The following is a 72,089-nucleotide window of genomic DNA, read 5'->3' on the forward strand; positions in this document are numbered from 1 at the left end:
TCCGACCAATTGCCTACGACCTTGTGTGCGATCATGTGTAACAGGCAATTCCCGATAATAATAGAGGTTCCCTGATTGATATCAGCAAATCTAAGAAGAGGGCGCGATTTTTGTTTATTTTTTCCCAGGCGGGGACTGGCATGGTTTGTTTGACAAAGTTAGTTCACCACGTAAACTTGTATGGCTCAAAGTTTGTGAATGAGGACATCGTATAAGTTCCTTGTAGTAGTGGATTTTGGTGCAAGTTTCCCTGACAGATGACTGTACTGCTCGACGTCGCCTTAAAAATTAGCCCACTCTCACCACACCTCCAGTTTAAACTCCGCAGGAGTATTTAGGAGGTTATATCATCCAAGATCCAAGATCCAAGTATGAAGTTCAGAGCACGATATCTAATACCCGGGGGGCACTTCAATATGAAATGGATATACTGAGGTGTAGGGCTGGCACTTTCGCACTATGGGGCATGCGGTGAGAGCAAAATGTAAAAAATATGGGGTCATTGGGTGAGAGCATGATTTTTAGCATTCGGTGAGAGCACAAAATGTAGAAAATACCGTATAGGGTCATTGGGTGGGAACATGACCTTTTTTTTTAATGGTATCTTTGGGTGACAGACGAAAAAGCGCCACAAAAACCTCGAAAATCGAATTTCTAGTTCAAAATGGCTTCAAATTTCAAAATAAGTAACAAAATCAGTGATAAATGAAAGTTGCTGTTCAAATTGAACTTGTAAGGGTCTTTGGGTGACAGATCAAATGGAAAAATAGGGGTCTTCGGGTGACAGAGCATGTGTTAAGTAAAAAAATATGTGGTCTTTGGGTGACAGCGATGCTGAAAAGGGGGTCTTAACAGCCCTACATACGTGTCACCTCCAAAGTTGGAGTGCCCCGGATCTAATAGGCCTACACTCGTTAGATCCCGAGGGGTCACTCCCATTGTGGCCTGTACACCATCCGCGTTAATAAAAACGCGTAAAAAGGGTAGTTTTTCGCATAGACATACCACCTAGACCCGACTGCCCATCCCTTAATTACCACAGCGGGAGGTGAAGCCCGTATCCAAAGTGATATTGACGGGGTTACCGTAGCTGGCGTGGTTACTGCGCCGTTATCGCCATGCGGCAAATGCAACATGTTCCGTGAACACGAACATATCTGCTTGCTTGCGCCCGGGTATGCGTCCTTGTCAAAGTCGTTGCTAAGCAGTGTCGGCTTCACTACGCGAGTCAAAGTCACTGGTCTAGGTTCTCGTTTGTCTGGGTTTTTTTGTGGGTAGGCACGATACGCGCGTAACGCGTCAAACATGAGTGAAATATCGGAAGGGTAGTAAACTTAAAACTAGTAAAATTGCAATTGCTAATGGGCTATTCCAGAAAATAAATGCACACCCCCATAGAGGAGTTTGGATTTCCGGACTTTTTGTCCTGTCGTGACTGTTGGAAATCCAGAATTTTAAAGTGTTCAAAAGGCAAACAATCCAGCAGAATAGTTCGAGATCAGAAATCCTCAATTTGAGACTTCATTTTGAACATTTCCGTGATTTAATTGGATTTCCAAGCCTTTTCAAGTGACATTGGCAACTGGAATTCCAGTAGTTTTAAGAGAGTAGACTTGGAAATCCAGACATTTCTTTGATTGAAAAGTTACTCCTCTATAAGGGGTGTTTAAGTTTAAGAAAAATCGTTCGGCGGAATCTTGTATGGACTATACCCCTTAAGAAGGAATGCAGAAACGCAATTGCAAAAATCAAAGAAGTGGAGAAGAATCTGTCGTTTGCTTCAAAACAACTCAAAACTGATCTTCTGAAGTTAAAGAAGGAATACTACAAACAAGTTGATGCTATCTTTCAAAAACACGAGGCTGACGGGCACTCACTAAAAGTCAGAAGAGCACAGCTCAGCCATATCAAAGAAGATCTCCATACAACTTTGGATAGAGTTGAGAATGCCAGTGACCTTGCCACAAAGATCATTCAGATGGGTTCAGACTATGATATCACTTCAATCTACTCTACTTTATCAGCAAGTCTTGAGGAGCTACGAAAGATGCCCAAGTGTAAGGCAGCTGTTGAATCCTTAGGGGCTGTGCAATAATTATGAGCCCCCCCCCCCCTTCACTCAAGGAAATGTAGGCGTTATCTAGGGGCCCCCGGGGGGGGTAAAATTTCCAAACGGCTCGCCAAAAATTGCTTGCCCCCCCTCTCGGCCTGCCAAAAATCGCTTGCCCCCCCTCTCGGCCCGCCATAAAAATTCTTTGCCCCCCCTTGCGCATGCCAAATTTTTGGGATCCCAATTTACAAACCTTAGATGGTCTATATACCTGTTGCGAGCAGGAAAATGTGCATATTTAAGCGTTTCCGTACTGTTTTCCTAAGCCTTTTAGAGCGTTTTATTAAAAAGGCGCCCCATGAATGTGTGCCAAAAATCGCTTGCCCCCCCCAATTTTACCCTCCCCAGGGCTCATAATTATTGCACAGCCCCTTAGGATATGTAGCAGTAGTACAAGTTATTAGGAAGGTTGAGGTTCCAGATGTACTCTGGTGCTGAAGTCTGAGCACTGGAAACAAATTGGACAGTTTAGTACCAAACCTGAGTTAGAAGGCCCTTGGGGAATTGCTGTCCATCCAGATGGTGATGTTGTCATAACTGGAGAAAACAATAGTGAATGTACCAACGTATTCTCACAAACTGGAGATGTCAAGTACACCTTCCAAGGCCCATTTGATGTATCCCTGTCTGATACTGCCATCACTCCAGACAATAGATTCATCCTCCCTGGTAAGGCTGAGATTATGTTCTACAACAGCCAAGGCAACAGGTTGAAGTATCCAGCATCTACATGTGATATGCACAACAGACCATCCAATCCTATGGCATTAGCTGTAGACTCAAGAGGCAGGGTTATAGCTGGGTTAGAAGGCAACACAATCTCCATCCATCAAGCAGATGGCCAACTCATATCCAAGTTCGCTACATCTGATACACCATGGTGGCTTGCTGTCACCTCCAAGGGAGATATTGCTGCTCAGATTGGTCCATTCCCTTGTATCCTACAACTGATGGACTACTCTGGTAACAATGTCAGAAAGGTACAACGTCCCCAAGGAGTGACTGATTGGTCACCTTATTCTGTCTGCTGTAGTAAGCAAGGCGAGCTATTTGTTGTGAACCGCGGTATCCCTAAAGCTGTATATCGTTACACATCAGATGGTGATCAGTGTCTGGGATGTGTCATCTCAGGACTTTATTTCCCACAAGGTATAGCTATCTCAGAGGATGGACACCAACTATTTGTAGCAGACTGTGACCAAGATGTAGTGAAGATATTCCAAAGACAATAACCTATTGCTTTGATAACACCGCATGAAGCAGATTGGACTTTACTTATTTCTGACAGAACATCATCAACATTTATCGTAATATAATATTTGATAAACACTGCACACGGATCAATTAACCCTAACAGGGCCCATGGTTTTTTGTTATAGGAAGAGAAAGAAGGAACAAAAAAGGAGAGAAAATGATTTTAATTTTTCAAAAACATTTTATTACACTGGCTATTTGTTCTATTAGTTTTGTGCATATTAATGTCCATCATTTTCAGTTTATGGCAACCTTTTAACCAGTACATATAATGTTATGATTATTCTTGTGTTTTATACAGTTTTTACTGTATAACATGACCAAATGGAATAATTATGGGATCTTTGTAAATATTGTACATATTTTGACCGTTTCCGGTGAACCATATCTTACTGTGGACTCCGGGGTGATATGTAAATTTGGCCTCCTCTGTCCCGGTATGTCCCTGAATTTGATTCAAATCCCAGGGCCAATACCATAGAATTTTGTCTACAGCTAAGGGTTTTTTTGACGTTGTTCAAACTCCAAATAATGTTTTTATGGAGAGTGTCTGCCTCTTGTCTCTTTAATTCAAAAAAATCGTTTAGAGGCATATATATGCTTGTAGACGGAATTTTACGGTATGTTATATCCTTGGGCAAGACATTCGTCTCCCTTGTCCTTCTCCACCCAGGTGTAAACTGTTATGGGGAGCTGTTATGGGGTAGTCATACTGGTACCATTCATATTGGCTGCCAACAGGTGAGATATATTCTAGTGACAGCATATTAAATCTAATGTACTTTGATATACATTTAATTACAGGCAATATATTATTGCCTCCATATTTTATTTATTTATTTAGAAATCCTCATTTACAAAGCTTACTATATATAATAAATGGTCGCACTATGGTCCTACCTGTCAGTTTTCGTATTGAAAACCAACACTTACTTTGAAATTTCCTCAGATCGGAAAAGCTAGGGGTCAAATAGTACCCAAACTGGTGGACAAGATATGTCATGAATTATGGTACTCGTTTGCACGAAAATACAGCTTATTAAGCTGATGTGAACATGGAGTCATTGGTTTAAATATTTTCCTAGCATATTGAGCTAACACCTCAGCTACTTGGTTTTTCACAATAAGATACCAATAGAAAGAAATTATCAAAAGTTCGTCATTTTTCGTCAGTTAAATTTTTTTTACAGAACATTTTTGTTTATGCATCACCTCTCCCACAAGTCAGTCTCTTACACAAGACATACCACCACACATTTGATTGCACATTGAGTATCCTTGGCAAAAGTACCTCTCTCATCCATAATTGACCGTCGAAAGTTCATCGTAGTTTATGATGCCTGCTACATGTACACATCAGAACTTCACATTCTACATGATGCTGAAGAGGGACTTTTATGCGCACACGATAGTTGAAATTATTTCACGCTTCAGGTTTTATCGGAAAAGGTGCGAGCAATATCTTGCCCATGTCAAATTGTAGCCTAATGCTCTCCAGTTTGTGCCATTTGTTTGACAGTTTGAGAAGCATTATAGCAAACACTATAATAATAGAAATGAAAGTTGGAGGACCACAGATAACACCTTGTGGGACAACAGTCAATCATTAAGTTCAGTTGAAATTGTGGCATGTTATATTAACAATTTGCCGCTTACTTTTTGGTATATTTGTCACAAAATATAAACACCATAATTCTTGTGGCAGATAGATATAAAAGCTTGTGGAACACAGAGTACCTCCCAAACACCAGTTTCAGTTGTAAGTGTAGCATATGTTTTCCACATCTTGTCACTATTTGCCACTCATTATCCCATAATTCTTCTGGCATATAGAAATAAAAGCTAGATGACCAAAGGCTACACCCTGTGGAACTCCCAATCATCAAGTTCAGTTAAAACTGGGTGCATATATCAAGCCAGCTACAAAGGGCACGATGTAAGCAGTCTTTTCCCTGCAGTTCTTGATTTCATTGGATACTTTCACACAATAAATGCCATAATTCTTCTGGCAGATAGAAATGAAAGCAAAGGACAAAGGATGAAACCCTGTGGAACTCCAAAATCATCAAGTTCAGTTAAAACTGGTTGCTCATCATACCAGCTACAATAGGTATGATGTCAGCTGTCTTTTTTCTCCAGTTCTTAATATCTTTGGATACCGTGCACCATTTTTCTCCATGTCTTGGTTCCGCTTCTATGCAACGTTTCCGCACAGACTCCTGATGCTCCTGTAAGAAACGAAAATCAAATACAGGTCAAAACTTTCAGGCTTTAATAATGTGTCCTCGGCAGTAAAAATGTAAATAATGGGTGAGGCGCAGCCGAACCCATAAGTTAAACGCTTTTACTGCCGAGGACACATTATTTGATGTAAAGGATAATGCTGCACCCTTTATTTCTATTCTATTACCAGAAAATAGTGCGATTTAAAGAGAATTTAAAGAGAAAATATCATTTTTTGGCACAAATATTTTAAGTTGTTTACTTCAAGGTGGAGCGAGTACGCGTAAGTGACAGCGCGTATCGCGGAAATATTGCACACGTAACCAAGCGTAATGCTGTGTTTAGAATGTGTTACGGCGCTTGACCCATTATTGCAGAATAATGGGCTCTCACGTGACATGTTTCAACAAATCACAGTGCACGATTTTGAATAATGGGTCGTGGGGGTAATAGAATAAGAAGTAGATGTATCAGAATGCTCGATACCAATAAATGGTAGAGCTATTTTACAAGATCGCCTTTGCGGGAAACACTGTGTAGTGAAATGTTATAAAATCTTGTGTTTATATTATATGATACATGTATATATATATCATTAACTTACAATTGGTGCTGACAGCAAAATGTTACATTAAGTAGAATATAGGACTACAGGAGACATATAGATCTGAGAGGTATTTTAGGTCAATTTGAGGGTTGCTGATGTAAAATTTTCAAACTACAATCAAACAATGAATTATAAGGTCGTTTCAGATCAGTCTGTGTGCAAACTGTTGAATCGTTACACTGGAACTCTTGTTTTTGATGATTTCAAAAACTCAAGCCCAATTATACACTTTCAAAATCAATATAAAAAGCATTTAATATCATATTGTAAATAGATTACATATGAACACTGTTCTTGCTTCTTGTGTGATGGTGAAGTTGTAGAATAATATTATAATATCTTGTAAGAGGAGGCTTTTGGCTATCGTTCATTAGTCCTGTCATGATGACGCATGCATGTATTATTCTGCGCTGATTGACAAGATTTATTGACCGGGGCTTGAGGCTCCCAAGTTTCCAAAGTAATTTTCATGTATGTTTTTTCTAGGGGCCTTTTGACTGCTCCATAATCATAATTGTTTTGTATGAATTTGTTATGTGATGATGGATATAGAGTTAAATGTTAGTAAAAACCAGCCTAGTTCAGAGCACAAATAACATACTTTGTCATCCAGTGTTTTATTCTGTTGTTTCTTAATAAATCTATATACATGGGGTTTTTCACTTTCATCTGGTTGTTTTTAAAACACAGGCACTGTGCATATTTGCCATTAGATCTCAAGATATAATATGATGTGTATTTACTTACATTTGATCAAAATATAATTTGCCAAGCTGCAGTCCTTTTGCTTGTGTTTCAGAGTACTATTTCAACAAAAAAAGTGAGCCAACTAAAGCACAGACCCCCTAATCTTTTGACTCCATACCAAAGATTCGATATTCTTACCTCTGTTCCATGTTGTATCTCAAATCTATAGAAGTATGCCCAAGCATCCCCTAGGTCAGGCTCAATCTTCACTGTACGGTTGAACCATTCTCTTGTTTTATTAATCTTACGCTCACTCCAAAATAACCTGTTACAAATATAAAATATGTGAAAAAAAAGCCTAGTTTGCAGACAAAAATCTGATTTGGACAAAAGAGTATCGACTTCAACAGGTGTATTTGTCACCCATGGAGTACAAAATAGTGCACCTCTGGATAATTTGCATTGCGCATAACAAAAACACAATTTTGCTTCCCATAGGTGACAAGCAAGCATGATGAAGTTGGTACTCTTTGATTCTTTGTTGTACCTCATTGATTAGAGCAGATTTGAAGTTAGACATGCCTAGATTTTTTGTGCAAACAGGCCTTTTTAGTCTAATTAATATGTCTTTGGTTTTATGAAGTTGTAGATGCAAACACACTAATACCAGTACCAGATCAGTCCAAGAGAGCGCCAAATATGGATCAGGAGTATTACATAATAATACCCTGCTATGACAATAGCTGCACTAGGTTAATCGTATAATCTCCTTATGTGGTTAGCATGGCTGGGCCAGGAAATCCACAAGGTCAATAATGTATGTACATGTATTCGGTACATGTGCCATATCTTTTACAATGGGTGATAAATTTCTGGTTTGTTTTATTTCAAAACGCAACAGTCGATATTCTAAAGCTTGGTCCAAATCCAAGAGAAGAACCAACTCTAGTAATTTATGTGGTTTCAAATTATATCGGCCGTTGCCTTTTTGATAGAAATGGTGTTTGTTGATGTGCACTGTTTCCCATTAGATCATAACATGCTGTTGTACATCCAAGGTCAAAGGTCTTTTAATCCATATTTGGCATTGTTCTGGGACTGCAGATACTGAAGGGGCTACCCTGGTTAAAGAAAAATTAGTATAAATATAAATTTAAAAAAAATTAAATCAATAAAGGAGTTAATTAATTATACAAGCAATTTAGTGAACCAGATTATCAGTCCATATTCATGCAAGAAGGTTGCATTTACCTTGACACAGCCAGCAATACGTGTGGGTCATGTTCACACCTCTTGAGGGCATCTACACTCTTGGTTTTACGTTGCGGTCTTGCTTCCATGAAGATAGCTTCTGCCCATAGTAAGCCTGAATCTGGACAATCTTGGATTGCTATACAGATAACAGCAACAAATATACACATATTAATTTGTTTTTACTTATTATAACCAAAAATAATTCTTGTACATAGACCACCTTTTATAGATGGGTCAGTTGGTTGGTCATTCGGTAAAAAGGTTTTTTTTTTTTTGGGGGTGGGTCCGAAAGTAACCAGCATGCCAACATTCATGCTTTTTTCACTCTACTCAGGTCTACAACTTCCTACAGACTGGAGGCATGATCTGCAGTGGCGGCGCTATGGGGGGAGGTCAAGGGGGGCATTCCAAATATTTTTCTTTCACCCCGCCAGTTTTGCCCCACTTTTGAGCCAAAACCCCCAAAATTACGTTTAATTTCCACTTTGTGTGGCATTTTTGTGCAAAATGTATCGATTTTGCCCCTCCCCTGAAATTCACTTTACCCCCCCATGCCCCCCCAAATGATGATCTGATGCTCCAATTCTTATCAATTTTTGTACACACTTCTTGAATTTATCATACCACTAAGTCAATCTAAATATTGAAATAATTATTTTTTTAAACATTCTAATCCTGTTGCAAGGTATATATATATCCGACGGTGGCAAATATGAACTTCGTGATTTGAGACACAGAAAAGAACACTTTTTTGAGCTTCTTTGTGTCGGACAACTTTTTCGACAGACTAATTCGACATGGGATAATTGTTGAAAATATTAAAAGAATTAAAAATAACATTTCCAAGAAAAAGAAGGTTTTTCAGTCGCAATGTTTGGGATGATCGGTCGGACATGGACAAGCAAAACAATCTTTTTTTGGCCTAAGCACAAATTATTTGGTGTTCTTTACTGTGCATGTGCATTAATATAGTCTTTGCGTAGGTGCTGCGCACATGTCACTCAATATAAATCCACAAGGTCACAAGTCTCCCATTTACGAACTGGACAAATTATACCAAGATTTGCTTCAATTATATTGCTTTTATTTGGGCTTTTAGTTATACAAAAACATGCTGAACTACTCACCTCTAGCCATGGTTGCTAATGCTATATTCTTGTTACCGGCTCTGGCTTCAACTCTCACTGCTTCCAACCTATTAATAATTTATATGAAATAAACATTTTAAAACTACTTTCTATTTCTAGCTGAAGGTTCCTGCTTTCTATTTCTAGCCGAAGGTTACTGCTTTCACTTCAAAATACCATACCACACGTAACTGTTAGAATATACCTGCCACACTACAGGATCTATTAAAATGATTGATATACCCATCAATTCTGATGTTTAGTAAAAGCCTGCCTCTGACCAATGCAAATTTGGATTCTCAGAAATGTCCACAATAAATGTATAGTTTATGGCAATAAATCTATAAATTATTTGGATCTGAATTTTGACATGTCAGACTCGGCCATTATCTATGAAAACTGCATGGGTACCAATCATTTTGATATAGCTTGTATTACAGGGTTAGGGGTTAGGGTTCAGAGTTAGGGTTACAGTTTGGGGTTGTAAAATATACCAGACACCTGTACATTGGGCTATTCCATTTAAAATCCACATTACCCCGTGGAAGATTTTGGAAGTATCTTTCACAGGGGGAGTATGAATTTCAAATGGAATGAACACATTAGGCAGCTCCATTTGAAACTCACCCTATTCAGGTTGAATCTTTATCAGAAGGTGTATGAAATTCTAATTCAGCTTGTAAGTTACCGAGTTTTTCTTCTAGCTTTTCTTCCAGTCTTCATAACAGTCTAACCAATTTACCCAATGTAACCTATATTAGACTTACCAAAGATCTGCACATTAAAGAGTATGGCTTATTCAATGATAGCACTTGCTTTGGTTAAGTTACCTAGCTTTTCTTTCAGTTAACCAATTTACCCCCATGTAACCTAGCTACATTAGACTTACCAAAGATCTGCACATTGTAAGTTACTGAGTCTAGCTTTTTCAAGGATAGCCCTGGCTTTGGTAAGGTTGCCTAGTCTTTCTTCCAGTCTTGATGAAGATAACCAGAGAGGAACAGACCGAGAGCACTTCTTCAACTGTACAAAGAAACGATGAGACAAAGAAAAATGTTTCAATTTTAACTTTTTTTCCTCTTCAGGAGATGCATATTTATTTGATCTCAAGACACTATCAGTGAGCCATTTTCTATGACCTATTTGTGTAGATCCATATCAAAACGATGTCGAAAGAGGTAGTTGCCGACGAGTGCATCACTTTGATATGGATGTACACATTTAAGAAACAAACAAATAAAAAAGAAAAACCATTCAACATGACTAAATAGGAGGACTCATCTTGTTTATTCAATTCAAGTGAGAGAATAACCTACCAAATGCAATATTTCAAAAATTTTAAATTTTGAATTCCCAAATAATTGTAATAAGGCTCCCCAAAGTAACTAACTTACCCCTTGTTGATATGCTTTCCTGGCCCCTTCTTTGTCTCCAAGTTGTTCTTCTATCTGACCTTTCATCATCCATAACTACAAGGAAGCAAGAAATAAACAACATTGTACTCACATGATTAACATGGTATTTTATACCATTTCAAACCAATAATATCGAGGGTTGAGAGCCAGAAAGCCTCAACTCACAATCACCTGCTCCCACAACATGAGAATAAAGTCACCAGGGCACTACAGAAGATACAGTTCAATAATCATGTCAAAATTCAATAGAAACAAAAGACATTGTGGAGGAAATATTATTTTTTTGAAGACCAAACACTGATATTCAAAAGTATCTCATTTTGGAAAATGGATCTCATATTTGTAAAAAATTGAATAGATTTGAGAAGCAATTTGAGATCCAATATGAGATCCAATTTGAGTGACAAATTGAGATATAATCCAAAGTTACTAACTATTATAGTTGGTGAAGTATGGTACTGTATGGAACCAGTGTCTAGACTTCTCATGGTCAAGTATGGGTTTAATTGCTGTTCATGAGTATACACAAGGTGACCATATGGTAAAGTTGATCTAAAAATGTTTTTCTTGTTCCTTTCCAAAACAAAAAATCAAGAGAATGTTTTCAAATTATTTAAAGCATCAGATTATCTCACAAGCTTAAAATCTGAATGCTCATAAATTTGCCCCGGAGTAATTAAGCCTTGCTCTGTCAAAAATACAATTTTGGTGATCCCCAACTTCTTTAACCATGAAATGACAAACATTTGGTAGCACCAATGTATTAAGCACCAATTGGGTGATTATGGATCTCATATTGGTACTCAAATTCATTCTCAAATTGGGTCTCAATTCTATCCAATTTGAGATGATTTTCAAAATGAGATCCATTTTCCAAAATGAGATAGTTGTGCACAACAGTGAAAGCAAGGAGCCAACTTTATGCTCATTTTGTGAGAGCTGGTCATAGTGACAGCTTTCTGGTTCTGAACCCTCAATATATATAAAATAGCGTGTCTCATCTCAAGTTGAGAGTAATGCCATGTTGGATTTTGCAGTGGTTCAAATCGCGGTTGCTAACGTAATCCTAATCAAACTTGAGGAACTTTTATAACTTACACTGCGATAATAATAAAAAATATTCACTAATTAATAGTGGTAATCAATACTTTAAAAACATATTTTGCTGATATTTTTGGTTAAAAAAAATTGGGGGAAAAATTCAATTGGCAAACTAATGTGCACCACAAAACAAATGTACACTTGTACCGCAGCTCATATAAAACAAATGGGACCTACAATGAGACCTAATTAGGTCTCATTGTACATTTCTGAAGATAATTTGACCTTTGACACTCCTTACCTTAGCAAAGTCATGATATTCCTTCACTCCTTGTTCCAGCAGTGCCTTAGCTGTGTCAATGCAATTTAATTGCCACTCCAATTTAACCGATTTCATCCACACCTGAAAAAACAACAACAATGGTATCAAAAATATAAAATCAGACATTTACATTTCAACTGAAGATTTAAAACCGTAATGTACCATTTTTTTTAACACAATTTTTTTTTCCAAACTTGATTTTTTTGGCATATTTGTAAGGCTTACACACGTCCCAACTTACACTTAACTAGAATCTGTCAAGTTTGTTATTTTTGTAGGACAACGGAGTAATTTTGTATTGTCATATACAGCCAAGATATGTGTGTGGTATCATTTTACCGCATTATTTCGGTTTCAAATGGACAGAAACCCTTCCTGACAGCTATCACTAATATTACTTCATAAATTTTGGCAAAGAATAACAAAATTAAAATTTGATCAAATCATATATTATCATGGCTCTAACTCACAACATTCCTGTAAAGAAAGTGAGATAGAGGGATGTAAGTACCTATACAATTTACAGGTACGAAGCCAATCACTCTCCGAGGTCTTCGTGCAGAGTTAGTACGATCTATGACAAAACATATCCAACACAAACACGGTCACCAAAAGCTTACCCATGAAGGCCGTGGGTGAAAATTTAGATCGCAAAAGTGATAAAATATGAACGAGCAGCACATGGCATTTGTTACTGCCTTTTGTGCCTAAATTCATGACATACCCTTGCAGTAGGTGCACTATTCCTAGCCTTTGCCAGCAGTCTCCTGGCACGCTCATCTTCATTGTTTTCACTCTCAAGTTTGACGGCAGCTAACCAGATCTCTTCACTATTAGGGTTGGCTTGGAAGGCTAAGGCTAGAATGCTACGAGCAGCTGGCACGTCTCCCTGCAACAGAATAAGTAAACAAGATAAGGTAGAAAATTTTATACAGGGTGTCTGTATACAAACTGTACCTTCATTAACTGAACTGAGGGTATATTTATGCCTGAAATTGTATTATAATGAGCCCTGTTCATACATGCATTCAATGACTGATAATCATCAAATTAATAACAAATATTAAAGATACAGGTGCATTGGGCTATTCCATTTCAAATTCACACTACCCCCGAGGAAGATTTAGCCAAAGTCTTCTACAGTAGGAGTATGAGTTTCAAATGGAATAGACAATTAGCCAACTACCATTTGTAATACTCACTCCTGTTGTGGAAGATATAGGTAAAACCATTATACAGGGGGAGTATGGGTTTCAAAATGATTAATTTTGACCAATTACATTTGAAACACATACTCCCCCTGTGGAAAATATTTATAAAATCTTCCACAGGGGTAGTGTGGATTTCAATTGGAATAGCCCATTGCATACCGATGAATCTGAACAATACGGTAAAAGCCATAGTAATGGATGTTGAGATTTCAACAAATATTGTGAAATCCATTGTGACGGAAAACTTTGCCTATCTATTACATATATGTGAGATGTACGATTTTACAACATTTTAACATATGAATTGCTGAACAAAAATGACAAGTTTATAATCTATGCCTAATAAAAGTCACCTGCTCAACGTTTTCCTGATGTCAATTTTTTGATAAATTTGCAATCGACATCTGTCACTATGTAAAACACCCCAGGTTTGACATCTGTCACTATGTAATAGACCCAACGATATGATACAATATGTGACCATCCACGACAAAACCAGTGTAAAGTCGCCAGTACACATTCAGAGATATGGATCAATAAACCAAATAAAATTCAATAGAAAACAAAGGATTTTAAGGCAAAATATTGAATTTTGAGTACCAAGTTTACAAGCAATTGTGACATGTGATATACCATTTTAAAGCTTGTTTTATGGGGATTTTAGCCAATTCAAAATCTAAGATACTCAAATGTGCAACTTTACACTGGTTTCGTTGTGGACGGTCACATATATCAATCACAATAATATGAGTTACTTACGGCCATCCATTTTGATTTAGCTCCCATTAACCACAATACTTCAGCTTTAGGACAGTGAGCAACAGCCTTCTGTAACAGACTCTCCAGTGATTCCCTGTAAAGGCGATGGGGGATAATGGAGACTTCAATATTGTAGGAACAGGGGAAAATTACATGTACTACTTATAACATAATAATGTCCTTGGGAATGTTTTTTTTTGGTTAAAAACTTCTGTGGGCCTTGAAATTGGTTAACTTTTAGCTATCAAACTTAACCAACTTCTGTGCCTACAGTTTGTCCTACTCCTTCGGCATACTGTCTATTTTACTCCCCACATCAAGTTGGTGTACCTTGCTCCATTTTCTTTCCAGTTACACTTATAAATAAATAAACCCAACTGATCAACCCTGATTTCTATTAATTATATAGAAATATATGCCAATCAAACATTTTTTTTAAATATTTAAGCCTAAGCTTAATCTAAGCTGTGGCAAAAATTTATCTTTTTTTAAATTTGTTGAACTTTTGTATAGTATATAGATACAGCATTCAAGTACAAAACACATTAGTGCTTTATGCTCAGGCATGAGAATGATCATCCATGAAAAAACCTGAAAAGTTTGAAAAAGCCTAAAAAAGCGAGTGAAATGAGGCTAAAAAGGCCAAAAAACAGGCTGAAATTGCGGAAATTTGGACCACAAAAAAGCAGGAAATCCTGCGAAAGCATGGAAAATTCTCATGCCTGTATGCTACAATCTTACCTTGTTCCATGATTCTTTTCAAAATAAGCGGCCTCCAACCAAATCTTCTTACGACTCTTGAATACGGTGAGTGCGTAGGCATAGATGGCTCTTGCACACTCAATGGCTGCATGAGCTGCACACTAAACAAAGAGAACACATACCATATTCAATATAGTACTTGATGAATGATAACAGATATTTCACAGCAATGAATTACTCAAAACTTCTTTGTATTCATTCATTCACATTCATTTATTTCCATCAAAATACATGCATTTAATCAACAAAATGAGAAGCAAATGGATTTAAGTGCAGTATTCATGATCCAGGCATGAAATTTTTTTTTTAACTGCCTGAAAAAGCGTGTGAATTCTGCCTTTAACACGCCCAAAACAGGCTAAAAATAAATCAAAATGCATAAATTTGGACAACAAAACTGCCTGAATTCAGACAAAAGCCTGAAAAGTCTCATGCCTGATGATGTTACTCTCTATTATCCCTTCCTATGCGCAGGCCACATCTGGGGATTACCCTCCCTGCACACAGTCCAACATGCTACTATTTATAATGAAGAATCACCATTTGAAATATTTATGTAGTATTTGAAGTATTTTCCCTTAATCCACAAATCCAAGATGGCTGCAATCACCATATGCACAACTTATAATATTGCGATTAACACCATGAGCACTACCTGCTGATCTAACATTTCCTCTGATTGGTCAATTACATGATATCTTCACTTCAATTACCAATCAGAATGGAGCTTTGCAGATCATTCACCCCAATTTTTTGTGTGGTGAAATTATTCTAACAATGTTGCTGATTGGTCCAATTGATAATGAAAAACATCTTTTTGGCCAATCGGCAGGTAGTTCTCAAGGGGTTAACACATGAAGACATTGGAAGTCTTATCACTTTATGCAAATATGATTCTACTCACACTATCAGCATCATCAGTCCACGTTGTTTCTCTGTCTTCATCTTCTATATTCACACTAATAACAGCACGACTAAGAAAACAAACACAAGGTCAGTATTAGTCCATTTGTATTCACCATTACATTGTTTATAATTTTTTTAATCATTTTTATGAAAAGAAGAAAACATACAAAACCTAAGAATTACTAAGAGCCATACTGATCTCAGGCAAGAAAAAAAAACAGCAAAATACAAACACACACAAAAATCATATCCTGCTGGGAAGAAAAGAGTTACACAACATTTTTGACATTCGATTTTGGTATTATTTTAAAGCTTACTGTTCCATGTTTACAATTTTATTCAAATCATGTCAAAAATGTGACTTGTTCTTGGATTTGTCGGAACTAGGCTTGGGCATCGTTAGTCTTTCGCATATCGCATATTGTGGCCTAAAACATATCACGATATCGCCATCTGAAGATATTTTTATCCATATATGCATGCATGCATGCCATATCAGAAGTTCACTGGTATACGGGTGCAAAACGGCCCGGCAAACAGTGAAGCAACAAGTATACAAATAAACAAGTACAAAACATACTTATTCAATCTACTGCCATCGTTCAAAACAGCTGATGGTTTCATACTGTTTTTAATAACGTTATTAAAAACAGTATGAAACCATTTGCTGCCATTATTGTGTGTGGTTTCCGCTATTTTGCATTGCATGAACATTGAACATTTCGTTGCTTGTGGCCTGCTGAGTGGATGGGAGACCACTGCTGCCCTCATGCACATTGAACATTTCGTTGATCGTGGCCTGCTGAGTGGATGGGAGACCACTGCTGCCCTCATGCACATTGAACATTTCGTTGATTGTGGCCTGCTGAGTGGATGGGAGACCAATTATATGTATATCGCCTGTCACTATTTCTATATATCGTTATCGCGATAAGGATTTAATATCGCGATATATCGGAACTGGTCACATATGCAGAAACTCCTATTACTTTATCATTGATGACTAACTGAAACATGCACAATAACTGATCATACATGTTGTACTTACATAATAGACTGGCATGTAGCTATGCTACCAGCCTTCTCACATTCCTCCGCATCCTTAATCCACTGCTCTCTGTTAATTTCAACCATGTTGGCTCGTAATGATGTAATTGCTGTTGACAAAGTCATGGGGAATTAACAATAAATTAACATGCTTAAAATAGCACAAGGATTTAACAAGGAAGAACAAATCTTATTTTCAGGCTTTTTGCTTTTCAAGCTGCTACCGTGAAAATAACAATGCGTGAATATATTCGTATTGGTGTAGGTCAATGAAAGGAATCTTAGGCGCTCAAATTTAAAGTGCGGAAAAATTAATTGTGCAAAAATGTCCACTTTTACAGTATTCTCAGATACTTCCACTTACCCCTGTCAATAATTTTGTCCACATTGACATTATTGCCATTGGCCTCCTCCAGCTTAGCAGCAGTGATCCAAATCTTTCTGTCAGTAGGAATGTTTTCTCTGGCTTTATTTAATACTTTCCTAGCATTCTCATAATTCTCTAATTTGGCTAGTGCTAACCACAACTGGGGAGGAAAACATAATTGAATGATTATGAAGTATGGAATTCTACACACATCACACAAACATTTTGCCAATAATATTTTATATGCTACGGCTATTCTAGGAAATACTAAATACTACTCATGTTTATTGACCTAGGATACCGCATAATTTCAATACGGAAACACTGGTCGGTTTGTGAGATTTAAGCAGACTTTTGAAAATGCTTTAAGTCCTACATATAAAATCAACCCCTACAGTGATGAAGTCCCTGCATGCCACCTTGGCTTTGACCTTATTTTTGTAATAGTTCATAAAAAAAATGTGACGTGTCATGTCAAAAGGAGACACTTTTGGGCAGGATCGTAAATGGAGAAATAGCCAAAAATCTACCTGGGGGTGATTTTTTCACAATTTGGGTTTGTTGCGAATTTGTGATGTTATTAATGTTTAAAATATTGTCTGAAAGTTTCAGACCGGAATATAACCTCTACGTTGGTTCCTGTTGCCTATAAAAAAGGAAACAAGTGTGATGTGATGAGATAACACTTCACACCTAAATGTGAGTAAAACATCATTTTTTTTTCATATGAATGGTTCAAAATGAACAAAACCCACAGTTGAAATTAACATTCCTATACAATGAACTTGTTAAAAAAAAGTAAGAAAAAACATCCGTTTCTAGGGTAAAATTAATTTCATAGCCAGCATATTCCAGAAAATTGGAATTGGAGTCACCGACTCAGGCAACCCCATTTGAAATTCAGACTCCCTGCGTAGAAGATTAAGGTCATGTCTTCCATAGAAGATGTATGGATTTCATCTGGAATAGCCCATGTTGTATGACCCAAAGCCTTTGGTATCAATGCTTACCTCCACACTAGTAGGGCAGCATTCTACAGCTCTACTCAGTAATATCCTGGCATCATCAATCTCTTCTAACTCAATGGCTGATTTCCATAACTTCACTGAATTGGGAATGTGTTCCAAAGCTGCCACAAGAAACATAAGTTGAAAGTGAACTTTAAATAAGAAATAATTCAAATAAATCAACACTATTATATTTTTATCTAATACTATAGTTACTGATTGAGGGTTTTTAAAGGGCATTTCATGATCCACAGCCTCTTCCCCCCCACTTTTCTCAAAAGTTGAGATTTTTATACCACTGGAAACCTCTAGCTACATAATGTTTATGTACCAAAAATTTCTTGCAGATTAATTCGTTCAGCAAAAATATTGTCAAATTTGAATTTTGTTCTGGCATACCAGTACAAAATTACAACAGTGGCCTATGGGGCAGTGTAATACACATAATCATGCATAACTCGAAAATGCAAAAACGGAATCAATTGAATTTTGGCAATAAGCTTTTTTTCGTGGATATCTACTGAAAAATGTCATAAAAAGAGGATGCTAGGATCACGAAATCCTCCTTTAACAAGTGTACAAGTTTTTATTACCCTCGGACAGAGAACTTAAAAAGCACAAGGACGCAACATTTTGCTTGCATGTTGGTAATCAAACACGACAACCAATTTATTTCACTTTGATCAGACCCTCACCCGTACCTATGAACTCAGCCGTGTTATAAAAGATATTCTCAAAATTGAGTGACTGCCCCAACCCAAAACCCTAGCGCACAATTGCCAGAGTCGCAAAGAGAATTTAAATTAGATCGGAAATTTTGAGATGCCAGTGGGCACCGACTATCCACTTTATCGCAACGCCATGCCGCAATAAATTTTTCCATACGACAACACGTGATCAAAACTTGCCGCAGGTGGCCATCACCCAGAGCTTAAATTCCAGGCGTTGGACCCAAAACCCCTGTTTGATCATTAACACACAAAATCATGGCTGGAACATTAACAATAAATAAAGGTACTATACAAGGGTGAATACAGGTCAACTGCTCCCAGACGATGTAGCCCAAGACTCAACAGGCGTGGGACCTGAAGTTACAATGGATAAGTTGTTAATTATTAATGTTACATTTTATAATATGTGCATATATATCATTATCAATAAATCATAGATAAATCAAAACCCCATCTTTTGTCGCTTGTACGAGGCATTCTGTTATTTATACATGAAGACATGCTCTATTATAACTTTGATGACACCTGTACCTGCATGTAAGGCTTTGATATTGATGCACCACTGCCATCAATGAATATTTGAACTAAAATACTGTGTATCTTTGAAGATCTGTGATTTTCCTATAAAATACTAATGAAAATTTGGTATAATAAGCACTTATTTAAAACATATGTTGAAAACATATTCACGTACTGTGCATCTTTGAAGATATAAAATATTTTTCTTGTGCAGCGTTAATCTGGAAAGTGAATTCAATTTTAATTCACATGCACACATTTTCCATTTATGATGAGCAATTAAAGCTCTCCTTCATAACTAATTATTTTCAGGGACAATTATACTTCTAAATTTGACACATACTTAATTTACTGCTACACATACATGTAATTAACTTTCTTACATAGCTTCCCTATATGCCCGCAAAGGGAGTGGCGGTGGGAAAGAAAATTATTTAGATGTTGTCATGTCCGATTTCCAATCAACAGTGAAAAATACCAACGAAACACACCCAAGCCAGCGAAAGGCGACGATACCCATTGGTCCGGTCAAGTAAACAAACACGCTGCCATAACAATTGACCTCTGACCCAGAGAACAAAACATGGGATCGATTAACATTCTCAGCCAGGTTAAATTGAGTTTAACTTGTTGCACATCGTTAAACTTTATTACCCTCGGACAGAGAACTTAAAAAGCACAAGGACGCAACATTTTGCTTGCATGTTGGTAATCAAACACGACAACCAATTTATTTCACTTTGATCAGACCTCACCCGTACCTATGAACTCAGCCGTGTTATAAAAGATATTCTCAAAATTGAGTGACTGCCCCAACCCAAAACCCTAGCGGCACAATTGCCAGAGTCGCAAAGAGAATTTAAATTAGATCGGAAATTTTGAGATGCCAGTGGGCACCGACTATCCACTTTATCGCAACGCCATGCCGCAATAAATTTTTCCATACGACAACACGTGATCAAAACTTGCCGCAGGTGGCCATCACCCAGAGCTTAAATTCCAGGCGTTGGACCCAAAACCCTGTTTGATCATTAACACACAAAATCATGGCTGGAACATTAACAATAAATAAAGGTACTATACAAGGGTGAATACAGGTCAACTGCTCCCAGACAACGTAGCCCAAGACTCAACAGGCGTGGGACCTGAAGTTACAATGGATAAGTTGTTAATTATTAATGTTACATTTTATAATATGTGCATATATATCATTATCAATAAATCATAGATAAATCAAAACCCCACACAAGTTACTTGTATTTATAAGGACCTTGCGTAACCCTCCCCCCTCCCCCCCTAAAACTTGTTAGTTCACCTTGTTGTCAAATTACATGTACATGTAAGTACTTAATAATCCTCCCCTAGCGCACCTGGAGGATAAACTATCGACTGGGGTGAATTATTGAAGTGAACTAGGGCATTCGAAAGTGTTTGCTTGAAAACAAGGAGCCCAAAATCTGATGGGTGTACACAATCATACATATAGATGGGTCTGCCATGCTCATTACGCCTAGAGGAAGTAAAATTCCCGAATGCACTACAATGTGAGCGTTTCCTCCCAATTCTTTCTTAATAACCCCATGTGCATACTTGTTGATGTTTCTCTGACATTTCTTTCCAGCCCCTTTACTATTTCTTCTCGTAACCCAACCTAACCAAAATATCCGACCAAATTATCCTGGTATTTGGTAACACTTCTCTTAAACCTTGTAAGTTCTGTAGCTTTTCGCTCTCGGATTTGCCATGTTGGGGTAGACAATATATCATTGGTGCCGGCGTGGACAATCAGAGTTGTAGGAATGGCCTTCTTTTCATTTGAAACAACACTTTACCAACTAGTCCTCGTGATCTGGACCCAGGTTTGCCGAACCAATTAACCTGTCCACCGCCATGCAGTTGCGTATTCTTTTGAACGGCCCGAAACACTATACTATCGCCTATGACCCCCGTACGCATAGAGCCTGCAGAGGACAAAACAGAACAAAACGGCAAGCAGCTATTCGTGTTTTCTGTGGGTATACCACTTGATTATTAACATCTATACCAAACTAAGAGAAAACAAAGAATTATTCAATCTGCCTCTGCTAGCGATGACCAACAGCCTAGCTGGCGATGACCCAAAGGTGGCGTTGAATACTTCTTCTCCTCTGAACCTAAAGACTCCAAATATAAATTTTACCAGTTAACATGTATACATTTACTTTGTATTACCAAACTCATACTCTTAGCCTGCCATCTCAGATGATGACCGTCTTTTACATCTCCTTTTCTGAAATTAACATAAATTTATTTGTTAATAATTGTCATTAAATACAATATATCATTGACATAAGTTTGTCACTCATCATTATGTCCAAGTGGACACTTGGAAAATCACAAGCGTTGGACCTGTAACAAATTCCTCAATCATATTAGTTAAAATTTATCATGCGCTGCGGCCTTATGTAGAGTTGAAATGCTGATGATTTCCATCGCCCCATTGTTTTGATCATACTCTCTGAAAACCCACTCATGGATGCTGCCGTGGCTGCCCCGATCCTAAAACTATGTGAACTAAAGGAGGAAGGGATAGGTTTAATAACTTCACGCCCTCTTTCAACATGTGCGTGAACTGGAATGATGTCAAAGGTTTTCCACTGAAATGAGTGAACAATGGACCACTGCCATTTGATTTTACTTCCAAATATTCTAACATTGCTCTTACAGGACACAAATTTTTGTGTGATGAACTTTCAATTTTGAGCTGTATTGAAGCCCCCCTCTGATCAGTTTTTGACATTCTTATCTTAACAAACATATCTGACCCTCTGATTGCAATATCATCAACTGCTATCATACGTGTTGTGTCCCCATTCGTGCTTGCACATGTAAATTCCCTACCCTTAAAAACCAAAATATGCTAATAAATAAGCAGCTTTGAACAATTTTATCTCATACTCCGATTTACATGTTGATGTCAGTTTCTCGATAATGTTTTTTAACATAGTCGGGCTAATTGGCAGTCTGCAATCTATCCTAGGATTGGACCTTCTACACCCCTCCTTCAATTTTTTAATGAGGAAAGAAGCTGTTGGATCAGACCACCCATTAATCTTGTGCACGAATGCAATGGCCGATATACATGAATTAATAGATGATGGGGCACACTTCTCCATTGATAAAAACGATATGTAAGATACTATTTGGTCCTGACTTACTGGCCACTCTGACCCTAACTGAAAACAATTTCTAAAATCTATAAATTTTTCTATATTCCTTTTATACACTATCCATGTTCCTGGAGCCAATGAAGCACGTAAGAGACGCTGAGATTCACTCACTAGAGCGCCCAAAGGAAGTCTGGCACCGGTGTGCCCCACTCACCTGCCTGGGCGCTACTGTTCTGAAACGGCACATCTGAAACCGAGAGAGAGCGTCAGCAATATCATTAACCTTGCCCGGTATATGCCTTGCGCAAAAGGCTAAATTGAGTTTTAGACACTGGAGTACGAAAAATCTGACCAGTTTCATAATCTGAGGACACTTTGATGACTGTTTGTTAATGATCCTGACTACTGGCATATTATCTGATCTTAAAATAATCCTCTTCCCAATAAGCTGCTCTCCCCATAACACTACCGACACTAATATTGGGAAAAACTCAAGCCAGGCTATAGATCGCTTTTTTGATTTTTGCATTTGGCCACCTGCCCTGAAACCATTTGCCTCTAAAATATCCACCAAACCCGATCTCCCGCTTGCGTGCCTGTAAATAATTGTAAGTCACTTTCTATAAACCAAGCTTGTTCGGGATAATCGTTGTTCCATTGAAATGTTCCAAAAGAGCAACCACATCTCTAAATCCTCTTTGCACCAGCAGTTAACCTCAACTTGCACCATGGTTTTTAATGCCACATGTGATGTCAATTAGACGCCGTAAAAAGGCTCTACCGGTGCAACTGCCTTGCATACAAATGACAACGAACCTATTACAGATTGCAACTCTCGAAGAGAAATCTGTGTCATCTTTAGCGCATTCTGTACTTTTTTTCTTAATGTCTGACAGTTTACCTTCAGGTATCGAAACAATTTGCTTTATTGCATCAATCTCTAAGCCCAAATAAGTCAATTTTGAGGACGGACCTACTGATTTTTCCTTCGCTAAGGGGACGCCTAATTTTCCGCATACCTCTTCGAAAACACTTACAAGGCGTTGGCATGACGACCTGCTTGCCGTCATTCGAACCAACCAATATGAAGTCATCTGCATAATGGCTGACCTTATCTGACCCCGATTCCTTTTTGACCACCCATTCAATGAATGTGGAAAATGTTTGAAAAAGGCCGGTGAACATGAGGCGCCCATAGGCAAAGCCTTGTCCACAAAAACTGGTTATTTAATTTCATCCCTAGCAACTGAAAATCTTCAGGATGCACAGGCAACAGCCGAAAAGCAGATTCAATATCAGCCTTAGCCATGAGGGCGCCTTCCCGCATTTCTTAACACCAACTGAACAGCCACATCAAAATTTGCATATTTTTACTACACACATCTGGGTCAATTCCGTCATTTATTGATTTACCTTCCGGGTACGACAAATGGTGAATTAACCTTACTTTCCCGGGCTCAGATTTGGGCACCAAGCCGATTGGAGATACCATTAAATTAGAAATGGGCAAACTTGAAAAAGGACCTGCAAGACGTTTCAATCTAACTTCTTTCATTAACTTTTCCATAGCTTTTTCTGGTTCCAAGTCTACCGACTGTAAGTTAGGAGCATCTTTCAAGTACCTCTGCCCTTTAAAGCCTAATTTAAATCCAAATTGAAAACCCTCACCCAACACTGATGCTGCTTTTCTATCGGGATATAATTTCAAATATGGCATTAAAGCTTCAAGCTTAATTGGTGAAGGATATTTGCAACATAAGCATATATCATTGCGCGATTTGCTACAACCTTTCCTACTTTGACTACTTTTTTGCTTTTTTGCAATTGAAAAGCCCATGACCGAACTCTTTGCAGCCAGAGCACCTGTGGCTGTAGATGCATTCTGGTCGGGCACAAGCGAACTTGTTGAAGTCAAAGCACACTTTGTCTGTGGGCATTTTTTGTTTTCCTGACAATCCTCCTGACCAACCGACTCGAGATGGTCCTCTGAATCGAAAATGACTGCCGAAACCCCCTCTTTGCTTCCCTCGAACTACGAAACCCTTATTCTCTAAACTCTGGCTGGTGAAGCTTGGTGATGTAACATATAATGCCCAAAGCTCCCCATCAATAATAGCCCATGAGCGTGTGGGTTGCATTTGCTGTCGCATGCGGAAGTGTTGATCATACGATCGGCACCCCCCGCCGCCAAACCTAGATGCCGCAGTTCTAACCGTATCCATGTATTTTAGCATTTCCTGAACCCGCGTGAGGGTGAGCTTCCAAAACACTGAGCTGTATACCAAAAATACAGATGTCCACGAGTGTATACTTGTAATGACCTTCTTTACTTTATTGCTTTTCCAAATAATCTGCCCATTTTGGTTGACTGACAGTGCCATGCCCTGCTCATCCTCAAATTGCTTGCTGGGGTCACTTATTTTTTTTTTTTTTTTCGCTAAATCTACATAATCCCCATTGACAATTTTTGTTTTAATATTCTGAGGTACAGACATGCCTAATGGGCTGCACACTGATACCAGAGGAGAAAAACCTAATTGATGTTGGCTGATATCATTCATAGTCACATATGGTGATAATACGGAGTACAAGGAATATGGTCTACTGAACCTGTGAAAACATTCAGATTATTACTTTGCCCGTGCATATTTGCACTTGGGGCAGCATGACTTGACATGATACATGTAGTACTCGGAATATTCATGACCCCTGCACTACCGATTCCACCCAGTATTAATTGAGCTTGCACCACTTACATTTCTAATATGACCGGTCCCTGAACCCAATTCCATGACATTTGAATTCATTGTATTACGATTCCCAATAGAATTCATCTGAAGCATATTAGATGCATTATTGCTCATTGCACCAACCCCAGTACCACTACTCATTGTATTTATGACCTGATCATTCAATCTCCCATTCCCCATCATATTCAATGCATTGCTATTCATGCTACTTGTGGTATTGTTTGACGACATACCCATTGAAACTGTACATGCACTATTTAAATTCATCCTGTTATTCATACTCATTGGTACTGTACATGTATTCATACTAACATCATTATTCATCAATGGCAATGGCAATGCATTATTTACATTTATCGCACTACTATTATTTTCATATGTACCTTCTAACAGCCGATCGGCTACACCTCTTGGTCCAGGCATTCTGTTATTCATTCCCTGAGCCTGGTTTTGGTTTTGGTACTGCCACTGCTGCGCATGTTGTTGTTGACCAACTACTACTGGCGGTTGACCCTCCATCACACGATGCACTGCTGGTTGTTGCACCTGTTGTACATGTTCTACCTGTCCCTGTACATGTTCATGGAGTTGTACATGTTCATGGCCCATTGGTCTTGGTTGCTGATGTACCGCCGCTGGCTGTACATGCCCTTGTTCATTATTTTGTTCTTGTTGTTCAAGTTCTGCAATGACTTCTGGCGGTGGGGCCCCTAGAGCAGCTGGAGCATTAGATGCACTTCCACGACCACCACGGCCCCTTCCCCGCTCTCTACCACGTCCTCGTCCACGATTCTGAACTTGGGACATTGACACAGAACCACCATTCTCCCCGTTGTTGTTATCATTATTATTATCATTATTATCAGTCGGCATCAGACGCCTAATGGCTTGCGCCTGTGATCTAGTTTGGCGATCTGCATTTCTGTCCATATTATTATCCGCCGCCCGATTTACTTGGCGCAAATTAGAGCTTGGTCGTCTATTCGATTTCTTAGAATTCCGACCCATGATTGATAATTTTATCAGCTTCAGTTCAATAATCTGTACCACAATACTGTTCTGTCGTGTACGTGTACAAGATGAGTTGACTATTGATGGTTGGAATACGGCAGCAGTTAAGCTTACCGAATATCACTCAATCACTGGCGGATCAGGATCGCAAAGAAAATTATTTAGATGTTGTCATGTCCGATTTCCAATCAACAGTGAAAAATACCAACGAAACACACCCAAGCCCGCGAAAGGCGACGATACCCATTGGTCCGGGTCAAGTAAACAAACACGCTGCCATAACAATTGACCTCTGACCCAGAGAACAAAACATGGGATCGATTAACATTCTCAGCCAGGTTAAATTGAGTTTAACTTGTTGCACATCGTTAAACTTTATTTTCATGGTAGTTGTTTGAACATTTTCACTTTTACAGTACTGTATTTTAATCTATATATAAAGTTAATTTTTTATTACTTCCATGGTCCGAGCTGTGCGCCAAGAGTACACAAGCATACACCCAGAAGAGATAAACAATCGCGCTGACTGGCTGATCAACGCACTTGACAATAAGTTGCAGGGTCTTAGGCAGGATTTGAAGGTTTGGGTGTGTAAAATCAAAAAACAGGGTGTGTAAATTTAAGATTTGTGTATAAAGTGTAGACCATGTGGGCAAAAACAGGGTGTGTATTTACAAATGTGGGTGTGTAAAACACTCCCTACACAGCTGGCTGCCTAAGCCCTTGATAAGTTGATTTAGCGACACATTGGTAGTCGGCGCGGTGCATAGTACGCGACCTTCTCAATTCTTTGTGATTGCAAATTGACATCTGCCAGAGTGCCTCCATGCACATGTACAACTAAATTATGTCAATGTCTAAATAATATTACCATGATCGCAACTCTGCGGCATAGTATTAGGATGCAGGGCCGCCGCTAGAGGGGGGGGTATGGGGGGTATACACAATTTTGTCGGCAAAATTTGACTGCTGTCGGGAAAATGATGGACTGTCGGCAAATGTAGTCAACGGTATGTGTGATTGTCGGCAAATTGTGAGAGCGATATAACAGATTAATGTGTTACGAAATTGTGTTGTTGTAACGTAATAGACCTACTGTGAATGGTATAGTAGTTACTAGTTAAAAAAAAAAAAATATTTTGAAAATTTTTTTGCAGCTCCCCCCCCCCCCCCCCCACACTTTTTAGATTTCTGAGCGCCGTCCTGGCTAAAAAAATTTGAGCCAACAAATTACAAAAAATTTACGTCGGCAAACCATACTGTACATCCCCCGAATCATATTGGTCTAGCGACGCCCCTGTTAGGATGATTTTGATATCAGATTTCTGTTGGCAACTCTGCTGCTCTCAGCCAAACCTTGACAGCTTGTGATAATTGATGTATGGAAACAATTGTGTATAGCTATAATTATCATTATATACCTACCTTTCCTAAACACTTTCCTTTTTGCCCTGATTTCTGTTTCTAACTCTGCTGCTCTTCCCCATATCTTAACAGCTTGTGGAAGATGACGTACGGCTTGTGCAATAACAGCTCTGGCGGTTTCTCCTGGCTGAAAGACATCAAAATAGTTATCAAAGCATCATTAAAGGTCCTCCAGCAAAGTAACTGATGAAAGGCTATTGAATCCAGCTTACATAATCCCAAACCATGTGTCATAGCAACAATAGATCTTGACCCTGTTGCTTGTTATATGTTAGCAAATAGCAAATTCACTGTTTCATATACACAAGTTTCATGAAGCAGCAGTCCCCCATGCTCCAAAATAGAAAATGTGAATCAAAATTTCTAGTTATGCTATAATAAATGCCCCCCATCCCTTTTCAAAGAAAAAGTGACCGAAATGCAGAATTTCCATGCCATAGCATGTAAGCAGAAAACTGGCATGTCATGATCGCAATATTGTTTCAATTCTGATGAAAGGCTATTGAATATCGTGTGTTGAGAGCCGACTGTTTTTATTCGTTTTTATGGTCAATATGAGTTTGTTTCAAATAAAACCATGTGATTCATGCTTGATAATTATTTTTCTAACATATAATAAGGCATAATGTTATGATTGCCGGAGACCCCCTTTAAGGTTTAGTTTCCAATTGCACACCCAACAAAACATGAGTACCACAAAATATTCCTCAAAGGTCTGAACAAAGATGGAATGGAGCCTGGATTCTCTGTTATATGTGACACAATCTGGTCCATGGGGCCAAAGGCGGCAAATTTGAAACTGAGATAAATGGTAAAAATATGGAGTAAAAAAAAAAAAATACATAAGAAAATAGGCATCAAAAATCTTCATAGCTTTAGAACCAAGTATGCTAGACCTTCGGTGTTTTCAGTAAATGATAACCTACTGTACTTGTATGTATAATGTAATAATTACAGTAACTCAATTTTCAAAAATACCTCCTTTGCCCCCATGGACCAGTTCGTGTCACATATATTTCAATAGTCCTACCTGTAACCTTGATGCTTCCAGCCACACATCCTCACTCCTGGGGCACACCTCACACCCTTTCATAATGATAATTCTAGCAGCTTGTAATTTGCCTGTTACTTCTTCAAGACGAGCTGAAGCAATCCAGGCTGTAAAAAAACAGAAGTCAGTATGATAGTTATATAGTACAAAGATGCTAGTGACATGCCAAAGTTGCAGGCAAGGAGCGTACCAACCGGGGCGCAATGCCTCACGGCCGGCGGTTCCTTTTAGATACAATATTTTTTGGTGTTTGTTTTTTTACTAATTTGTTTAAAAATCAACCACAAACGAATTTAGCACTTGGCTCTAGGTTCAGGGACTCTCCAAATCCAAAAAAAATTGCAAAAAAACAAACAATTAATAATCAGAATTTATAAAAATTCTGAAAACTGAATAAAATTTGGGAAACTGGTATCTCTGAATTAGTACCAGGAAAAGCAAATCATCACAAATAATAATTATCAATCCTTCAGAATGAATAACAACTTGATAGCATCAATACAAACTAAGGCTGGCATTTTCGGTCGGGTAAACGGGTACCGCCCGAATGAATTTGAATGCATTTTGAAATCATTAATAGAGTATGACATGAATACAAAGTATCGATTTTCATATTAAAAATACAAAATATCTCGAAATTTTTTTTTTTATAGGTCAACCATGAATGATCCTGGCATTTAGGTCTAGGTCCAGGGACACTACAAAACCGAAAAAATAAAAAATTAAAAAAAAAAAATTAAAAAAAATTACCCGAAAATGCCAGGCCTAATACAAACACATCACATAAATAAACGGGAATAAATGTAGATATTTATACTTTATGCCGTAAACAGCCTCAAAGCGCTTTACATTTATTCTGCCGTCATTAGAATATGTCGGAACCACGTTTGCAGCCTACAAGTGGCGCAGGGCCCATCAGTACAACGACTGTGACTACCCCTAACAGCTCCCCATTGCACCTGGGTGGGGTGAGGCAAGCGAGGCAAAGCGCCTTGCCCAAGGGCGCAACACGGTGGTGGGACGGGGAATCAAACCCACGCACGTCGAGCAAGCTCTCGGATTATGAGTCCAAGGCCGTAACCACTGAGCCACCGTGGCCTTAAATAATAATTTCTAATTACTCTTTGTGATGCAATAAAAGCGGATTCCAACAAAATAATACAGAGTATCTGTCCTTGAATAACCAAATCGCAGCGTTCTTTCAAATCTTTCTGCAGTCCATTTCTGGATGAATCTGAATGAGCTTGTTGAATCATCTCAACAAATACAACCTCAATTCTGTAAAGAAAGTGTTTGCATGAATTGACCGGGAACAGGCCTGTGACATAGTCAACCGAGACTGGCTGTGGTCAGGTGCTTAAGGATTGTGGAGTGAAAGTTTTAGCGATGTGTACGGTTATGTCTGCATGAACACCGCACGCAAGGTTAAAATGGGTTAGCAGGCGGATGTAATAAATACCAGAAAATCTGGCTTTTTAATATATAAACATTGATTTTCTCAAAAAAGTAGATATAAAATGAGTAATTTTCAGATATGTTATGCAGAATTCTGTTCCGTAAAATGATATAAAATTTGTATTTCAAAGTTCAAGGTAACTCACTCAAGAACCAGAAGTTTTTTCATTGAAAATTCATTTCTAATAAATGCCCCCTTTGTGAAATTGCAATGCCCAGGGCATTTAATGGAGTATGGTATGTCTTCCTTGTAGATATATGTATCCATAGATATATTTCCATGTCACTGAATCCTGATTTATTTCATTTTTACTTTGGTTAAAACAGATCAAAAAAAGATACCGAAACTCACTCTTTTTCAAAAGCTAGAAGATTCTAGGTTAAAATCATGGAAAATATAAAACGGATATTGGCAAAAGCTGAGATATGTGGGTGGAAGGAGAACCTTATGAATGACCCTCGTATTATACAGAAGATTCAATATTTTATTCTTTTTTCTTAAAGATAATGAATTCTCATACCTGGAGGATGGTTAGGGTTAGTCTCTCTCACAGACTTCAATAACAGTCTAGCTTTCTTCACATCCGCTACATCTCCTGTGTAGGAGGGCAGCATACTCTGAAGATCGGTTAAATAACCTTTGGGGTCAACTACAGTTTGGCCACTCACAGAATCTGATACCTAGAGGAAAACAAAATAAATACAGAACATTATAGGGGTACTTCAGGATTTTAGCACCCTCTTTATATTATATTTATTATGGTTCAACAGATATTTTTGACATTAAACATTCATGGAAGTAAACTTTATAAATCTAATATGTACATTACTTTAAAAAGTGTATGTAGCTGGGATGAAAAGCCCAATTAACAATAAGGTTTACTTTGAATACTGTTGTATGTCAAAAATATCATTTGTTAAACATTTTAAATAAAATTTGTTCTATATCTCCAAAAATTCAAAATTATTTGATATCAGAAAGACGTTCCTCATATTCAGAATGCAATTTGGTGTGTCTGATGTGCTCTCAGGCAGGTGGGTGACCGTAACAGCCCTGTCTTACCTGATTAAGCTTGACATCCATAAGTGTGTTCCTAGCTTCACCAATCTTTCTTAGATCGTAATCTCCTGTTGGGGTCAGAACTCCTGGGGTCATGGCTCCAGGAAGGGTGTCTGTAAACCACCATACTTCTACAAGAAAACAAACATAATGGGGTGTTAGCACACCTGGGGTCACCAGTGCAAGTGAAAAAAATGTCCTAAATTTGGAAAAAAATATAGGAATATATCCAAAAATGACTTGAGTTAGCTTGAGTTAGGCAATTATCATTTTGACTTTGTAGAACATGTGCATGATCATATACACTTGACCTATAATTCATAATACTGTATAGGTACCTCTCACTGTAAATAGCCGGTTAAGCAAAAATCTCAATTTGGACAAAATATGACTTGGCAATTATTTTATTAGGCTGGCGATATGACTGTGCCCTATATAGTATGCTAAGGGAATGGTCATATTTTAATCACTGTTTACGTACCTGTTGCCTGGAGTTTAATGAAGTTACTTTTTCTTGGGATATTGCATGCTTCTGAAGAAACACATGACTGTGCCCTAATAGTATGCCAAGGGAATGGTCACATTTTAATCACTGTTTACGTACCTGTTGCCTGGAGTCTAATGAAGTTACTGTTTCTTGTGATAGAAGAAACACATGACTGAGCCCTAATAGTAAAAGGAATAGTCACATTTTAATCACTGTTTACATACCTGTTGCCTGGAGTCTAATGAAGTTACTGTTTCTTGGGATATTGCATGCTTCTGAAGAAAACTGTCTGGTACTGGAGTGATTCTGAAATTATACAAACATAGGGAACAATTTACTGAAAATGTCAAATTCTACAGGACTTAGGTGCAGGCCTGACGGACAATCAAAATGTGATGTTCGACAACACTACAAACAACCAGCCAGGCAGACAACTAGATTTAAAATGACAGACATGATTCAAATTATGCCGAATAATATCCCTACGTGAACTATTAACAAGGCACTTCTCAAAAAGAAACATGCCACACTGTATGTTACACCATAACCCTATTTTGCAATGGCCTGTTACATCAATACATAATTTTTTTTTGGGGGGGGGGGGGTTATTGAGACACATCATGTTTGTACTTGAATTGGTCTGGATTTAACACTCTACTCTTTTGAACCTCACTGTAAACTACATGTACAAGTATGGATGACTAAGTGACTTACTTGTCTGCTTTAGGGTTTCTCTGATGTTTATTTCTGGCATCGCCTACTTCTGGTATTTTAGTCCAGTCATCTTCTGATAAATCAGCAAGTTTTCTCTGTTCAAAGAATACAAGAGTACAGGGTCAGAAATTCAGAATTCTCATCAACAAAACTGCAAGAATCTAAATGGATTCTTGTAAATATTTCACTTCATCATACAAAGTTATACTGCGAGAATCCATGGGTTCTTGCAAATTTTCACTGGGAGAATCCAAAAGGATTGTCACACTTGGTGGCAAATTTCTGACCCTGGAGGGATAAGTTAACCCCCTGAGCACTACCTGCCGATCTAACATTGCCTCTGATTGGTCAATTACATGATATCTTCACTTTGATCACCAATCAGAATGGAGGTTTGTAAATAATTCACCCCAATTTTTTTGCTTGGTGAAATTATTCTAACATTGTTGCTGATTGGTCCAATTGATAATGAAAACTTCTTTCTGACCAATCAGCAGGTAGTTCTCATGGGGTTACCATTAGAAACCTGTTCTATGGACTTGGCAAATAATGTCTAGTCGGTCAGAATTTTTAAAAATCTAATGTGGACTAAGTTTCTTTTCCATCTCCCCGGTAATCAAAACTCACCTAAAGATAGATGCTTGAACTGTCATTCTTTCAAATGAAATAAATATTTTCACTAATCTAACCCTAACTCTATATTGAAAATCTCACAAAATCTTAAAAAAGAAAACCATTGCACATGCATGTATTCCATTTGATGCATTGAAGCACTCAGCCCAAGTCATATATGTGAGCCGCCACATCAAAACATACCACTTGGAGGCTTTTTTCAAAAGTGAGATTTCAACCTTATCAGAAAGTGTTAAAATCAAGCTTTAAAATGATACCTCATTACTGAATGTTTGCCTTACACATCACAGGATGTGATAAAAGACAAGGTTCAAATTTTCTTTTATTTCCTTTATAATTTCAAAGACATTTTACTTATCTTGAAACTATAAAAGCCCCGAAGAGGTATGTTTTGATGTGACGGCTCACATATAAGAATGGAATCGCTGGCTGGGCCAGCGAAATCAAACCTGTGGCTACCAGTTGGTGATCTTGTGCTTGGCATCCGAGGGGTCTAAGGTTCAAATCTTGGGGGTGCCAAGTAACTTCTTTGTCCATCTCCTGTCCTTTCTTGTTACTTCTTTCCTTTCCCATTGCCAAAAACCATGTTTAGCATTAGGGCTAACCCTAACATGACCAAAAGCCACAAAAAGCTACAAGAGCAAGAAATTGCGAGCGCAAGTATTCACGTGATGCGATTGCATCATCATGCGAAAGCACATATGGTGAGGTATGGCCGTACTGTGAAAATGTCTAGCACCCGAGGGGTCGAGGGTTTAAAACCGCACCCGTTAAAATTAAAATGCTCTTCATCTTCTTCCTTCCTTCCTTCCCCTCTGCCAAAAAGCCTCAGCGGAGTTAGGGTTAATCATGCAATTCATATACAACAAATGCTTTTAAAACAGATTTTACATCTTGTCGTTACAATAACTTCCTTTGCCACTTATTGCTATGATTTGGATTAGGCTTGTAAACGTGTAACGGTATGACCGTTACACGAACGAAAAGGTTGTGTAACATAAGGAACATGCGGTATAAATGTACACGAACATTTATTAAGCTTAACTTGAAGCTCTTCTTTTACAACAAAAAACGAACTTGGAGAATTAAATTGGACTAGAATATGAATCAAACATTATTTATTCACATCAAACCGAATATAAAAGTCGAACAAAACAAGTAAGTAACCAACTAACCATGCACTAAATTTAGTGTCAACTGTCAAATATCCGATAGTTAAAGAAAAATGTCAATAGGGAGCGCCACTGTAATAGATCCCGTTTTTGATAGATGCACCATTGTGGATAATAATGATGTCAACTCATGTCATTTTCGTCACAATCCTCAATTGCTGAACCCCTGAAGGAACAATTGCAATCGGTAACTGAATTACTGATCGGCTGCATGTTGCTGCCCATGGCAATGGTACGTGTTTACAAACAGGGTGCAGGGCCGTATGGAGCTTTGCGTTCATAAAAAATCCCGGCTAAACATGAAATACTGACTCACGTGTGATGATCATGATAATACGTGTACACGTTCGTGTAACGTGTAGTATGATGCGTGTCACGTAAGGGATAATGCACGGGATAATACAAGCCTAATTTGGATATAACCATACCCTTGCAACTCCTATACCAGTGGAATACAAGGTGGCGACAGCGCAACTCATAATTACCTGCGCCAGCCTGCGTATTACACAGGGTAGGCCTTACTATGGGCAAGGCTATGTAAGCATGCTTACCAGTGATTACGCATATTGCTACAAACGGAAAAACATGGTGCATCTCATGAATATGCTAATTGCAGGAAAATGATGCTGCAGCCAGCGTCGACACATCACGTTCAGCTGCGACATCACTGCTCTCATACAAAGTTACGAAGTTGTGACTCAAATTGAACAAGTTCAATACCTGTGATTCCTCAAAATATAACCTACCTTCAGATCAGAGAACTGCTGTTGGATTTTGGGTCTTTCTTGACGATATCTTTCAATCTCATCTCGTAATCTCTTTTCCCTGTATGCAAACACAAAGTCAACATTAATATCACTTCATATTACTAAATAATATAGTGGAATATTCTAAGTAACACATCTTCATTGCTGTTGGTTATAACACTAAATATTTTGCATACAATGTATATATTTTCCACTAAAATATCACTGCTACTCGAATGAGAAGCGTTGAGAACATTCTTCAGAAACTCACTCACTCACATTTATAAAACTTTCTACGTGCAAATTTTGCACTCCTCTTTGACTCGATCCCTGGTGATCAGGCTGCAAAATAACCGAAGGCACCAAAGGCAATTGCCTTCGGTTGTTTTGCAGCCTGACCCCTACCAGTTGCCTTGATGCCCTATTAATTGTTGCTATTCTTTAACATGTAATTGCCTTGTAAACTAGATGTGCCCTTTCGAAATTGCCTTGAAATGGGTGCCCTTCAGAATCCTTATTGCAGCATGCAAATTTGATGAGTTTTGATTTGATTTCTGTACGTACCTCCTTTCTTTTCTCTTCTCATCCATCCTCTTATCAATAGCTTCATAAACTGCATCCGCCTCCTCATCATCTTTATCATATGGTCCACTGGAAAACAAACTACCACCATAACCTGCAAACTATGGGACACAAGAAGAAACTTGACAGTCAAATGTTATCCAATTTTATCGCGATTGAGTGGGGACAAAAGCCGCGAGTCGCAAACCGCGATGCCCCACGAATGCGGAGCGAATATGCAAGCGTAGCGTGTGCCCATTTATATGGTTTCCAAGAGTGTGTGGTTCCCAATAGTTCATGTCCCTATGGGTAAAAATATAGGTACACTGGCTGTAGCACAGACTAATCCAAAGGAAGATTGGCAAGTATCCCTACAGGCTTGGTTCTGCAGATGATCTCTCAGCACTGAGCACCGCTTGGCCCTAATAAAATATCCATTCAAGGATTCTTATTGCATACAAAGTACAGGGACTTTGCCTGTCACAGTGTCACGATGATAGGCTGATGCTTTCCTGCTTTGACAAAGGTTGTGGTTTTGATTCTCCATTGAAGCGATTTTCAGTTTCCAACTGCAAGCTTAAATTTTCCAATGCAATCAGCTTTTTCATCATAGTTAAGACTCATTCAAGTCTTCTTCTTCCTTAGTTATATTTGCCTCATATGTGACATGATCAAGGGGAATGAGTCGCATGTTGACCCTGGTCAAAAGTGACTTTTACGTACACATGTTTCTAAAAAGGACATTTAGAGCTTTCAGAAACTGGAAACTCCATGCTAATACAACTTTTCTTCACGAAGTTATGTAAATTTATCAATCGCTGAAAACAATATAAAACAAAAGAATTTTAACACTTTCTTGCTAATATCTCAAAATCAATATTAGCGACATCCGACTCATATCCCTTCATCATGTCATATACAAACCTCATACTCATTAAAGTCTTTTTCTTCTTTAGTTATATTTATCTCAGATACAAACCTCATCATAGTTAGACTCAATCAAGTCTTCTTCTTTAGTTATATTTATCTCAGATACAAACCTCTTCATAGTTAGACTCAATCAAGTCTTCTTCTTTAATTATATCTATCTCAGACACAAACCTCATCATAGTTAGACTCATTCAAGTCTTCTTCTTTAGTTATATTAACTAAGATACAAACCTCATCATAGTTAGACTCAATCAAGTCTTCTTCTTTAGTTATATTTATCTCAGATACAAACCTCATCATAGTTAGACTCATTCAAGTCTTCTTCTTTAGTTATATTAACTAAGATACAAACCTCATCATAGTTAGACTCAATCAAGTCTTCTTCTTTAGTAATATTTATCTCAGATACAAACCTCATCATAGTTAGACTCAATCAAGTCTTCTTCTTTGGTTATATTTATCTCAGATACAAACCTCATCATAGTTAGACTCAATCAAGTCTTCTTCCTTAGTTATTTGTCTCAGATACAAACCTCATCATAGTTAGACTCAATCAAGTCTTCTTCTTTAGTTATATTTATCTCAGATACAAACCTCATAGTTAGACTCAATCAAGTCTTCTTCTTTAGTTATATTTATCTCAGATACAAACCTCATCATAGTTAGACTCATTCAAGTCTTCTTCTTCTTTAGTTATATTTATCTCAGATACAAACCTCATCATAGTTAGACTCATTCAAGTCTTCTTCTTCTTTAGTTATATTTATCTCAGATACAAACCTCATCATAGTTAGACTCAATCAAGTCTTCTTCTTTAGTTATATTTGCCTCATATACAAACCTCATAGTTAGACTCATTCAAGTCTTTTTCTTCTTTAGTTATATTTGTCTCAGATACAAACCTCATCATAGTTAGACTCAATCAAGTCTTCTACTTTAGTTATATCTATGTCAGATACAAACCTCATCATAGTTAGACTCATTCAAGTCTTCTTCTTCCTCTTCTTCTTCATCGTCATTCTTCTTTTTCTTCTTTTTAGGTGCTGGATGTCTGTCATCACTGTTCAGACAGAATCAACAAAATAATGTGTATTAAACAACATGGGAACTACTGATTATCAGACTTAGATTTGTTTCCCCCAATTGGTTAATTACACGATATAATCACCTAAATAAACAATCAACCTTTTAAATCTTTTAGTAAAATAAAAAATAAAATGTAGATATTTATAGCGCTTTATGCCATACACAGCCTCAAAGAGCTCTACATTCATTCATTAGAATATGTGACCATCCAGCACAACTGAGCCCTGAATTCGCCAATCATCATTTTTGAGATATTCAACCAAAATGTTCTGCTTGAAATTAGCTTTAAAATGATCTATATCATGTCTCTATAGTAACTTGACATTTAAGTAGTGAAAAATCAATAAAACAGTCAATAAATCCTTTGTTTCCTATTGTTTATTGTTTTAGTTCAATGGAGCATATCTCAATAGTGGCACTGGCAACATCCGGGCTCAGTTGTGCTGGATGGTCACATATGTCAGAACCACGTTTGCTGCCTACAATGGCACAGGGTTCATCTGTACAACGACTGTAACTACCCCTACAGCTTCCCATTGCACCTGGAAGCAACCAAGGAAAAGCGCCTTGCCCAAGGGTGCATCATGGTGGTGGGATGGAGACTCGAACCCACGCATGTCTCAAGCAAGCTCTCAGATTATGAGTCCAATGCCGTAACCACTGAGCCACCATCATCATGTCCTCACTTTTAGCACTTTTAAACTTAATCCATAGACTATTCATATCTTATCCTGAGTCCAAATTTTCAGTAACTGTACAAGAATTATACTTGGACTCAACTGCTTATCATCCCTACTGTAATTTTATATCATTTTGGAAAGATTAGATTTTTTCCTTTCAGATAATGTACACTTTTTTTAAAATGTAAAATGAATGCAAGATTCATGCCACATGGCCAAATCAAAACAAACAACTGGCAGCCCTCGAATTAAGGATCTGAAGGGGCACAGCAACTTTTTACGGCAAGTTGATAATTGCCTTGGATTTTCACTGAAAAGGCAAGGCAGCACAGCACTTTGTAATATTTCAAGAGGGCATCATGGCAACTGTTGAAAAATTGAGAACGGCACCAAGGCAATTTCTCAAAAGTGAAGAAAACACACACAAACATAGATAGATGATTTTATAATGAAGGGGCAGGGCTGGGGCACCGACGACAACTTCATTAGAGGGCACGGCAAGTGACTGCCTTAGGTAAAGGATGTATTTTGAGGGCATTACGGCAGTGGGGATGGGCACCCACGGCAAAATGCCATGGGTGCCGTGGGTTAATTCGAGGGCTGACAACTGGCCATCTGATAACAATGTTGACATGACATTAACAATGTATGTACACATTACCTGATATCATTGGCTTCCCTGGCAGGACCAATATCTGATCTTGTGGTAAAACCAGTTGCTCTGTGGAGGAGAGAACAAAAAATATTAAAACATTTAAGACTAAGAGCTTACAGTGGAACAAGTTGTTTTAATATAATAATAATAAAGAGAGATTTAATATAGCGCCCAACGCAAGGTCTTAGCCAGTCATGCGTCCACCCGTCTTTAAGACGGTCTAATCTTATTTTAGACGGGTGGATTGAATGTATTTTACAGATGTGATCATGTGACAGCTCTAAAACAGATGATTTTAAGGTTAATGAACTTGAGACTAATTCAGATTTTTTTTTTGATTTGTGAAATCTTTATTGAGGGATTTAAACTACTTCAGTGGCAAGCACTGCTTTCCAAGCAGGCCCTCATACAACAATATTTACAACATTTTTACAGAATATTTACAAAATAACATGATGTTTAAAATATATACAAGAACATGAATAATAATGTGAAAGAAAGAAAATAATGCATCTCAAGTACATGAACGATATAAATCAAAAATACATACAATATGATAATAAATGATTATGATTTAGCAGAAATAATGATGCTCGTCTTGAACTGATGCAAAGACAGAGTTTCAAGGTTTATACGATATGATGGTGGTAAGTTATTCCATAAATTTGCAGCTCTTACAATAAATGTACGTTTACCACTATTAGAATTATATTTAGGCATGATCAATGTGTTAGAAGAATGACTCCTTGTTTTGTGATCATGAGCATTATGGACAAAGTCAAATTGATTACATAAATATTCAGGACACATATTTTTGATACATTTAAAGGTAAGAATAATCATGTGATTAGACCATCTATCACAAAGTTTAATCCAATTTAAAGAATTTAACATGTCATCTACTGGTGTTCTAATATCAGCAAAGAGAATTGTTCTAGCTAATCTGTTATGAAGCACTTGAAGCTGATATTGATTGGTTGCAGAACAATTAGACCAAACACTGCTGGCATAGTCGAAATGTGGAATTACAAGAGCATTAGAGAGCATAACTAAGGTTTTATGAGGAAGGAAATACTTAGCACGTTTTACAACACCAATTCTCTTGGAGATATTTCCAGATACATAATCAATGTGTGATGACCAAGACATATTACTATCAAACTTAATACCAAGATATTTGAAAACATCAACTCTTTCAATAATTTTGTCATCAAATGTGAGAGTTATGTCCTTGTAATGATTAAAGCGTATGATTAGTTCCAAAACCATAAACTTAGTTTTATCAGTATTTAATGTGAGCTTATTAGCTTTAAACCAGTTAGCTACAGTTTTTAGGTTAGATTCAAGTTGCATTTTTAGGTCATCAGCATTTTTTGCTTTACACATAAGAGAAGTGTCATCTGCATACATTACTGTCTTACAAGTTACAACATCAGGTAAACAATTAACAAAAATTATAAATAGCAGAGGACCCAAGATTGAGCCTTGAGGAATTCCAGTATTATAAGTTTTGAAATCTGACAGAAAAGAATTCACATGTACAGCTTGAGCCCTATTACTTACATTGTAGGTATGATTTAAACCAACCAAGTTCATTACCCTTAATACCATAGTCAGCAAGTTTATTAATTAGAGTAACATGTAAAGGCCAAATCAGGACATACTTGACCCCAGTGACCGTTCCATGGGTATAGACAAGTTGTTTTATATTTGAGGGTCAAATTTTGGTATCTGCTTGGACGGGTGGTTTCTGATTTCTGGCTAGTAAGACTCTGGTCCAACGCAAATAGCCTCTGGGCGCTTTACAAAACAATAACCAAGGGAACAAAAATTTAAAGCCACATTATAACATTTGCTGTGGAGAACGCCATAAATATTTTTCAAAATTCCGTTTTTTACATATTTTTTCAGCTGGTTAGAATTGAGATCTTTTCAAACATTGTGAGGAAAGAAGAGACTAGTCTACATATACTAGACTTAATAAAACATATAATGACATGCTTATTAATGTGTGCTAGTGAAGTAAGACAATACATTTTTATCAGTCATGTCAGTGTTTATATTTTACGACTTCAATTTGCCAGATGTTGACTGGGAAAAACATTTTCCGTGCAGGAGGTAGATATCCGGCAATTAGTAAAGTGCATGCTGGAAATTGCAGACGATTATAACTTGACTCAAATAGTCAACAAGCCTACCAGGGGAGACGGTATTTTAGACACGTTTGTGTTTTGTCTCAAACCTGTCTTTTGTTGGATTTGTTGCTAAGTTACAACGTCACGACCGTTGTAAATTTGAAGCCAACGCACTCAAGCCCTCAAAAAGAAAAATCTTTTTGTACAAGAAAGCCTACTTTTGTGCAATTGACAATTTTGAGTTTTAAAATGGTCTGCCAAAAATGCTTGCCCCCCCCCTTTCGACGTGCCAAAAACCTTTGCCCCCCCTTTGACGTGCCAAAAATCTTTTGCCCCCCCTTACACATGCAAGATTTTGGGGAACCCAATTTAAAACCTTAAATTGTCTTATCATATGATGCACGAGCACAGCGAGCAGGAAATTTTGCATATTTGAATGTGTTCCTAACGTTTTCCTATGCCTTTTTAGGGCGTAATGGGCTATTCCAGATGTATTCCGCACCCCCCCTATGGACAGCCGGAATTCACATGTCAGGAAAACCCCATGGAAGACACTGCCGGAATTGTGGTAATATGTCTAATATGGCCAGCCGGAATTCACGCAAGGTTGTGTGCTATGAATTGGGGGCCAAATGCGTTACCGTACATACTAAAAAATTGAACAATTTACATGTTTTTGTACTTTAACTGATCTAATTCATAAACTGTTCATCAAAACCCTATAAAATTATATATCACTGTAAAGCTTAGAGTACCAGGAATGCACACGTACAAACAATTGGTCAATACAGGGTGCCACAAATGTCATATAGGGTGGAAAAGTCAAGTATACTTTTTTGTTCCTCTCTTATTTACTAACATAAACACCTGTTCTGCTAAAACCTTTTTAGATATGTGCTAATAACATTGTAGGCTTTCAAAAAAAGCAAACTTGTAATGATGAGTTATGTTGCCTAACTGAGATACAGGGTGTTCAAAAGTCGTACATAATTTTTATGATTTCTATTACATTTTCAATCAAAACTTTTTTCCTCCATGCCTCACTCAAAAACCAGTGGCATATTTGAATTCCTCATCAAATTTCCATCCAAAAAATGTAAACTTTTACAGCAGTGGGTAACTCCTTCAAGAAATATGACCTTCAGAACATTTCGGAGCATAAATGAATAGCTAACACAGTAACGTATAGGAAAAGCCTAGAACCCTTGACACAGAATGCAGCACACTTACAACAAATTAACCTAGCTTGGAGTAAAACTGGTCAAATTGTAAACTAGACATCAATACCAAAACAATGGTACATAATCCATCTCAATACCTTGCTGGGTTACAAAGTTGCAGTAAAAAATAAATTCGGGAGGCAAGAAAAATCAATATTCCCTATACTTTAACACATGCCTCAACCGTAGGCACCTCAACCGTAGGCGCCTCCACTCCATGACTCTGCATCGTGTGAATTGCAATATCTCAAAAAGTATATACAGTGTGAAGTTTTTACTTTCCACAATTTTAGCTGGATAAATTAGCAACAAATTGAGACCAAAACTTGCTCAGTACCCCTCTCCATTCTTGAGATATGGGACAAAACGTTCCGAATAAAATGAAAAAATGTAACGCCTCCCCCTTTTCCTATACCCCAATTCATGACGCACGACCGCAAATGTAAATGTCTTCCATAGGCAGAGATGTCACAGGCTGACCCAAAAAATCCTGAACACGGCCGGGGGGTCCGGGGGCCCGCTTAAGGGCCCCTGGTGGGGTCCAGGGGCGAAGCCCCGGTGGGGGTCGTGGGGGGGCGAAGCCCCCCGAAGCCAGATGGTTTCTGCACATTTAGCACCACAGTAAAGGCCATTTCAGAGGGTAAAAAGAACAGTTCAAAGCTCCTGGCTTGTTCTACACTTTTAATAAAAAGTGCTTCCTTCTTCCAGAAAACATGCTTTAAAGTTTTCAGTTTCCTATACTTTTATGTAAAGAGACACTCTTAAAAATAAAATTTTTTTGGCTTTATTACATGGACAATATGGCTGATGTTGATATATATGTGAAGCAGAAAGATAAGACAATAGGGCCACTCCAAAAGAAAAAAAAAAAAAAAAAAAAAAATTTTTGAAAATCCAGAATTTTTTTTTTAATCCCCAAAATCCGGAAATCCGGATAAATCCGGAAATGTGACATCTCTGCATAGGGTTCCAGCTGTAATTAGAACATTTTTTATTTCCAGCCAGAATTCAAGTAAATGTCTTTCATAGGTTAAAGGAGGATTTCGTGATCCTAGCATCCTCTTTTTATGACATTTTTAGTAGATATCCACGAAAAAAGCTTATTTCCAAAATTTCAGTTGATTCCGATTTTGCGTTTGCGAGTTATGCATGATTATGTGTATTACACTGCTCCATAGACAATGTGTTGTAATTTCGTTCTGGTGCACCAGAACGAAATTCAAATTTCAGCGATATTTTTGCTAAACAAATTAATCTGCAAGAAATATTTGGTACATGTATAAACATTATGTAGCCAGAGGTATCCAGTGGTGTCAAAATCTCACCTTTTTTTGGGAAAAGTGGGGGGATGAGGCTGTGGATCACGAATGCCCCTTTAATCGAGATGGTGATCATAAGTGAAGATTCTGCTGGAATTGGAGCATTTTTGACCATTTTCCAGCCGGAATATTAAGAAATGTGAATGTCTTCCATAGGCACATCATGGCCTTTCACAATCCCGACTCTTGTTTTTTCGTTTATTTTAGCAGCCGGAGTTTCACCTAATCTCAATGTCTTCCATACCCTCCAGCCGGAATCTTTGCTAAAAATGACTGCTGGAATTCTAGACACATCTCAATTCCAGCTGGAATTGTATATTTTTTTTAATGTCTTCCATAGGGGGTTCGGAATACATCTGGAATAGCCCAATGTAGAAACGGTACCCAAAATATCTGTGCCAAAAATTGCTTGCCCCCGGCCCCCTAGTCACGATTATCGCACTTTCAGTTTCCCAATGCGTTTGAACGGGAATTGGATTTACATTTTTCGATGTCTAGTGAGCAAATTTTTCAATATTTTGAGAAAATGATGTCAAATTTTCTATTCTGTATTGTTTGGTAATAATGTCTTTTGCCAACAAAAGTATGTTTAAAATTGTAATTTTGTGTTTTTGATCGCAAAGATCGGATATTTTCGTTCCCGATTCAATTCTGAACCCTTCGCAAGGGTGCCGATTTCGCAGAACTTTGACGATAATTTTGCCTTTTGGACACTAAAATGCTTTCGATCCTTAATTTTGTTCCAACCGAGTCTTAAATTAGCAAGCACAATAAGGTTGGTACCACTTTTATATACATTGATAAAATTTTAAAGATTTTTTTTCAAGTTTCTAACCGGCGCAAATCGTTAAGTGTGTATTTCCCATTGTATGACATCCAAAATGGGAAATACGAGTCAAACCCCCCTTTCGACCTGCCAAAAATCGCTTGACCCCCCTTTTGACCTGCCAAAAAATGCTTGCCCCCCCTATAATTCACCCCGGGGTACACATAATTATTGCACCACCCGTAAGTTCTGTCACTTTGTCAGTGTCCCAGTGAATGAAAGGCTGCCGAATTCGACAACCTTCGCCTCGGTCGCACGTAGTGCACTCGTTTTATTTAGTTTATACAACACCAAATTCATTAAAAGAAGCAATATTTAGTAACTTTACTAATAGCACAACCTACCCTCTTCCTAGACCTGGAACATAACCCAGAGGAGCGGGCATTCCAAGAAATTCTTTCTTCTTTTTCGCAGCCATCGCTCCTGGAATCGACGCCATCTTGATTGTTCGTTTGTTTGTTGCTTCAGAAGCGCAGATTCCTCCACATGATATGTTTCCGTTTTACAATAGGAGCACCTAATCATAAAAAAAAGGAGAGAAAAAAGAAAGAATAAAGGAGAGAAACAAATGATGAAAAAATAAGAGCAGAAAGAAAGAAAAAAGGAGAGAAAAACAAAGAAAAAAGAGTGAGAAAAAGAAGAAAAAATGAAAGAAAAAGAGGCGAGAAAGAAAAAAAAGGAAAAAAGGCGAGAAAGAAAGAAAGAAACAAACAAACAAACAAACAGACAAACAAACAATTGACAGAGAATTGAGGAAACTTCAAAGGAAATACATCCGCGATGTTTGTGATACCCTGGAAAGCAACAATACAAAACCTTTTGGAGATATATAAAATCTCTCCGTAGGGAGGTTTTTGGTGTTGGTCCATTAGAACATCTGGGCCGCATATAGCTTCCAGTGCCAAAGACAAAGCCGAGGCTTTGAATGCCCAATTTTGCTCTGTGTTCACGGATGAAAACATCCAAAACATTCCCAACTTCACTCAAAGTACTGTTCCTGATATGCCTGATATAATTATTACTACCCCAGGGATAGAAAAGCTTTTGAAAAACCTCAATGTTCAAAAAGCAACTGGACCTGATAACATTCCTGCCAAGATTCTGAAAGAATGTGCTTCTTCAATTGCTCCAATTTTGCAAAAGATATTTCAAAAATCTTTATCTTCTGGTGCATTACCACAAGACTGGCGTGATGCAAATGTTTCACCAATTTACAAAAAGGGCAATAGATCATCACCTTCTAATTATCGCCCAGTTTCCCTCACAAGTATCCCCAGATAGCATGGCAATGGTGGCCCAATGAAGGGCCAATGTTTGAGTTCAATTGGCCCAACATTGGCTGACAGTATTGGGCCAATCATGTTTTGCTCATGGGCCCAAGGTTGGCTAAATATTGGGCTTGGGCCAATGTTGGCCCCAGCTTGGCCCAAACCTTGTCACAGTTATTGAACCAACATTGGGCCTGTACCTATTTCTCATTGGCAAACAATTGGCTGTCAATGTTTTAACAATATGTAATTTTAGTATTGGGCCAATATTGATGCAATGGATTACTTTAATTATTGGCTCGGGAAAAGACGATATGTATCATCTCTTGCCCGCTTCGCGGTAAGAGAGGAACTATACAACTCATCACCGTGGTGTTGAATAGCCATCAAGAGTATTTGATAGCATGGTGACACTAGCCGTCGTTTTATCTTTTCAGTTTCTGTTTCCGTATCCGTAATAGTTTTTGTAAGTCATTGTTATTCTGAAGTGGTAGTCTCCCAGGTATGACCAATCTTTTATTCTAACCTTTTGTTAGTTACTGACAATTTGAAGCTCGTGAATTTCAGTTTTCGTTTTGGTAAGTTATATTGAATTTTTACATAAAACCTTGAGATGTGCGGTTGGGTGCCAATCTAGACAAAAAAGAAGAGTCTAAATTTTACGGTCCTAAATTCGCGGTAAATTGTACGGCTTCAATTGACTTGTGTTTGGGGTATATGCACTTACGCCTAGACGTAAGTGGCTCGTAAAAAAAGTCTTGCATTGAAATATATACTAACCATGTTGCCAAGTTATAAGCAAAAGTCTTTCATATTGGCGATGAAACGAGCGTCTAAAATAGTCAAATATCTCCCAATGAGGCGCGTACAAGTGGTGATTTGGTAATCATGTTTTATATTGAAATGCAATACAAAAGAATTGCATTGGAGCAAAGATAATTTATTCTATTCATGGCAAGCTAATTTGATAATTGGTTGGGCCTATATGCAAGACTCGGGTTTATTTTAAATGTTTATTTTTGCAGAGCTTATTTTCAGTCATGGATCATACTGATAAATTTCGCGAGGGGGAGGGAGGGAGATATTTAAGTTGAGACTGAACAAGCGAGAGTGGGAGGGGGTGAGGAAGAAAGAGAGGAGAAGGAGAGACGGAAAGACTAGAAAGAGAAGAACTCGAGAGGAGAGAGTAGGGACCGGGGGACCGGGGAGGGAGTGGGGAGACTGAACAATGGGGGGGGGTAGGGGGAAGCAAAAGAGGGAGATAGACATTGATACGAGGGAAGGGCGACACTGTGGCCCTGCACAAGTGCATTGGGGTGCGATATGCTCATAAGCGGGTCTTTTGTGATTTTAGAGCTTATTTTCAACGTTTTTACAGAAAAAAGTGGACTTTGTCATTCGGATTGGCATGCATCAAAGACGAGAGGGCGCTAGGCCATTAAAAACAGCGGTGTTGTCTCTCCCGCTTTTATTGACATAAGCAACTGCCTCTTTTGAAATAAGCTGATTGGTACTTCAAAGTTAACAATGAATTCATGTTACAGTAAACTTACTAAATCCCTTGCGTTTTCGTATCTGAACAATAGACTTACGGAAACTGAAAAGATAAAACGAGCCGTACTTTAGAAATTATCTTTAAAAGTATGGTCTTAGAATTAAAATTGCCGAAAATTCATGTGTATTTTCTTTAAAATAAATAATCCGTGGTGTTAAATAGCGTTTGCCCTGCGTTTTATCATCCGTGGTTTTGTTTCCTATTATTTCAACTTAGTATAATATTTAGGATTTAAATAAGGTCTTCCAAACACTAGTAGGCCCTACTCATCACAATAATTATTTGTTACCATATTGTTACCCAATTTGTTACCGAAATTGGTGTGATAACCTATATTAACTGCCAACATGATGCCAATGTAAAAATTGCCAATTGAAAGCCAAGATTGGCCCAATATTATATACTGATCAAACGATATATAAAAGGCCAACATTAAACCAATGATTGGTTTATTATTGGCCAGAGATCAGCTGCCAATGAATGGTGAGCCAATATTGGCCTAATATTATATACTGATGTAATGCCAATGCAACTTTTTGCCAATATTGGCCCAATAAGTATATGTTATGGGTCGTCAGTAAACAATTGGAGCATATCATTGTTAGCAACATAATGGCTCATTTTGACAAGTACTCAATTATCAGTGATAAGCAACATGGTTTTAGACGAGGAAGATCGTGTGAGACTCAGTTATCGGGTCTTGTTGATGACCTAGCTCAAGTGCTAAATGTCCGCGGCCAAATAGACCTGTGCATCATGGACTTTAGTAAGGCATTTGATGTTGTGCCCCATCGCCGTCTGCTTGCTAAACTTCACCACCTCGGGATTAGAAATAATATGCAGAATTGGATCCAAGCGTTCCTTTCCAATAGGACCCAGAGAGTCATCATTGATAGTGAACACTGTGCTAAATCTCCTGTTGTGTCGGGAGTTCCTCAAGGCACAGTTTTGGGGCCTCTGTTATTCCTCGCTTATATAAACGATCTCCCGGACAACGTCACATCTCAAGTTAGGATGTTTGCGGATGATTTGATCTTATACCGGCAAATTGACTCTATCAATGATTGTCACACCCTTCAAGATGACATAAATTCCCTCTGCAACTGGGAAGCCACGTGGCAGATGAAATTTAATAAAGCGAAGTGCTTTATCATGAGGATGACTCATAAGTAAACCCCCTTGGATCATCAATATTTTATGGGTGATTCGCTGCTTCAGGAAGTACTCAAATCAACACCCATATCTGGGTGTTGAACTCTCAAATGATCTTGCGTGGACAAAGCACATTCACCAAACTGTCACTAAGGCCAACAAAATTCTTGGCCTCATCAAGAGAAACTTGTGGAACAGTTCATCTAAAACAAAGGAAATTGCCTATAAAACACTAGTTAGACCCAAGCTGGAATATGCTAGTCCAATTTGGGACCCCTACCATAAGACATTAAAAGACAGCCTTGAAAAAGTACAAAGGCGTGCTGCGAGATTTGTAAAAAGTGATTATGGACGCACAAGTAGTGTTACAAACATGCTTCAAGAACTTGGGTGGGACACCCTGGAAACTCGTAGAACTCATGCTAAACTCATCACCATCTTCAAGGAAACTCATGGACTCATCCCAAGCAATATCAGCCATCTCCAGGTCGGCAATTTCCCTACCAGTACTATATGTACCCGTTCATCACATAATTTGAATTACAAATATCCCCCAATCCAACAAAGACTGTTACAGAAAATCTCTTTATCCTTGCACCATCCCTCAATGAAACTCAAACAATAAAAAAAAAAAAAAAGCAGCTTCAGTTCAGTGCTTCAAGACTATGCTGCAGGACGCCACCAGTAACACCAAGTAATGCATGATGCGGAACTGCACGTCAACAGCCACTACTGGGGCGATTTGTGCAGCTACCACATCAAGATCAAGATCAAGAACAAACAGACAAACAGACAAACAAACAAACGTCCTTATATTTTTTCAATTTCAAAAGTGTTCCCAACCCAAACTTGAAATTATATCCTTTACAAAAAACTTGACTTAGGCCCCTACTTCCAATTAAGATTTTTGATTTGTAGGCCTATTTAAAACTAGTCTGTGTAACGTGGGTAGGCCTACTCATTCAACCAAGTGCAAGTGCGGCTCATTTGGCGAACATGATTCTCTGAAATGAGTACACTGCAAAAACAAGTGTTAATACATTAACACTATTTGAGCAACACTTTTTAAACATGTTAAACCGTTAATGTGTTAAAATATTAACATTTGTGTTAAATTAAAATATTAACAATTATGTGTTAAAATATTAACACTTTTACACTTTTACTAACACATTAACACTATGATTAAATGAGGATGTTCATTTTTAAATGCTTTAACACGTTAACACCACTTTCCAAAAACAAGTGTTAATATATTAAGTGTTACTTTTTAAACACGTTAAACCGTTAATGTGTTCAAATATTAACATTTGTGTTTATATTTTAACACACAATTGTTAATATTTTAACATAAATGTTAATATATTAACGGTTTAACATGTTTAAAAAGTGTTGCTCAAATAGTGTTAATCTATTAACACTTGTTTTTGCAGTGTAAGTAGGGGAGAGCGGGAAGTGTTCGCCCTAGGGGCAGGTTCGCCCACCCCGTTTATCAGCACTAGGCCTACTACCGGCTATCGCCTATCGGGGAATTTGGTGATAGCAAAATTAGGTGACTATATAAGTCATTATAAACTTCTCATATTAGCTATATACGCGACATATAGGGACGTGTTCATCGAACTGCAGCCAAAACAAACAAAAAAAACCCACCAAAACGTAATTTTTTCTTGCATTAATAATGTTGTATTATCATTGATACATAAATACAGATGGTTTTAATGGAAATCTGTATTGGGAACATATGAGATTTGTCTAAGATTTAATGCAGTTATCATGGTTATAAACTAAATTCGATTTGTATTTTGCATACCTTGAAGAAAATACAAAAAATGTGCACAAGGGGCACGTTCGCCCTTTTGAGGATGGGGCATGTTCGCCCTATATCTTCCCCGGGCGGACTTACCCCAAACTGGAGGGCGAACCTGCCCCATCAGCGTATTATGCAAAATATTTCTAATTAGGCCTATAATATACCTTTAAACAAGGTAAAACTACTGAAAAGCATGTTTTTTAGAGTTATGTGGTATCAGTGTTACTCATACCACCGTTTATGTCCTAATCCATAATCTCCCCAAACATGATACGTTTAAGCTCACTTCGGACCCCTACATTTTACCCTGACCCGACCCCTGCAACAAATTTAGTGATTCCCCAGAAGAGAATAAATGCCCTGTTTATTCGTGCTAAATGTATCCAGGTAATCAGTGGTGTAAAAATCTCAACTTTTTTTGGGAAAAGTGGGGGGATGAGGCTGTGGATCACGAAATGCCCCTTTAATCGAGATGGTGATCATAAGTGAAGATTCTGCTGGAATTGGAGCATTTTTGACCATTTTCCAGCCGGAATATTAAGAAATGTGAATGTCTTCCATAGGCACATCATGGCCTTTCACAATCCCGACTCTTGTTTTTTCGTTTATTTTAGCAGCCGGAGTTTCACCTAATCTCAATGTCTTCCATACCCTCCAGCCGGAATCTTTGCTAAAAATGACTGCTGGAATTCTAGACACATCTCAATTCCAGCTGGAATTGTATATTTTTTTTAATGTCTTCCATAGGGGGTTCGGAATACATCTGGAATAGCCCAATGAAGAAACGGTACCCAAACATCTGTGCCAAAAATTGCTTGCCCCCCCCTTCGACCTGCCCAAAATCGCTTGACCCCCCCTTTGACCTGCCAAAAATGCTTGCCCCCCCTATAATTCACCCCGGGGTACACATAATTATTGCACCACCCGTAAGTTCTGTCACTTTGTCAGTGTCCCAGTGAATGAGAGGCTGCCGAATTCGACAACCTTCGCCTCGACCCCTGCAACAAATTTAGTGATTCCCCAGAAGAGAATAAATGCCCTGTATATTCGTGCTAAATGTTTGCATTTAATATGTTATTGTTATGCAATCCCTCATTTCAAATCATTAGTTTTGGTTTCTCTTTTGTTCAGAAACCAAAAATCAAGGGATTAAAAAGTGGAGATGAACTGGTCTGCAATCATAACACTATTGTGCTGGGAGGACACAAGAGGGTATATATAATCAAAAGTATAATGGCCTATAAAGCTCTATAACCATACGTATATAATAGCCTATTGTGCTAACATTTTCATTGTCGATATCTATCAACGCGGGCGACAGTTGATGCTCTCTGCCGTAGGTGGCACACTTCCATGACACCTTATAATTACACCCGAGTTCTATAAATAAATTGAATAAAAGTCAGTTTAAACCAGCTTTCTATGATATTGATCTTCCGTCATGCGACATGCACATACATAGAGTTGTGTATAATAGTGTTTATATCACTGAAGTCATAATCTGTCAAGTGTCTATTGTAATGTCTGTGGAAATATTTCGATGGTCTATATATTTTCACAGTGAAATCAGCTTAGGCTATTTCGTAGTCTCAAGTCAATGCTTTCAAACTAAATCAATGCTTTCAAATGTAGACTGCTTTGTTCGACTTCTCTGCTCGTGAATATTGCACTGCGAAATTTAAACATTTCTTTTGTATACTTAGATCAGGTAACTCGAAAATCCTGTAATTTTATTCGTCACACCACTTATATGAAACTGAAACCAAAACCGAAACTACCTGTCACAAATGTTTAGTTTTAAACAAAAGGTAGAAACAAAGAGTTCGATATCTTGTGATTCAAGTGGTTAGTTTGGATTTACTTATTTTTATTTTTCTCCCTTTTAACACAAAAAATTGATTAAACTTAACTGATCTCTTAGCATTTATACTATATTCACAAAATGTCAGCTTTCTTGTGCGATATACGTACGTGAGCAAATGTTATGAAATCCTAATTTATATTCTGCATGTTCTTTATTCATCATTTTTTTCCTGCTTAGTTCGTTCTACATGAATGTATGAAAGAGGGTGGGGGGGTGTTTGTATGTATGAAATTGTATTTTATTAGACAAATTAAGAAACTTAGGCTAAGGTTAAGGGGGTGCTTGTTCAGGCCTTTTTGGCCTTCTGAGCATCTCCTCATTCAAATGTGTTGTTTTGCTGTTATTGTATTGTTGTATTTTGAATGAAATAAAGATTGATTGATTGATTGATTGATTGAATAGGAAACCACGTGACCAAAACCAAAACCAAAACTAAAACTAAATATTTGAAATGAGGCAATGTTTAAACCTTTTTTTTGTGATTAGGGTGAACATACCCATGGGCAAACCTGCCCCAATATGGGACAAGTTCGCCACTTTGCAAAACTTTTTTGTTTGCTCTATCCTGTTGCTATTGTAAGGCCTATAGTTCTGGGATTGTGGCCGTATATAGCTAAGACATAGGGCTTTCACATGGGCTAATCAGGTCATCCCTAACCTTAAAATTGACATCGCTAGGCTGGTCAGAAAAATATAGGACAAACACTCCCCGCTCTCCCCTACCTAACAATTTTATAACGGTCTTGGATAACAGGGGTTCAATGATGCTCCTAGTATAATCCAATGTTGCTATTTGATATTTCCTGCTTTGTATTTTTCTCTAAATCTCCCCGTATTAAAACAGGGAAACAGAACTAAAAAACTTAATAAGAAATTTTAATATCCTGTCTCTTTGGGTCTGAGGAGGATTAGGCATAGCACTTTCTACATTATTTTCGCCGTGTTTTCTTCTTTTCAATTTATAACTTTTTTGCACTTCAGTTAATTATACCTCTAAAGGCAATTGCGGATTGGTCTGCTGATGATATTAAAATGGACAAAAATAATCTTATTTCGCATTTTCTTATAATCATACACTTGACCATGTTGACATCTTAATTCTGAATTGGCCAGGCCAAAATACTTAGTTAAGTTTTTTCCTCAACCACACCTTACCCTGATAACACAAAGAGGTTGGCCCGACGTCGGGTATTGGTCGCCATGGACGGTGGCTGAACGTCGGCTCAGATGTCGGCTGCTCATGGGTATATGTCCTGCCGACGAGGTCGGCCCGACTTCGGTTCGACCACCGGCCGACGTAAAGCCGGTGCCGACCCTAACCCGACTTCAACAACGTCGACCCGACCTTGGAACTGCGTGGGACCAACCATTATCCAACGTCGATCCAACGATTGGCAAGTTAGCCCAATGAGACGAAAAATCATGAAAAAAAAATCAAAAATATTATTTAGTAGCGTATACTCTGCTTACACCGAGTCTAACACTTACCTACTCTCTTACAAGGAACACAAATTTCCTAGCTTAATTTACACAAGTCACTTACTGGACCTACCGGGATTCGAACCAGGGACCTTCGGTTTATAAATCTGGTGCTCTACCGACTGAGCTACCGAGGTTTCTATATTTGATGAAGTGTTTTAAGTTAATATAAGCAATATTTTGATGGCTAAACCTGCTAAAGTGTATTATTTAAAGGATATTGATCAAATTTACTGTAAATATTGATAACATTTACTAAATTTGTTGATTTGTTTTCTTTATAAAGTAATATACATGTAAAAATAACAAATTTGGTCAATGGATGGATTAATAACATTGGCCCAACATCAAAGATTTAATGAAGTTTCACCGACCTCAACCCGACGTCGCCCCAAAGTCAGCGGGCCGACATTCACTTAGTGACGTAGGGCCGACCTCAACCCGACGTCGCCCCAAAGTCAGCGGGCCGACATTCACTTAGTGACGTGGGGCCGACCTCAACGGACGTCGCCCCAAAGTCAGCAGGCCGACGTTCACTTAGTGACGTAGGGCCGATGGCGGCCCGACTACTTCAGTAGGACCCCGACCCCTTGCCGACTTCGCCGACCAGTCGCCAACGTCGGGCCGACGGCATTGTGTTATCAGGGTATTGTTCCGCCTTTCATTCAAATCCGTAAAGCCATGCATTGAACATCATCAGCATCAACATCAATAATCCAAAATCTAAATCTCAAAACCACAGAGCCTCGCGAAATCAGAACTCAAAGGGGAAGGGGTACGCGAAATCATCGTCCCAATACAAACTGTAACTGGTATGCGGTTACCGATAAATAATGTTATTTTTTATATATATTTTGTTGGATTTTCATTATTTGGTCTTAATCCGCAAGGCTAACTTTTTCGAACTAGCTAAAATAAACCATATAGTAGGGCCTACTCTAGCGCTAGCGAACCACAGAAGCATGATTAGCGACTACCTTAGGATTAGCGAACCACATGATTTACCATGATAAGCGAACCTTGGGACTAACGAACCACGGTTAGTATGATTAGCGAACCTTGCGAATAGCGAAACACATATGATTAGCACGATTAGCGAACTTTAAGGACTAGCGAACTATATACATGATTAGCATGATTAGCGAAAATGCCCGGGGGTCACTCCCATTGTGGCCTGTACACCATCCGCGATAATCAACTTTTGAAAAGCACCCTAAACAAGGATTTAACCCCGGCTAAAACAATACCCTAAACAGGGATTTTATTCCTTGCATCAAATTTCATACCCTAAATTTCAATTTCGTGTATTAGCAATTGCAATTTTGCTACCCTTTTTTCCCATTTTTCACGTTTTTGACACCCTAAACACGGTACGCGCGTATCGTGCCTACCCTGAAAAACTACCCTTTTACGCGTTTTCATTATCGCGGATGGTGTACAGGCCACAATGGGAGTGACCCCCGGGCGAAAATGGGACTAGCGAACCACAGGATGAGCATGATTAGCGAACCTTAGGATTAGCGAACGACATGATCAGCATGATTAGCGAACCTTAATGGGACTATATAGCAAACTACATGATTAGCATAGCGAACCTTAATTAGGACTGTATAATAGCGAACCACATGAACATGATTAGCAAACCTAGCGACTAGCGAACCACGTGGTTAACGTGATTAGCGAACCTTAGCGAGCTACAGGATTAGCATGATTAGCGAACCTTGGGACAAGCTAGCCACAGGGTGCATGATTTCGCGAACCTCAGTTAGGATTATTATAGCAAACCACTGAGGATTTAAATAGCATGATAATCGAATCTAGGAATAGCGAGCCACAGGATAAGCATGAATTGCGAACCTTGAGACTATCGAAGATTTAGCGAACCTTGGGACGAGCGAACCTTGGGATTAACTAACCGTAGGAGTTTGGTTCCAAAAGGCGCTAATTCCATAAGGCTGCTTTGTGTAAAATTCATTTGAATATATTCCAGAGAGTAGCCGTAACATTGCCAATCTAATAACATTGGACCACTAGAATAGTTGTAACAATTTTTTGGTTATCTTTAAAAGTAAATCTCTTTAACCTCCAATGTTCGAATAAGAAAATATTAAATATAAAAGGAAATTTTTTTGGTTCCAAAAGTAGTTAATCCAATGGCAGCTATTTTAAATCTTTGCATTGGGTAGTTTTTAGGGAACAAATGATGTTGCAAGGTCATTTACTTGAAAATGAAAATATGAAAATTTTGAGCAAGGGATCAAAGCTATCTAGACCATCATGTATTTTATTAACCTACACTGGCTATCCAGGCTTGTGCTTTTTTAAGTATGAGATTGGAACCATGCGAGTATTTTTTTTTTTGGGGGGCTTTGGGTACGCGAGCCCCCGGGGTCCAATTAGGGGACGGCCAAAACGAAGGAAAATCAGACGGCTTGAGGAAGCATCCAGGATAGGATGTGAAACGTCGCCAGTCAATAAATAGTAAGTCCAGTTGACTAGATTTTAATTTAAATCAACTTGATATTTATTTGAGGTGTTTAAAGACCCCAGCATATGGGGTATGCGTCAACATGGCCAGTACGGTCAGTCAACTTATTGCTATTAGTTCCTGGAATTGTTTTCAACAAAACTCCTCGAAAAAGGATAAAATAAGAAACTTTAATATCCCGTCTTTTGATCCCCTAGGGAATAAATTGATTACATGCCGTTGTCTTTTATTGTTTAGAAATTACCAGATATATTTCAGTTTGTGTCATTGTTTCTGTTCGAACTTAATTGACCACCGACTTGTTTGGCAGCGGAGATTCGAAAATCGCAACGGTGTAGAATGGAAAACATAGGACTACCAGCAATAAATTAAAACCGTACATATAGTAAATATAGGAATAATTGTTGGTGACACAGTCAGTCCAAATACTTGCAAGAAAAATAGGTTAAGATTTATGTTATATGGCAGCTTCAGTTGACATAGTTATATATAAAACAAAGAAAAAGCGTAGTGATTTATAATGCGCCATTGCGCTACGCACAGGCACAATGCCTAGACGTTGATCCATAAGCCTCAGCACACTTTACAGATTGTCGCTGACCACTACGGCCCTACATCATTCCATAAACCATTAAACAACAAATCAGGGACTTTGCTGCTACAAGAGCGCACACCCTAGACATTCCACAAATAATCATCGCAACCAGGATCAGCTCCCCGAGATTCGTAAGGGTTACAACGAGCAGCAAGTTTCTTGTCCAGTGGAATTTCAAGCTAACTCAATTTAGAGCATACTAGGCACCGCCAGGGTTTGAACCCGCAACCTCTCGCACTATAGTCGAACGCTTTAACGATCGAGCTAACTTGAATGCTCTATGTATGGTTAGCGAAGCTAAACTCATTTTTAATCTTACATAACACTTTAATATGATATAGAAATATTTATATTTTGAAATATCTTTTAAAAGATCAGTCCAGGAAAATTACCTCATCTGAAACTGGTCCGAATCTGATACACTATTTTGCAGTTTTGATGAAAAGTTCGGCACAAATTCATCCTCAGGACATCTATTTTCCACTGGTGTATTCTTCTCAGCTCGCAATTGTAATATTTGTATATCCATGGTGAATATATTGGCGAGATTTGGAGACTCATCAGTCCTAAAATAGAAAAAAAACAGGGATCCCCGTTTTTGGGGGTCCCCGGTTTTCAGATTACCCTAGGTCAATCTGGAAAACAGGGAACCCATATTTGAAAAACGGGCACCCCTAGAAATTTGTCAGTAGCTTTACATGGGATGTTTTTATGGGGTCCCCGTTTTTGGGGTCTCCGTTTTTGGGGTCCTCGTTTTTGGGTTCCAAGTTTTCGGGGTCCCTGTTTTCCAGACTCCCATTCAGGTAACCCAATTTGAAATTCACACTCCGTCTGTGGTAGCCCAGCAAACACAAAACGTTTTCGACATCATTCGCAAAAGGTTATAAAAGGTTGTCAGAAAACGTTTAAATGTCGGGTTATATAAAGTGTACATTAATGGTATAAAACGTTTTCATAACATTAAATAACATTTGTTGGTAATTTACTGCACAGCAAACACAAATGTTTTACAGAAAACAATTAAATGTCGGGTTATATAAAGGGTATAAAAAAAGTTTTAATAACATTCCAAAAACATTTTTGAAAACTTGGTACAAATCATTCTAAACAAAATTGTAATTTTGGAGTTGAAAACATATTTTGCAAAAAATGTTTGCCCAAAATATTTACAATAACGTTTTTAAAATGTTTTCAAGACCTTTATATAACCCGACATTTAAGTGTTATTAAAACGTTTTGTAAAAAACATTTTAATAACATTTCTGTGTTTGCTGGGTTCAAATATTTTAACATAATGTTATTTTTAAAAGTGTTGACAAAATATTTGGCCAAAAATGTTTGCAAAAATAGTTTATAATGACATTTCGAAAACATTTTAAAAATATTGTTGTAGTGTGTTTTCATACAAAACGTTTTAAAACGATTTCATGCCCTTTATATAACCCGACATTATGATGTTATTAAAACGTTTTTACCTAAACCAAAACCCATATAACTTATTTCAAACGTTTTTGTGTTTGGTGGGCGATTTTTATTTATAACATTCGGCCAAAGCCAGGCTAACTGCCCAACAGTGCTCAGAGGCTACTAAATTCAAGGGATGCCATCCGGATATGACGGGACAGGGATATGGAAAGAAGTCCGATTTTAGATGCAGGAGGAAAACCGGAGCGCCCGGAAAAAAACCTGCGAGGACGAGCATGGATCGGCAACCAAACTCACATGTGGCGCAACGGGGGATTGAACCCCGGCCACAGCTGTGAGAAGCGAGTGAGAAGACCACTACACTAACCCGCAATCCCATTTTAAGTCATGTCTTCCATAAAGGGGGTATGGATTTCAACTTGAATATCCCATTGCTCCTGTCAGTAAGTCACGGATCCTCTCATTGCATGGCTATATGACACGTGTTAAGACAAGACTGTTTGGGTTTTGTTTACCGACAGTTTTCGTAGGGAAATTAGCCAACCCATATGATCCAGTGAAGTTTCTAGTCATTTTACCCCGCCCACATAATTATTAAGGCTTAACGTTATTAACTGGCTATAGGACAGTAGAAGATAGGAATAAGGAATTTAATTACTTTGGTTTGAAAATAATGTATTTACATATTATTGTGTGAAACAAAAGCCACACAGTTTGTGAATTATACATTATTTGCAGTCAAATACCTGATGAACACAGACAAGCAAAGATGTACCATTTTAGCTATTTATTGACGGGAACTCGGTGGGACAAATCAAGTAAGGTAAGAAAAGTTATGTTTAAGAAATTCTTACAACCGTTTCCCTAATTAGTATAACCAATCAATTTGCTTGACTGTGTAACTTGTATTAATAACAGCAAACGTATGTTTTTATAGCCAGGGCTGTCAACTTTTTGGAATTGCTTGGCGTGAGACAGAGGCGTACCGGGATGTGCCGACTCCAATGTTCATTTTGTACCAAATTATTCATAACGATGCGTGAGATTTTACTCATTTTCCAGCTTTTGCGTGAGATTTATTACCTAGGCGTGAGATTATACTACCTTGGCGTGAGACCGTGAGAAAGTGACCCAATGCGTGAGACTCACGGCCAATGCGTGAGAGTTGACAGCCCTGTTATAGCTGTTATTGTACTTGTCAAATTAAAACTAAATTCTTCTTTCAACAATTCTCTAGCCTTAATTCAAGGCGTCAGGCTGATTTGCACCCTCACTTTCGTGCTTAACTCAATTTGGCCAAAGTATGGACTTGAGTGGGTTTTGTATTCAGGTATTCACAAATTTCCAACTGAACTCATATAATTATATTTCTATCTTTTTTTCTGTTGCAGGTATTTTTGTTTGCGAATGGGATATTTAACTTGATTCAACGTTGTTGCCACGTCAGCAATTAGAACACCAGAAATGTTGGGATAATTTTCCAAACAATAGCTTATAAGCACTCCTGCTATATTAATTGTATCAGGCGTACTCTGAATTCCTATCTTATGCTGTTGACATTCAGAAAACAGAGTCAAACTCCGACTCGTCAAACCCTTTGGACGATATTATATGCAATACGCTTGGAACAACACAGATTTCCTGTTCACTCTTGAACCAAAGTCTATTCCAAGAACTTGACGTCCTTATTGTATTTGATTCAACGTCGAGCAGCTGTAGAACACTCAGTAATGTGATTGTGATTATGGCAACTGTTAGCCACGCCAACACAGGTGAACTTACCATAACTATTTCATATTGTCAACATTAACCTTTCGACGGTACGACTCATCAAAACCTTTCGACGGTACGACTCGTAAAACCTTTCGACGGGGGTACGACTTGTTAAAACCTTAATTCGACGGTTCGACTCGTCAAAACTGTTCGACAGTACGACTCGTCAAAACCTTTCGACGAGGGTATACGACTCATTAAAACCTTTCGACGGTACGACTCGTCAAAACTGTTCGACAGTACGACTTGTTAAAACCTTTTTGACGGAACCACTCGTCAAAACCTTTCGACGTGACGACTCGTCAAAACATTTCAACAGTACGACCTGTTAAAACTTTCCGACGGGACAACTCGTCAAACCTTTCCATACGGTACGACTCTTTAAAACCTTTCGACGGTACGAATCGATACATTTTTCTACAGGACGACTACGATTGGAGCATTTATTTATTTATTTATTTATTAAGGTATAAAACAATCCAGAAAACAGGTCACAGACCTGATACGCCTGGGTAACAATTAAAAACATGTATAAAAACAACATACAAAGCAACAACAAAATGCATACAATAGCATAACATTCAAAGGCAAAAATCACAGATTATTAAGACGCTGAACAACTTGAGGGATTGTAGATTGCATGTATCTGGTTCGGTTACAGCGAGGAGGATCAATCTGCTGGGCATACCTAAGATTCCTACCGTGCCGATCACCTTTGGATTTAGGCAGCATTTGAGAATGTTTAGCAGACGCTTGCAAACCTTGGCCAAATCGCACCAACAGCTGATCTCTCCTCTCACATAAGGAAACCAAACCTAATTTCTCCAAAGCAGCCCGATAAGATGTGTAGCTCTGGCCCTGGATGATACGACACGCCCGCTTCATTTCCTATTCATTCCTAGACCAAAGACTCTTAAATCGGTTTCATCCCTACTGTGTAGCGCTCTTTCAAACGTGCTCCGGCCAATAGATTTTTAGCCGCAAAGTAATGTTCTTATTTCACACTGCATTTCACATTATCATGGAACCTTTAACTTCTATAATGACTACGTACCATTAACGGTATTGACCGACGACGTTTACCTGTTTTTATTGATTGCGACTCCTGTATGCCGGCTAAAAAAATCAGTGTATTAAAACTGATTTTCACTACTTCTGTCTGCTCCAATACGTCTCCATCCTCTTGGCTCGCTGAAAGAAAAACATCTTCGCTAATTCTTTAATTTTACGAGCTTAAAATCTGGCATTATAAAAACGACCAAATTATTGCAAAACTGAGAAGACGATGCGCATTTTGTTATACCGGACATCGCAGAAAGGCAACTTTAAACTGAATATTCTGTAAGCTCCAAATAATCATAATCAACAATTGTTAAGATTTGGTTGAATAGGTTGATATTAATTTTCTTGGAGAAGATGATCAGTATGGGTAAGTAGAAAGTGTCAAAGTACATTATAAGAAAGCAATGATAATTTTACATTAGTATAATTATGTAGCTGCAAGTTGCAAATAATGTAAGTTATTAAAAGTAGTTACTATTTAAGGTTAGCAACTATTTTGCATTGATCATATCATAGTGAAAGTGTAGAAGAATTCAAATATCACAGATATACTTTTGTAGGTCCTGTGGTTCTTGAGTTATGTTGTAAAGAGGGCTGAAACAACAAGCACTTTTGTAAAACGTACATAACTCATTAACGATAATAAATCAAGCAAGTTTTCAAAGTATATGATTTGTAGGATTATAAACCTTTCCAAAACATCAATGTATTATATTTCAATAATATATTGATTTAGAAAATGAAAATCGAGCCAGACCCGGACCCGTATTAATACATGCCATGCTATAATGTCATATCTACCAACCATTCGTTGTTTGTTCTTAACAATCTTAACACTATCATTCATACAACTAGGTACAACTGATAGTTTCTTGGACAAATGTGTAGTTAACGGAAAACGATTAAATGGCCCATTTTTGCTATCAGATCATGCTTACGTAACAAATCATCTTTTCATATCAAATAACACTGACTTTACCCCTGTAAATTCCTCAGAGATAAGTACCATTGTAATCAATGAAGGTACAGATGAGAGCAAAAATTGCGAATTTACATCGAACGGAAACGAGGTATACATAGAGCTATTACAAACCACCAACATTACCCCAATTTCGTATCTATTGATTGAGAACTTACAAGATCTAGATAATATAGAATGTGATGATAACTACGTCTCCCTCTCGCTAACATCTACCCCGTGTTTTATATCCGTCAAGTACAAGGCATTCTCAGTGCATGCTCAAAATGCTGGTATTTTTGTCAAAGTCATTGCAAGAAATGTGTCACAAAATGCATGCGATTCGACACACAACCACACGGATTTACTGTCTTACACCACAGTCCGTAAATGTAACGTAACTTGGTATGATGACGTTGTTGCCATTGAGGAATATAGCGGGTATGTGTGGTGGGCTTATGCATTGAAATTTCCCATTCCAACATGCCAGGCGGATTGTGTGTGCAAGTTTTCGCACAGAACTTGGTCAGTGATGTGTCCCGAATTCGGGAACTCGAGCACTACTTTCTTGCAATATGATTCAATTAAAGATCATCTTAATCTTAATGGTTTGGCTATTAACACCATTACCCCGGGAGCTTTTTGGGGATTGGATCTTACAGGTTTTTTGGACCTTGAATATAATCGCCTAGACGAACTTAAACCTGGTGCATTCGATGGACTTTCATTGTTACGAAACGTATTTCTTACTTTCAATTCCCTAAAATTCTTGTATGATAAATCGTTGCAAGGTCTGGTGCAAATACAAGACATTCGGCTAGCAGATAACCAGATAAGTGAGCTACCTCGGAATACATTTCAAAATTTAGTCCAGTTACGTAGGATTTTCCTGAACAACAATAGAATCACATCTATACCTGACGGCCTATTCGACGGCCTAACTCAATTGATGAAAGTAAATCTTGGGCATAACCAATTAACATCATTGCCCAATGGTTTCATATCAGATGCTGCCAGTTTAAGAGAATTATTTCTACACAACAACAACATCACTATGTTATATAGGGGTATGTTTAGTGTGCTAACAAATAGGTATGTTAGTCTTTACCTAAACAATAACGGCTTGAAGACCATTCCCAATAGTGTTTTCAATGATATGCCGAAGTTGGTTCTCTTAGATATATCAAAGAATGCTTTAACATCTATATCTCAAGATGCCTTTAATGCCTCATATAATCTGCAAATGGTTCTTTTAAATTATAACTACCTCAGCGTACTACCAGTTGGCGTATTCAATGACTTGCTACAGCTCCGGTTTGTAGGTCTCGACCATAACTATCTCAGTACATTGCCACCGGGAGTATTCAGTAACTTTTCCAGGCTTAATACCGTGTACCTTAATCATAACCACTTAAGTTCATTACCCGGTTTCTTATTCAATGGATTAACAAATTTGGCAGAAATTTATATGCATCGTAATTTTCTGACCACCGTACCTAAGAATCTATTTGTGGGTTGTGTCAACTTAAAGGAAATTCATTTTGATAATAATAACCTCGTATCCCTACCAAGCGATGTTTTGAAAGATGCCCTTCAATTAGAAGTGCTAAATTTAAGCGGCAATGCACTGGTAACTTTGCCAGTCGACCTAGTTAGCTCCTCATTGCGTCTAAAGAATCTGCACCTCGAGAATAATGCTTTGATATCTTTGCCTGATTTTGTATTTGCTAATTTGTCTAATTTGCAGTTTATAGATTTGAGCAAGAACAACATTCAGAAATTGCCAATAAACGCGTTTCAAACACTAAACAAAATAGATAGTGACATGGAATACAGGTATCTAGAGCTTTTGAATGTATCGTACAATAAGTTAACCCATATGCCACGCGTCCATACTAAAAGTTTGAGAGTCTTCGATTTGAGTAACAATAATTTGTCAGTGCTGCGTTACGATCAATTCTCATCCATGTTTGGCTTAAGTTATCTTTCATTTGCTCATAACGTCATAACGGAATTACCAACTGACATTTTTCAAGATCAGTTTGAATTAACGATCTTATTTTTAGGTCATAATTTGATTACCGATTTAAAAGAAAACACTTTCGCAAATCTAAGTAGCCTTGTTACTCTAGATTTATCCAACAACCTTATATCTCATGTTGGCTCGTCTTCGTTTTGGGGTTTATATGTCCTTGAATATCTCCAGATTCAGAACAACCAAATACAAGTGCTCCTTGGTGATATATTTAATAACCTACCGCAACTGTCGCTAATAAATTGCTCCCATAACTCCATCCAAATCATTGACACAGATATGTACAATTCCAGCTATAATCTGAAAACTTTGGATTTGCGACAGAATAACTTATATCTGGTAACCACGTCATCTTTTGTAGGATTTGGAAATGTTACTTTATTGGTAGATACGTATGCGACTTGTTGTTTTGAAAATAGCGATGTCAATTGTATTTCCCAAGCTCCTCGACCAGCCTACCTGACATGTAAGAGAATGTTAGATTCGATTGGACTGCGGATATCTATGTGGGTTCTTGGATTGTTCGCTGTATTTTGGAATGTACTTGTATTCTTCATCCGTTTCTTCGATAAGTCTTCCAACAAAGTACAAAATATCCTGATTCTAAATTTAGCAATGTCAGATTTTTTAATGGGAGCAGATATGTTAATATTGGCATCTGCTGACTCATATTTTACAGATTATTTTCCCTCGTACTCTGATCAGTGGCGAAAAGGTTATATTTGCAAATTGTCAAGCATATTATCATTACTATCTAGTGAAGTATCCGTATTCTTGATTACCCTGATCACTATAGACCGATTTCAAGGAACCAGCGATCCCTTCAGTACTCGCCGTATAAGACCTCACCAGGCGTGGCTGTACTGTGGTGCAATTTGGTTTTTGTGGATTGTCGTTAGTGTCGTAGCAGTAAGTCTCTCTGATATATTTCCAGATATTTATGAAGTATCTGAAGTTTGTGTCGGCATACCGATTGTCAGGAGACCATTAGAGGTATTAAGTAGGAAGTATGTTATCACTGACACTCGAGTAGTAAATGTGACTGTTCGATCTAGGATAATAACAACTGAAAAATCCGCTGTTAATTTACCCAGTAGTTTCACTAGTCATATACGAAAGATTAAAATAAATATAATCCCAACAGAAAATTATTATACAATATCAAATATTGTTGGGGACCAACTGGCCACATATTTTTCATTAATTGTATTTATTGGATTCAATCTCATATGCTTCATTCTTGTAGCGATCCTGTACATTCTGATTTTCTACATTGCGAGAAAATCTGCGAATAGAGTTGGGCGAACAGAAATGGGTAAAAAAGAAATACGGATGGCCATCAAAATGTCCGCCATAGTTCTTACAGATTTCTTTACGTGGGTCCCTCTTCTCTTTGTTTGTATCCTAGCTCAGAGTCAAGTCATTATAATCTCGCCTGTAGCCTATGCGTGGACTGTAGCCTTCGTTTTACCGTTCAATTCCGCTATAAATCCATTTCTGTATACTCTTATTGATTTGATGAAGTAGATAACGAATTGACATGATTATAAAGTGAATTACGATTGATCATAATATGCCTGGTACATTTCTGGTAGATATATGGCTCCCACGGTTAGTTTCAGTATCAGTCAAGTTAGCTCAATCGATAAGGCATTCGACTATGGTGCGAGAGGTTGCGGGTTCGGACCCTGGCAGTGCCTAGTACGATCTCCTGGAAAAATTGAGTTTGAGCTTGAAATTCCCCTGGACAAGGAACTTACTGCTAATTGTCTCGCTGTAACCCGTACGAAACTCGGGGAGCTGATCCTGGTTGCGAAGGTTATCTATGGAATGTCTAGGGTGTACTCTCTTGTAGCAGCAAAGTTCCTGAATTGTTATTAAATGGTTTATGGAATGATGTGGAGCCGTAGTGGTCATCGACAACGTGTAAAGTGTGGATCAATGTCTAGGCGTTGTGCCTGTGCGTAGCGCACTATAAATCACAGCGCTTTTTTTCATGCATGAAATGCCTGGTACATTTCAGGTTCATACATCCCCATGATTAGTTTCATTGATTATAAAACACTAAGAACTACCACTCTTTATTTGCCGTAGAAGTAGTGATGTAATATGATTAATTACCTTAGCGATCGGTGAAAACAATTTAAATGTATTGCCCTGCACTAGACGTACGCTCTATGGAAATTTCACTTAATGCTGAGTCAATATACGTTTCACTCACACCTGTACGATCAGTATTTTCGAAAAGAACTGCATTGTATTCAATAAATGAGCCTACTTGTAGTACAGGGCAAGTCATTCCAATGTTTTCACCTTTAACTATGGTAATTAATTCTGTAATGCATAATCGTGCTGGAAGTCGATCGATATATTGAAATGGTTATGATGATGATGATGACGATAAATGATACCAGAGCTACTGTGGCTCACGAGCCACGAATGTCAGGCGGTGGCTGCTGATTGACCTTTGACCTTGGGTGCTCATCAACCAAGGCCTTAGAACTTTCAAGAAAGACTCTAGATAAGAAAGTAAACAATGGCATTTGTACCGTGAAGTATAGTACAAATCGTAATGTAAACACCAATAATGTGATCAACTTAATGAGTGATAATGATGACAAAAATTATTGTAATAATAGTATAAATTTTATAAGTGATCATGTGCATGTTTCTAACCTTAGTACCAAAGTAAATAATTACAATAATTGTTTACGTTCCCACAATGTACCTATAAATACACATGAAATTGATGCCTTAGATGCAAACAGTGTAAATGATACTATTAATGACACATGTAATGAAGATATTATGGATGATGATGTAAATATTGTAAATAATGATTTTTCAGATAGTACTTCTGTTATTGAAAATAGTGCTGAAAATAGCAATGACAGTTATACTGATTATGTTTTAAATGATATTAGTGAAGCTTGTATGGGCATTGAAAGCAACAATAGTTTGAATATATCAAGTGACAATTCAAACCAAATCAGTAAAGACAACAATAGTAATGATATTAATCACTTGAATAATTTTAATCCCTACAAAGTTCTTAATACACATGAAAAAAATATTGTTTTAGCAAACCTAAACATTTGCAGTCTTACTGGTAATATTGATGAGCTAAAGCATATACTTAATGATAATCCCATTGATGTAATGGGACTTGGTGAAACTTTCTTAAATGAACATATATCAGATAACATTATAGATATTGATAATTATTTTTGTATAGACATGATAGAGTACTAAATGGAAATTATGTTAATAATAGGCGTGGTGGTGTAGCTTTTTATGTAAACAAAAACTGTATTCACAAAGTAAGAGGTGATTTAGTTTCAAATCAACTTGAACTGCTTACTATTGAACTAATGCCTCTTAAAAGGAAGCCCATTATAGTTATATTATGGTATAGAGTGCCTGGGTCTTCTATTGATCTATTCAATCATCTTAATCATCTTCTTCAAGTAGTTGAGTCAGAAGGTAAAGATTATATACTTATGGGTGATCTAAATTGTGATCTATTAACAAGCACTCCGCATTGTTATACAAATAGACTCAAAGAAATTTGTAGTAATATGAACCTTGTACAGCTAATTAAGGAACCAACCAGGATAACCAAGAATAGTGAAACACTCATTGATGTTATATATTGTACAAATCCTTCTAAGATATGTGATTCTGGAGTAATTCATGTTGGTTTAAGTGACCATTCAATATCATATGCAATATGGGGTAAAAAACACAGGATATGTAATGAACCAACAAATGAAAATGATGATGATAAAATGCGTGCAGATAAACATAACTTCAGAACATCTCGTTCTTACAAGAAATTCAATGAAACTGACTTCTTAAATGATTTGTGTCAAACAAACTGGGATAGTGTATTTAATACTGGTAATGTTAACACTTCAGCTGAACTATTTGAAAAATTATTTCTTGAAGTAATTGACAGGCATGCACCTTTTAAAAAGCATAGAATTCGTAAAAAGTGTTCTCCATGGATCACCGATGATGTGCTAAATATGATGCGTAAACGTGACAAACTTAAACAAATTGCTATTAAATCAAGTAATGATAACAAATGCTGGGAAAATTTCCGTAAAATTAGAAACGAAACTAACAAACTTATAAAAGATAAAAAGAAAGAGTTTCTTAAACAAGGTTTTGATGCTCACAAGAATAATATTAAAAAAAGCTGGGAACATCTACGGCATATTGTTCCATCTAAAGGTAAAAATACAAAAATCTCTGTTATTAACTCTGAAAATGGCCTGGCACTAACTGAACCTAAGGATAAAGCAAATGAATTGAATAATTTTTTTGCCAATATAGGCCCTAAACTTGCAAGTAAGATTGCTAAAAATAACTTTTGTAATTATGAAGTCAATGAAAAGCAGCAAACTGATCAGTCACATTTTGAATTTGTAAATGTATCAAATGACTATGTATTCAATCAACTCAATAAGTTAGCAAATGATAAAGCTACTGGTTTAGATAACATCCCATCTCGACTACTGAAAATAGCATCACCAGTAATCACACCAATTGTAACTTATTTAATAAATAATTCTTTTGCATCATGTACTTTTCCTACATGCTGGAAACGTGCAAAGGTGATTCCTGTATTTAAAGCTGGTGATCCCAATGATCCTAGCAATTATAGACCTATCTCAATTCTAGTTGTTATCTCTAAAATTATTGAAAGGGCCGTGTTTGATCAACTGTACAAGTACTTAAATGTAAATTGTTTAATTAATATAAACCAATCTGGTTTCCGGCCATCTCACTCCACTTCTTCTTCTCTTATAAACATCACGGAGGACTGGTATAATGAAATTGATAAAGGTAATTTAATTGGATTATGTCTGCTGGATCTGAAGAAAGCATTTGACACCGTAGACCATAATATCTTCTTGAGTAAGCTTAAAATGTATAAAGTAGGTGAATATTGTATTAAGTGGTTTACTAGTTATCTTTCTGGTCGCACCCAATGTACATCTGTAAATGAGACTCTCTCAGACTTTAAAGAAACTGTTTGTGGAATGCCCCAGGGCTCAATTGACGGACCACTCGCTTTTCTCATTTATATAAATGATTTACCAAATTATGTTTCTCATTGTAAAGTTAATATGTATGCAGATGATACTGTGTTGTACTATGCCTCTAACTCGTCAAAAGATATCATGGAATGTATTAATAATGATTTAAAAATGATAAATAATTGGTTACAAAGTAATAAACTTAGTCTGAATACTGATAAAACTGAATTTATGCTAATAGGATCTAGACAAAGACTCAATACAATTAAGAACAGTGTTAATGAATTATCTATCAACATAAATGGTGTAACTATAAAGAAAGTTAATAAATGTAAACATCTGGGTGTAATTATTGATGACACATTAACTTGGAATGAGCAAATCAATAATGTACGTAAAAAAGTCTAAAAGGTATGTTCATGCTCAAACAATGCAGGGCAAATAGTCTCCCTAAGGATATTTTATGTACTGTGTATAATGCTATTGTTCTGCCGCACTTAGATTATTGTAATGTTGTATGGGGAAATTGTGGTGTTACTGTTTCAAAGAAACTTCAAGTTATTCAAAACAGGGCTGCAAGAACTATCTGTGGTGCACAATGGGACACACCTAGCATAGATGTCCGTGCTGAACTTAATTGGAAACCATTAATTGACAGACAAAACTCAAATTGTTTAATTTTAACCTACAAAATCTTAAATCATCTTGCACCTCCTTATTTGAGTCATATTTTCAGTCACGTAAACAATACCTATAATTTTCGTCAAAGCCAAAGCAATGTAACTATTCCCCTGCCAAGAACAGAGTACAAAAGCGCAGTCTGTCATATAGAGGTGCTGTAAGCTGGAATGAACTAGAAAATAATATCCAAAACTCTCCAACATTGTATACTTTCAAAAATAATCTTAAAAAATCATAAAGCCATGCCTGTAAGCATGGTATGTATGTAACCATAAGTATCATTTTGACTTGACAATTAATACTTTTGAGTTTGTAATATGTTTAAGTCTAGATAATAAGCTTTTGTAATTATTTGTTATTTTGTACATGTATGTTTGTTTATGCACGGCCCCAAGGAAGAACAACTTTTGTTGAATTGGGCTTTCCGTGTTGAAATAAAGTCTAATATGTAAACTCGGGTTGACTACTCATCCTCTCAAATCAAGGATAATTGAATCACATTTAAGCCCAATCGGGCCTATTTTAAGATTTGACCTCATTTGACTTTTCTTGACGTGGCCTCGGATGACCTTTATAGTTTCATACTCCCAAGTGTCAGGGATCATTTTCCGCAAGTAATAACCTGATTGGTGTAACTTCAAGTTACAGCGCGATCAGAACAATTTAAATTGACCTGACCTTCGACGTCAGATGACCTTTACGGTTTCATACTTTCCAAGTGTCAGGGATAATTTTCTGCAAGATACAGCTCGATCGAAACAACTTTAAATTTGACCTGACCTTTGACCTCGGATGACCTTTATAATTTCATACTCCTGAAGTGTCAGTGATCATTTTCTCCGAGTTGCAGCTCAATCGGATCAACTTAAAATTTGACCTGACCTTTGACCTCAGATGATATTTGCAGTTTTATACTCCTAAAGTGTCAGAGATCATTTTCCCGAGTTACAGCCCAATTAGAGCAACTTTAAATTTGCGGTTTCATACTTCCCAAGTGTCAGGGATCATTTTCCACAAATTACAGCCCGATCGGAGCAACTTAAATTTGACCTGACCTTTGACCTCAGATGACCTTTGCAGTTTATGCTCCCCAAGTCCGGGATTGTTTTCTCCGAGTTACAGCCCCATCAGAGCAACTTTGAACTTACCCTGACCTTTGACCTCACATGACCATTGCGGTTTCATACTCCCCAAGTTTCAGGGATCATTTTCCCTGAGTTATAGCCATATCGGAGCAGCTTTAACATTTTACCTTTGACCTTGGAATACCTTAGATGAATGTTTCATGATCCCTTATATCAAGGATTATTTGTACCGAGTTTTAGCCCAATCGGACATCAAAATGTCGCCCCACACAAGTATTCACCATTATTGCACCATCAATAGAAACTATGATAGCATTCACCATATAGCATTTCCGTATGTATTGATTTTCATAAATGCATCATGGGAAGGCATAAAATTTGACTACAACACCCACCGCACATATAGTCACCATTAGTTCACCATCAGGAGCAACTATATAGCATATACCACATACCCTTAGTGTGTGTTTTCATTAATGCGTTATGGGAAAGCATAATTAACTGTGATCTAAATACTAGTTAACTAACGATAAAATGGGCTATTCCAGTTGAAATCCATACACCCCCTCCGGAAGACACGACCTTAATCTCCCACACAGGGAGTGTGAATTTCAAATGAGCCTACCTGAATGGGTGACTCCATTTGACATATACACTCCCTGTGTGAAAGGTTCAAGTCATGTCTTGCATAAAGGGTGTATGAATTTAAGATGGAATAGCACAATAGACGAAATCTGACGAAAACTGACGAAACCTAACATGTCTGAATATCAAAATAGCCTGTGTACCATCGGAGGGAACACATTTGATGTATAATGCGCTGTGACGCAGCAGCCATAGGCTTACGCATGGACAAACTCCTTTTTGACCCTTTGACTTAAAACTGCCGCCACATTTGCAACAACAATTTGAAACAGACTATTCAATTTTGAGATATGAAACTTCGAAATTGGATAAAATTCTTTTTGGACCACGCTATGTGATATACATTGTATCAAAATGTAAATTGATGTGTCGGATGCACCGTCTATATAAACGTTTTTATAATACATTTTTAACGTTATAAATAATTATATGATGATTATAATGCTGACGCTGCTGCTGCTGCTGATGATGATGAATTTGATTGCGACAGCTATAGTATACAAATATATACTGCCATGCGAGGTTCTGGTTAAAACTATGGGCCCGAGGTGAGATCAATAGTACTATTTTCCTGAGAGGCGCAGCCCCGAAGGAAAATAGTATTAATTGATCTCAACGAGGGACCATAGTTTTAACCAGAACTTCGAATAAAGGCAGTATATATTTGTTTTATATACTTCATTAATATGTTCTTTGTTCATTGATTTGTTAAAAGAAAATTATTTGACGTTTTGACTTTTCCGCTTCTATCC

The 72,089-nt window shown here is 37.7% G+C and overlaps 1 protein-coding gene across 1 annotated transcript; it reads right to left on the minus strand.

Annotated features, from left to right (window-relative positions):
• Positions 1 to 4,478: 4,478 nt before the first annotated feature.
• LOC140162406 (pre-mRNA-processing factor 6-like) lies at positions 4,479 to 44,887 on the minus strand. The gene is given in 26 exon segments (XM_072185609.1): positions 4,479 to 5,592; positions 7,080 to 7,206; positions 8,133 to 8,271; positions 9,263 to 9,330; positions 10,152 to 10,285; positions 10,657 to 10,731; positions 12,020 to 12,121; positions 12,765 to 12,929; positions 14,011 to 14,104; positions 14,752 to 14,873; positions 15,677 to 15,746; positions 16,727 to 16,835; positions 17,090 to 17,252; positions 18,103 to 18,221; positions 27,685 to 27,811; positions 28,715 to 28,842; positions 30,712 to 30,871; positions 31,254 to 31,354; positions 31,357 to 31,381; positions 31,962 to 32,043; positions 32,452 to 32,546; positions 35,003 to 35,081; positions 35,567 to 35,685; positions 37,457 to 37,553; positions 38,921 to 38,980; positions 44,759 to 44,887. Coding segments are annotated over 26 exon segments (2,808 nt in total). The 5' UTR covers positions 44,854 to 44,887; the 3' UTR covers positions 4,479 to 5,439.
• Between the last annotated feature and the right edge of the window lie 27,202 nt (positions 44,888 to 72,089).

The sequence above is a fragment of the Amphiura filiformis genome, chromosome 10, assembly GCF_039555335.1.
Source record: "Amphiura filiformis chromosome 10, Afil_fr2py, whole genome shotgun sequence".
In the NCBI taxonomy this organism is placed as follows: Eukaryota; Metazoa; Echinodermata; class Ophiuroidea; order Amphilepidida; family Amphiuridae; genus Amphiura; species Amphiura filiformis.